Source organism: Lampetra fluviatilis, chromosome 14, assembly GCF_964198595.1.
Source record: "Lampetra fluviatilis chromosome 14, kcLamFluv1.1, whole genome shotgun sequence".
Taxonomy (NCBI): domain Eukaryota; kingdom Metazoa; phylum Chordata; class Hyperoartia; order Petromyzontiformes; family Petromyzontidae; genus Lampetra; species Lampetra fluviatilis.
In genome coordinates, this window is record NC_136288.1 from 8191927 (window position 1) to 8248929 (window position 57003).

Sequence of the window (57003 nt, forward strand, 5' to 3'; positions counted from 1 at the left end):
CATTGGATGACTAGTGACCACCACACTGCAGGTCTCTAACAAATCTTTGTTTTATATTACCGGCTCTAAAGAGTAAATGTCTTGACAACCACTGCTGGCTCTTCACAAGCTGTGCTCATTTTATCGGTACCAATGTTATGGACTGAGCTAAACCCACCACTGAATTTTAAAGTTGTAATTTTAGGATTGTGTTCTTGGTTTATAATATTTCCCTGCTACGTGACTTTACCAAAAGAACCAAGAATATGAATCCCTGCAGTCACGAAAGCTTTCAATCGAAATTTAGGATTGTGGTCAGTTTCATTCCACTGGGTGCCTTTCTGGAATGCGAGTCCTAAACGAACTTACTAGCATGAACTACGACCACAATCCATGCAGCGCGAGCCGAATGAGCTTAGATGAATACAGGAGGCATTTCCAGAAGTCATTGGTTTAAGTATCAGACCCATTGCTTGAGAAATTCACCCTGCAAACACCTCAGCAGTGACCCAAATTATTTACACATACAGGTGGTGTGACAAGCAGGTCCACAGAGATGCATTGCTCAAGCATTCAGTAATACATTAAGCATGGCTTGTATGCTAGTTGGCTCCTGCATCAGCTTGCCCATGGAAAACCCCCACCTAAGCCTTTTCCATTCACATTGTACTACATCTACAAAATGCTTTTGAGAGAACGCCAGGTACAGGACCCCGACTGCCAAGCAAAAGTTCTTATTGATCGTGGGCAAATAATTCTGGCCAGGGACATGTTTCAAAGCAAACAAATACCCGCAGAGGCTTTCATGCATATCCACAGAATGAAATTGTTTAAAACTAATGAATTATTGAATGCCCATATACATGCGCTCGTTGCTTTGAGAAGCGAATTGACATTTTATATATTGCGCTCCAAGTAATGACAAAGGCATTTAATCAAATAAGACTTGACCACTAAACTTTTTACTTTGTTCCAGCACTCGCACACATTGTACATGTTCAGTCATGCGAAAAACTGAAATATTACAGACGCATGCTATTATAGCAATGGCCTCTCAAGCCAGAGGGTTGGCAGTTGTGTGAAATGTGAGGTCATTGCAGGAAGAGCACAAGCAAATGTCAAAGAAAGTATGGGGGGTGCTGTTGCAGCCCTTTTAAATTCCAGCCAAATAAACATCGATTCCAAGAGATATTCATATTAAAGTAGCTTAACATGCATGTGTAATTTGCATTTAATACTCCACTGTTGTAAACGCCTTGATTAAAAATTGTGTGATTTTTTTTGCACAATTAAAATAACTGCTGCCCTTATTGGGAACACTCGCCCATTGCAAGGGAATTGACCAATCTCCTGTGATTAAGTGCAGCTGGTTTACAGTTCACCCTCAGATTGATTAACACATGTTTACAAATCAAACAGGCAGTTCCATTTCATTGCTGTATATCAGAGGCAAAATACTTGACTAGAATAGATGAGGCTCAACCCATATGCAATAAACGTTTTTAGGAACCAGGATCATTGATGTATTTGATTTGCACGAGTTCACCCAGAAAATCCTTAAGGTCTCAAGACTTTCATGAGGGTCCTGCCAAGTTTTTGCAGTAGGGGGCGATGTTCAATGAACCTCAATAGTAAAGATGCTGTAGTGAGCAGACTACCTGCCAAAGAGTGTTGGTGGCCCTAATCAGGTGCAAACTCATTCATATGCAGCGGACCAATCAATCCACAGGATAACCTCAGTTCTACTATTCAACTCATTGGTGGTAATGAGTCGTTGACCCAAATTGCGATTTGAACTCGCAGCCATAAGAGTTTTAAGAGGGTGCTCAAATCTCTGCACCTCTGGGCTGCATCTGTAACACCATTTGGCCGAGCCTGGCGGAGATAAACTCTAGACGTCTACGCTCACCCGGACAAAACGGTACTGCAGGGAGTTCACGTTGCGTGTGAGCAGCAGAACTCCCCGAGGTTGCGAAGTGTGTGGTGGAGATGGTAGTGGTGCAGCCTTGTCCTGCTGCTGTAGCTGCTGCTGAAGCTGCCGCTGTAGCTGCTGCTGCAGCAGTGTTCGCAGGAGCCCAGTGAGGCTCACAAACCCGAACCCTCGGCCGTGGCCAACAGCCATGGAGAAGTCGCCCTGCGTCAGGAAGCCGAGCGTGGGGCGCGAGCACGCCGACGCCACGCAACCCACGGGCTCCGGGTGCAGCCCTAGGATCCAGTCGGCCTTCTTGCTAACATCGGCAACATCGCCACCAACACCGCCATCACCGCCACGATCCTCCCCTCCGCCCTCTGTGCCCCCACCAGAGAGGCGCCGCTTCCGCCGGCTCAACCCCACCGCCCTGCGCTCCTCCCTCGTAAGCCGGAAAGCGTCGCGCCGCCTGGGCTCCAGGGGCCCCGTGTAGGCTGGGTCGCGGCGCAGGAGGTCCAGGTCGGCGGGGTCGGGCACAGCGACGGTGGCGTGAGGCTCGGGGGAGCCGCGCTGGAGCGGGTCGACACGCACCCACAGCAGCGCACGCGGATGGCAGCGCGACATCTCCAGCGCCAGAGCTGTCGTCAGGGGCTGCAGCGCCAGGGCCGCCCCGTCCACCACCGTGGCAGGAGGAAGGGAGCGGCACCAGTGGGCGAGCTGCGTTAGCACGCTCGTGCTCCTGCATGACAAAAGTAAAGCAAAGTGCAACAGTGATGCAAAAGTCAAGGAAAGACCGGGGCATTCACGAAGATTGACAACCATCACTCCCGGCTAATTAAAACATACCTGATCACATAGAATGGTTCGCTTGTGACTTCTGAAGGCAACTCCATCTTTTGCTCTTGTTCCACGCGATCTCTGCCGTCGCCCGTCTCACATCCGGGCTCCACGCGCTCCGAGCTTGGCTCCCCATCCACCGACACGAGTTCTCCGGCCGTGATCTCCTCCTCTCCTGCAGTGCCGCCCCACCTCACCTCTGCCCGCTGCTGTTTCTCAGAGACTTCGGAGGTTTCCCGAGTCTCTTCCGCTTCTCCTTCAGAAGCCTCCTCTGTGAGCTCAGACTTTGTCTGGCCCAGAAACGAGGCTCCATAATTTGGGTCGATAGAGGGAGACTCCATCTCCATGATAGATTCCATCTCGGGTTTTTCCTCGTCCTCCACACTCCACTCCGTGCCCATGAGCTCCCACTCGTGCACCAGCAGTTCCCACGGGAAGTGGAAGGGCGTAGGCATTGCCAGCTTTACGTAGTTTGGCCTCTTGGCTGGTGGGTACCTGTGTGTGATGTAACAAAGTCAAATTCCATTTTGCCGAGGAACACAACCTTTGCGAAGCAAGAGTCTCAATTGCTGCTGTAAACGAGGTGATGGATATGCTCTTGGGCTTTCAATCATAAACTTGAGAAATTAATGCAGGCTGCTGATATAGCTCACGTATGTATATTGAATTTCTTTCACACCGTACGTAACCAACCGTGCGAATCGGGAGATGCGGGGGAAGGACAACAAAGACAAGACTTCGTGCCACATATACAAAATACAAAGACGCATGTATGAAAGCCATAACAACAAGCAATTACAAGCCTTACAGTTGTGTGGCGGAGCGTCAAAATCAACGAGGCGAACAGAAGAAACGTAAAGCCGCGAGTCAACGAGGCTCGTGCAGCCGCGAACCGCCGGCATGTTCCCACCGTTTGAACTTGGCGATCGCCGCCTCCTTGCTCTCCGCGTCGTGGCGCGAGCCGGCGGGGCAGTCCGGGAAATCACAGGGGAAGTAAGGCGCCCCCTGGTATTGCGAGTGCCGCTCCGCCTCACGGAGGCCCCCGACCACAACGCCGCGGTACACCTGCCCAATCCCCCCGCCGCAGGCAGGGCCACACCGGAGAAACAATGCTGGCGTTAAAGTAGTCACAACAACATCAACAACCGCCATTCGCCACCAGGTGGCGGTGACGTCACCACAGCGCTTGTGCCAGGCTACGCGCACTTGAAGGCCACGTGAAGTGTCGAACGCCCGCTGGCAGGTCACGGGACAGACCCAGGTGCCATAGGTTGACTGACAGATGACTGGCAGATGCACCACCTGTGCCCCCTACTGTGCCAAAGCAGACACACATTCATTAAAACAGGGGTGAAGAGCCTCTTGCTTACCGAGGGCCGATAAGGACATTGAAATACCTTTGGTGGGCCACAACTTAACCCACATACCTCAGTGTTATCTATTAACAAATTGAAAAATAACTTGTGTGTTGACAAAGCATAAAGAGGTCCTTCCAATAAAAGTGACTTGGGGCAATAACATTTGAAACATTTTTGCCAGGTATATTACCTTCTTGGAGTTTAGTATGGCTGAAATGCTCATAGTGAAAAGTATCATTTTTGTAGACCGTTTCAAAATGTGACTCGGATTATTGGTGTTCACACGTGGTCACGGGCTGTGTGGAATAGCCATGGGTCAAACATCGACCATGTGCCACGCTTCCCCACCGCCGCTTTAAAAAGCGCACAAGTGCAGCAAAGCACCACGGCCACCCGCTGGCGCACTCACCAGCGGGATCCAGAAGGCCATGCCCCACGCCTTGGGCAGGACCAGGTCCCACGCAGCCCCCCATCCCGCCAGCCCGGCCCCCGCCTGCCGGCCTGGATGCTGCAGCAGCAGCGCGGGAATGCTCGACTCCCTGGCGCCCAGGTTGAGACGGGTGCCTGGCACCAGGGCCTTGTGGCGCATGCGATTCAGCTCCTGAGCGGCGGTGGCACACGGGGGCACGGTGACTTTACAACAGCACTTTGGAGTTATTCATTATTAACGTACATTTTTGGTCCTCGAAATTATAACTAAGGATCTCGGTCACACTGGCTTAGTGCTTCAACACGGGCATAAGACATTTGAGCTAACCACCCACATCTCCCCCCCCCCCACATTGTTAGAGCATTGAATAACCAGGTGGTGGTTCGTAGTGAATTATCTAAAGCAGCGCTTCTCAACCTGTGGTACCCTGTACCCCAGGGGACATTCAAGACAATTCACGCAAAGGTGGCACTCGCATGATGTATGGTCACGTGTCAGAAACATATCTGCAGTCTTCCCCCTTCACTTCATTGTGACAGTCAGCGACTTTAAGTCTGAAAAGTGTAAATATTACATGATAAATAATATACTATTACGAAGTGCTAACCACACGTCTTAGATGTTGCTTTGTGTGTCATTGAAATGTCATTTTTCAAATGTTTACTTCAATATAAAGCTACTAGCTTTACTACCCGGCTTCGCCCGGGACTTGGATTCTCGACGCCCGGCCGTCTTTGTCTCCCCAGTGGCGATGTTCACACCAGTTACTCGTTTGAGGCTGAGTCGACCTAGGGGAGGCCCAGGAGCGGTTCAAATGATCGTCACAGGTGGTGATAGTAAGTGGGAATCGAACTCGGGTCGCCAAGTTCATAGCGCAGCTAACCACTACACTACCGCTCGCCCCACACACGCGCCCCCCGTCCATAGGTACACATACACGCGCTCACCACTCACCCTCAACACTCACCCTCACCACTCACCCTCACCACTCACCCTCACCACTCACCCTCACCACTCACCCTCACCACTCATCTTCACCAATCACACCCTCACCAATCACCACTCACCACTCACCACTCTCCACTCTCCCTCACCACTCATCCTCACCAATGACACGCTCACCAATCACCACTCACCACTCACCCTCACTCACCCTCACCACTCACCCTCACCACTCTCCCTCACCACTAATCCTCACCAATCACACCCTCACCAATCACCACTCACCACTCAACCTCCCCTCACCACTCACTAATCACCACTCACAATCGCCACTCACAACCGCCCTCACCATTATATTTTTGGCCCAGTCAACGCCGGATATTTCCCATTCGTAGCAGTTTATATCAACTCTATAAGCAACTTATATTAAACAGGAAGCGCCATCCTAAAGTAATTTACAACCTTCGATTAGTCCTTTGTGCGATTGAAAGAATCGATTCCTGGCATGTTGGGGGTTTACATTTTGAATGATAGAGTTTCATTTTCATTGTTTTTTTTTTTTCAGGAGTTTTTAATTACATTTTTGCCCCGGTCAACGCTGGATATTTCCCGTTCGTAGCAGTTTATATCGACTTTAAGCAACTTATAGTAAACGGGAATCGTCCGAATGTAAAGGAATCTACAACCTTCGATTCCTTTGCGCGATTCAGAGAATCGATTCTTGGCGCGTCTGGTTTAAAAGTAATTACACAGTTGTTTTTTCATTGGTATGTAATGTTTGAAAGTTTTCATAAGATTTTAAATGTATTTTCCCCCCGGGCAACGCTGGGTATATCGAGTTTATACGACAAATGCGTGCGCATATTTTTAACGGGAATTAAAAATGGCGTCCACCCGGCAGCGAATGCGTCGCTACCCGTTGCCAGGGGCAACCGCCGTCCAATGAAACTGCGTATGGTCCGGCGACACACAGACACACACACAGACAGACAGACAGATTTGCGATTTTATATATATAGATGCGTAGGTAGAACACGTGGGCAGGTGACAGGTCCCGTCGTGGGAGATGTTGGGAGCCACCGCTCTGGCATGCGCTCAGTTGCGGCATCCGCCTGCTCGAGCCGAGTGTGTGGCCATACCTGCTCTGAGATCTTAGTCTCCGTGACCTCATCGCGGACGGAGCGGTCCCAGATCCAGCTCTGCGCGTGTCCCTCCTGCAGGCTTCTCGCCAGTGCGTTCGCTTCGTTGTTGCAAGCTGGCGAGGGGCGGGACATAAAACACCGTCGCGCACACACGCGCGCACACACACACGCGCACAAACACCCCACTCCAGAGTCCTCGTCCCCTGTCTTCAAAGCATGTGTTGGTTGTTTTATAGATGAGGACAGCCAACCAATCACAAGCCAGCACCACATGCTAATTAGTAATACTTTTGCATACGTATATATTTGTTTTATCACCAATTACATTCAGGTTGTGCCCTAAGCCTCATGTAGTGACATGATATATTATCTACTCAGAACTCTCAGCGAGTAACGCATCGCATTACAGAGAATCACAACTCAAACATGAACACAGAAGTACTTCTGAAATCACTTTCGTAGACATTTTTTTCACACTAGATGCCTTGCCCTAAAATGTGGGCTGTCACGTGACTAGAAATTTTGTATTCCTAAATCTATAATAGACTTAATCAAGCAAAAAAAATTACCTATTTTTGTCCATAGCCATTAGTGACCGGGCAGATACAACTCACTGCTTGGGAATGATTATGCTGCACTGAGACTGCTCTTCCACAAACGTGAAGACATTTAAAATGGGTTTTAAATGGTTCTGTGCATTATTTATTGGAAGTTTAACTCTCCATGGCCTCTGCACGGCACTGTGCCCTCATATTTAAGCTCAGCACACCAGAGCCAGACTACAGCCAATAGTAGTTCCCACAATACCCATCTGTCAGTGCAGAGGATAGCCAGCCCTCGACATTATCTGCAGTGTTATCATCGGTTCATTAGACTTTGCGAACCCTACACGATAATGAGCACCACTGCATTGCGAGATGGGCTACAAATGGTTTCCTTATAATCAACGTTTTTGGGTTAGATCGCGTTATTTATAAATGTGGCGTAACCCTCCACCATCCGACACGGCCAATCAGCAAAAAAGTGTCACGTTGACAAAAGACAAATAGTTCACTACTATAGCCCACCGGTGTGTTGAAGCGTGAAACCACAACATTTACAATTTTGTTGTAATGTTGTGGTTTCACGCATGTTGTGGTTTCACGCTTCGACACATTTATAAATAACACGATCTAACCCAAAAACGTTGATCATGAATATTGGTCGCGAAAGCCTATGTGTTGAATGGTTTCCTCTCCATACTATTCAATCTGGTGGTGTGGTGTATATGTAAGACCTTCTGCCACCAATCACCTTGGCCAATATTTATCCACTTATCTCATTAAAAGACTAAGCTAAAAATGAACATTACAAACACAGAAGAATGAACAGCATCAGAACGTTAAGGGCTGCAGCGAAGGAACAAGCGCACGTGTGTGACAAGGGTGTGCGGGTATCGCGAGTGCAGGAGTTATTGGAGTGTGGCGAGCATTAAGAAGAATTGTCGCCTTTGCCGTGGACAAAGAGAGCGGCGCGTGCTTTGAGTGAGTAGTGTTGGTGCAGGGGTCTCGCCAGGACTTGAACCTGGAACATCCAGCATGGATCAGCTGAGGCTCCCACCGAGCACGAGACCACAGAGGGTGCTTTGTGCAATGTTTGTGAAGTTGTGCATCGGAGCTCCCCCCCTCCACCAGCCATGCTGACAGCAGACAGAGATACAGACAGAGTGCAACCGAAGAGGATGGGAAAATAGAGCATCGAACAAACAACGCTTCAAAACACAAAACATTGGCACAGTGAGTCTTGGGGATTCGTCCGTCGGGCAAAATGTTGGCCGACGGCAATCAACACTAAACAAAAATGTATCTCCTGAAATTAATCTCGTAAGTAAGTTTCCTGACCAATATTAGAATTCGTTACTTGTTAATTTTGGGGTAGAGCGTGTAGGTATGTCAATTAAGAGCTATAGCCCTCCAGCACCTGACACCATCAAACAAATCAAATTGTCGAATTTACAAACCTTAATCACGAGAAGAAATCGAATTGCTAAATGCCTAGAGCCAGGCATGCACATCGCGCGTTCAGCAAACACCTCAGGATATCCCTACGCTCGGTTAAATTTTCTACAGATGATGATGGCATTGATATTGATGACGACGATGATCGGATGAGCCCACACTCAACCACCAGCCACAATGCACCACCTGCGGCACCACCACTCGCAGGAGGGATGCTGGGGGGGTCCGCAGGTATCGTTCGCTTGTTGGGGAGATCGAGGCGTGGGTCGCCCACCGTCAGGCCCAGCACGCACCCTGGAGGCACGTCCGAGGCACTGCCCAACCCTGGGCGGGAGAGCGGCAGAAGTCACTCGCAGCAGTCGTGCACAAAACTAATATCCCAGGTACAGGTTTCCCTCGTTTTATATGCAGGCTCGGTTTGTGCGATTTCACGTAAATGCGGCTAAGCTATTTCTACCCAAAATGCACTCTGCGGGTTGAATTCAGTCTCATGCGACTGTGCAGTCAGAGGTGGACCAACATTGTGTGTGTGCTGTATGCACTACTCGGCAGGCTGCCGGTCATTCGGTTTCGCTTTGTGCGCCCCTTTTTTAGAACGCATCTTACTGCAAAAAGCGAGGGAAACCTGAATAGCCTTAAACAGGCTGCTGAAGCAAGTCCTGTTAGAGAGCACCTATTAAGCCCAGTATGGTATACAAGGGAGTGGTGAGGCTTGCACTATAACCAGCTGCCTTGGGTCTCCCCAGTGCTGATGTTTACAAATCACACCAGGTACTCATATGAGGCAGAGTCAACCTAGTGGAGGCCCGAGACTGGTTAAAATATTTGCCACTGTTATTAGTCATGAGCGGAAATCAAAGTCGGGTCACTGGGTTCGTGGCGCAGTGCGTTGACCACGACACAGCAGCAGCAGGGCACTATCCAGCGCGGCCAGGCAGAAATCCTGCAGTGGTGAAACCCGACTTCACACGGTGATGACTTGGCACTCACGCCGTCACGAATGTGTTATGCAATGACGGCAGATTTTTTCCACCAAGACTCGGCCTCAGCGGTGAAACAGAGTCTGCCTTTCCCATGTTCACCATTCGAATGCAAGCTGAGCTGTGACACATTACATGCATCTGTTGGTTTAAGTACAAATGTGTGTGGAATAAATCCTTACCTTGGGAATTACGAGTGTAAAAGTTATCGGAGTCTTGAGAGGTGTTGCAGTGTAAAGTACAGCATAAATATGAAGACCCTATGACCAAATCACACAGAATTCTTCCACAAATCTCAGAGGATTTTGAAAGCTAAGCAGGCCTAAGCCTGTATGGTGCTTGGATGGGTGACCACTCAGCACAGCAGGTGTTATAGGCTGCGGGGCTACATCGTGGGCAACAAAAAGCATTGCGGCAAAATCCATTGTTGGACTGCACATCTACGCTCCCATATCTATGCTGCCGGCCTTCACCAACCAGCAGTGCTCAGCGTGGTGAAGTATAATCAAATAACCGCCACGACATCCACAGCATAGGAAGGTCCCTCGTCCAGTATTATATTAGCACGTGACTATACGTGTAATAAGTAGTAAAGAGTTTACAACAGTCAAAAACCTCACATCATGCCACCCCATTAGTAGTGTTTCATCAGGAATGAATGCAGGGTTATTTTAAACCGTCGTGTAACGGTGTGTCATGCTGCTGCATTGTACCGGCTAGAAGCTGGAAGATTTGTCCCTGATTCTCATGCTGCAGGACGTGCGATGGCTCGCTGCACACTTTCAGCCACCATGAAGTCTTGCCCTGGCCTTCAGACTATACATCAACACAAACAACGTGTCATGCCATAGCAACAAAGTGTGACATCCGTTTAGAATTGCATCCTTGTGAGTCCCTCTTATGCGGTAAGCACAATTAGTGCTTTCAACCTTGAACTGGCCTTCATCTTCAATCCACACGTTCAACTATATCCAACTTGGGAAAGTTAGATATCTTCAATCAAATGCAATTACCATTTAATCCACTGGCCTACAAGCCTTTGAAGTATCTGTAAAAAAAAGGCTCCATTGCTCATCGGATTCTCTTCCAGTCTAAATAAAGTCTAGTTCACAAAAATAACACAGTTAATTGGTTACGACTCCACCAAGTCTCATTAGCTAAGGGTTGGCCTACACATGCAATGACACCGAGTACGGTGATGTGAAAGGTATTAACCGTTTATGAACAATGTTGGGTCAACACCACAGTGGGCAAATTATATCAAACATTTTAGCTTCATTGGAAAATTCTTCTCGCCCTTAATATTTGGGCGATGCAATCCTAAAGTAGCATTGGTCAAACAGGCCACACCACTAGGCCCAATAATGTTCAAGACAAGGTTCTGCCCGTATCAGTGTATGCAGTAATAATGTTCTATGGGCCATACCTTGCTGACGAGATTTAGGTAACCTTGTTTAAAATACAAATGTGGTAAATATTAATCTGAAAGGCCCATACGTCTGGCAGTGTACATTTTATATCTGTCATTTATTTGTACAGGAAACCTCAAAAATGGTCAACAATTTTTCAGGAGAGTCTGCGTTGGGATGTTTTAACGATTCCGTGACGGCGTGTTTTGCATGTGGAAGGAAACTAGAGCAGCTGCAGAATAACCGACAATGCACGAGAGGACATCTCCCGGCCACCTCGTCTTTCAACGCGTTTGTGAGTTTCACTAACCTGCAGGAAGCATCAATCTTTTCCTCCAATAGCACCGGACACGGGCGTGCGCCACTACGGCCGGCAATTAATTTGACCGAGCGGTGCCACAGCGAAGGCATTAAACTCACAATTGAAGAGGTTGAAAAATCTAATCCTGGACTGGGTCAACTCTGCCTCCGTCATCCTTGCAAGTTCAATAAACCGGTCGACAAGCTTGCGATAGCCGTGGATACGCGAATTTTCACTACCGGATCATCACGACCACTATCGGGTATGAGAACCACTCCGCTGCTCGTGAGAGCGAACACTTGACTTATTGAGGCCACATTCACATCTTGACAAAGTGGCTGTCACACATTGCCTTGGCAGTTTGCCTATCGTTGGCAATGTAACCGTCAGCACTCTTTCACCAAAAGTGAGACAAAGAGGAACATTTGCACGTGAATCATGCCTTTTATCTCATCTCGATGGCACTATAAGTCTGTTTAATGTCTCCACACCCTTGACATTTTATTTAAACGTGTATTCTTCCTTTCCCGACTCTCATTAGGCATTCCTTCATCACAATGACCATGCAGTGTCAAGTCATACACGAGTAGTGTGATCCTGGGCAACACCAAACTGCACTGGGCTGCGATGTCGAAAGCAGTCATTTAAGAGTGGATCTTGAAGTGGCCAAGGTGGCTCAGAGGTCAGAGCGCTGATCTGGGACCACTAAGATCTTGGGAATTAATCCTGGGAGCAGCCTTTAATGATGTTATGGTGTCAGCCTGCTCACCAATGAATGCACAAAAAACAATCACATTAAATTTGGTTCTGCAGTTAATTTGGTCAAATGCCAGCTCTTAGAATAAAAAAATATATTGGTTTTACTGTCCTGCGTTGACCATTACTCCCAGTGGCAGGGTGTATTGGAAAGTTCTTCCCCCTACCGTGTTGAACAGAAGTCACCTGAATGGACCTCAAAAGGGAGCTCTGGTATCCGCTTCTGTGGACCATTCTCTCGCACGAAAAGTTAAACTGCTGATAGAGATCCGAATGGATGCTTCATCTCATGCAGGACATGTGGATCTTACGTGGTGAATGTCTGCAGGCCGGAGAGCGTGTGTCAGTATAAATCCGGAGCGAGGACCGATCAGCTGAAACCTCACCATCTCCATTGTCAGGTCACTGCAAAGCCACACAGGTGAATGCACGTATTAATGAAAATGTAACACAAGTGTTTGATTTCAAAACCCTGAATAAGTCACCCTTTCGAGGAAACAAGACAACAAACTGATCTTAACTGGCAGACATGTACCCTACACCCTGGCTGTCCGACAAGTATGCAGCTTCATTAAGGAGAAACAAACTTCACAGTAACAATGTGATGTAACATTACAGAACACTTATGATATTAAAATGAAACAACTTCCGTCGGGTTTACGACAGGGTCAATACAGCATTACGACTCTAACTCCGTACCTGCATCAGAATCGTAGCAATTGCGGCCTCCTAAGAGCACCTCATTGCCAAGAATGTGGGGGCAACTCATACATGGGGTCTCCTTATCCCCTAGTCATCTGCCAAACCTGCTTCCAAGTCACTATGACATGTGCATCGCCACCAGCACCTGGATAAACGCACAACGGCTTATATACTACACCTTCAGCAGACTTTCCTCCCAAGGCTCTTACAAAACAGGTGGCTGTAACCTGTATAACATCACGCCACGTGGGATGTTACCTGCGCCTTTTACTCGTCAGCCAATTAAAACACACCACACGCTTGCCGCGGTGTGTACACCACGTGTAATGGACCCCCCCCCCCCCCCCCCCCGCTGGTGGTAGCTTGGAGCTTCAGCTTGCGATCTAAGGAACTCCAAATTCAGGATTTACAGTTTCAATGTGGTCACGCTGGAACCGGAATGTTGAAATGTTATGGGATTATTATGAGTACAACTTTAAGGAATTAAAAATGCATGCAGCGGACCCACTACAAGAGATTACAACAAAGTGCTTTGAAACTCCTAACAGCAGGATTTTGAGTCAATAAATTAATCAATTACTACTTGGTTTTCATCATAGCAGACCTTCACCTCCCAGTGATGGGCTGCAATATGACAGTGGCTTCATCACGATTTATCCCCCATTTAAGCACATCAACCTTGTTCAGCTTCATGAAACCATTGGCCTGGCAAAAAGCTAGGGGACGGACAACTACACATTACCTTTGAGAATAGGAATGTTTTATCCACCCGCATATTTTACCTGAGAGTTAGAAATCCAAAGTAGCCCACAACTGAGAGGGTTATCTGTTATAACACTAAGCGGATGGCTAGAATCAAGGCAGCGTCTTGTGATTAAATCAGGATCCCATGTGTAGTGAATGAACTGTACCAACCCAATAACAATGCCTGCACAATAAAAATAGGTTTTTACTTAATGCGGAATTTGCATTCTATACCTCTGAGGATTAAACAAGGTAATTTAGCGATCTACGGCATTCTACGCGACACAGGGCAGAGGTGTGTCATCTAACATTCTACGCGAGGCCTAATGAAGTGACTCAAGAAAAAGTTCTGTAACGTCATCTTCTGGGGGCCATTCTGTCATGACGTGACATTGAGTTCAGAAAGACATATCTTGATCTCATCACATGACTGAAAATACACGTGATAACAATTGTTGATAAAAAAATGAAATGGAATGTTTTTTATATCATGAGCGACTACTGCATGCAAGAGCCTTTGTTTGCCCCTCCGTATGTATATAGAACTTTCTTTACAACGTACATAGCCAACCGTGCTAATCGAAGTTCGTAGGGGTGCGAAGGAGAAGGGAGGGGGGGTGTCTTACGTGAGAGCAGTCCCTGTGGAAACCGACATCCAGCTCCTGGGCTCATGTGGACCGCGGGTTCCGTCCCCGTAAATGCGCTTCTCCGGAGGAGCTCCGGGCTGCTCGCCGTCCTCCGCCCGCCGCTTCCTCGTCCCGCTTGCTTTGCCCCTTCTGGCACCGCGCGCCGCCTCCGGCAGCGCCGCTTTCATTTCGCTTTTACGGGCGGCGGAGGTCTCGCCAAGCTGCGCTCGCTGCGGTGCGGATGCCGCTTGTATGCCGGAGGCTTCAGCGGATGACTGAGTGCCCTCCGCTGGGCCGGTGACACCTGGAGTCTGTGTTGGAGTGACTTTGAGGTCTGGTTGCTCTAACACTGGCTCTAAGCATTTGAAATTCTCCTTCAGCTCAGACAAAACCTCCTGCAAAGAAAAATAAATAGCTGTAAAGGTCAATATGGAAATGTCTCCATGCACAAAGGAGTGTTGGTGGCCTTCACAATGTGGTGGAAATTACACATTCAAACCTCGTGGGGGGCCAGTCTCGTCATAGCAGCAAATCACTAAAGACGCACCTCAAGGTAGTACTAAATTTATTGACTCCCACAAGAATGATGAGTCAAGGTTGCTGCCACAGCCCCCACTCAGCTTTAGTACAAGGGCAATTGCACGATTTCAAACATACATACTTTACATGCATTTTTTAGTATGTCAAACAATCAAAACTCTAAATTACATGGGGGGAAAAAATGCCATCGTTCTTGACAAGGGACAAGTGGTGAGACAATATCGTGGTGTCGGATGTCCCGAAACAAAGTTTTTCATCCATGCTGAGACAGTGATGGTGCATTCAGTTTGTGAGTATGTGCCCAACCAACGACTTTATTAATGAATAAGTCAAACTTTTTCATTGAAACTTACTTTCAAAGAGACATCCCATACATATTGACAATTTTGTATTTTTGACTCCGACAGTGCCTCATTTGTGGTAAATGCCGAAAGTGCGTATAATATAGTAAACACATTTTTACAAAAAGTGCTTACATTTTTCATGGCAGGATGGACCCAGATCCATAGCTGCCGGTGCTCCGTATTCGTCTCTCGTTCATCAAGCATTTGCAATGGCCGCCATAAAAAGGAGACAGGACCCAGCGGTTGGGTGGGAAAGCCATTTGCTCTGTACATTACCAAGGACCCCTGCCTTTGTCCACCGAGGTAATCCGCCCCATCAAAAGAAGTGCCTGGTAAAAAATTTGAATAAACGAAATAAACCAACATCAGTGGGGGGGCCAGATGATTGGTAGAACACAAAGCCACTCACAGACACTTCTAATTCATGTGGGGAAGATTTCACGACGTAATGAAAGACAACATATAACAAGCGATAACTGAAACTATATCAGCTGTTCTACGAACACCAACCTTTACAATTTACTAGCAAATTACACATGCATCTAGTAAGTTAATGGAATTGACAATGGTCGAGGGATAGCTTCTGCTCTCAGTACCTTGGCAGCCACCAACCACTCATATGATAACTATTCAAATTGTTCAGCAACTGGGAAATGTTCACCATTCCAAAAGTTTGGGTTACCTGTCTCTGGGCTGCACAGTGTGGATAAAACTCCCAGGATCACCTCCTCCTTGCCCTTGAGCTCCAGACAGCAGTAGTAAGACACATCCTGTATGGGAGACATCACAATTACTACAGTGGCTTCACAATGCTCTGCAGATTGAGATTAAAATACAGAGACTTCGGACTTCCCATGAAGCGGTTCCCATTTTATCAACTTGCAGAGATGTAACACACTGGAATGGCTCTGGATGAATTGAGCACTCTGGCCTCTGCGTCACCCACCCGGATAAAAACGTAACGGCGAAGGGAACATGCTCGTGAGAGACGGAGACGGAGCGGCCGGGCGCGAGACGAACCTGCAGGAGGCAGCGCTGGGCCATGGCGCGGTAGGCGCTGCGGTATGTCTTTGTGGTGGGCTGCAAGCCAAGCCGGTAGCCCCAGCGCTCGGCCACGCGGAAGCGCTTGGCGTGCCAGATGTGCGTCTCAAGCCAGATGTGGCGCCGCTGCCGCCGGTTGTAGTCGAGCAGCAGGCTGCCGTGCCGACGCCGCGCCTTACGCGAGCGGCACTTGGGCACCACCTTCGCCTTGGCACTGGATTCATCCATCTGCGGCGTGGGGGAGGCAACGTAGCACGAGTGAGGACGGTGCTCCCCGTCGATTTCCGCAATCCGCGGGCGCCATGTGTGAAATGCCGATTACCAACGTTTGAGAAGAGTACATTTGATAATGAACAGCAAAAGTGTCCAAGGGTTCAAGCATTAGATCGTTGCATATTACCTGCCATGACAAACGAATTAGAAACGCGGACTGTGACAAAAAAAAGCTAAAACATATTGAATTTAATTGACTACAGTATTTAAGGGACTTCCCAATGCTGTATAAATGGTTATATGGTATGCACAGCCAGTGGTGTAAGCGCCACTGTGTTGGTGTATAGACGTATGTTTTGCGTGTATATTAAATGGTTATTGTGGTGTACGTGCTTGTGTGTTCGGCATACGTGTACATATTGTGTGTGTGTGTGGTGTAGTCGATTGAGCGAGCGCTCATTTGTTATACGTGTATGCATGGATACGTGTATATGGTACACAGAGCTGGTAGTGCGCGAGTGCTTGTGCGTTCCGCACACACAGGCAGAGCGTTGAGTACGTGTAGCTGTGCGTACGGCGTACAGGCGGTGTGCGAGTGAACATGGCAAGGGGGTCTCGCTGCGCATCGTCGCACCTCCCTCTTGGCGGCGTCGCGAAGGCGGCGTGGCAGCCGCTTGACGTTGTGGCTCATGGCGCGGCGCCGCATGTGTGTGGGCAGCGTCTGGAAGACTCGTCGCACCGAGCTCTTCCTCTTCACCGCCTGCAGCATGGCCAGCATCTCCGCGGCGCGTGCATGGGCCATCGACTCCGCTGCGCGGGTGAACGCAAAGACAAAACGCTCACCGCTCCGTTGCGCCATTGGCCAATTGTGTGGGGAGGGCTAACGAATGCTGCGATGATGTAAGAATTAGCACGCCGGACTTGCGATCCAGAGGTCGCCGGGAGATCTAATCTAACTTTTTCGGCAGTTTAAACAATGGGAAAAGGTCTTAAATTCACCGTGTCCACCCACCAGTATAAATGCATAAGTGCACAGGCAAGATGTCTGGCCAGGTGGAAGAGTAGGCCAAATACCCTCTTTTGGGGCTCTTTTGAGCTCCCTGCTGCCAGCAGTGGCATGAGCAGGGCTGCAATTTTAATCTTACCACTGATGGGGCAATTGAAGCCTTCGTATTTTGATATAGAATACAAGTGATGTTGGTGACGCCGTGTTACTTTTTAACATTGTCCGTGCAGTGTAATACACTTGGTCCAATGTTATGAGGTTGTCTCAAACTACTCGTTTACCACAAATGCATAAGTTAATTCGGATATATTAAAGGAGAGTACCTGTGAGAACATCGGGCAGCTGCTGAAGCCCCAGAGCCCAGCTTTTGTCAGTGTCCTGCCTCTGCGCTCCCTCAGGACCAGTATCAACGCTGTGCTCCTGACACCACGGTGTGAAAAGAGCCACTGCTGCTGGGAAGGAAATGCCACCTGCACAGCCAATGAAGACAATTCACTTGACACACTGCGCAAATGCAGATGCTTTTTAATCACTCTTTAGCATTCGTAGCTAGTAATGCATGAAACCACAGTTACTATGTTTGGGATGCATTTGTTTAATTGTTACCTGCACTGCCCCTCCACCTGTGCGCTGGATGGCGCATGTACTCATGCCAGTGAGAACGCGCACTGGGTGGTGATTGGCCAGCCAGCAAAACTTGTTTTTCTTGTTTAGTATGATATGATGTAAATATACGTGTGTATAAGAGCTCCTCTTATCTGTAACCCTAATACCCACGACGACAATTATCCGTTGCAGCTGTAGAGTCTGTAAAAACTGCTGCCCTATTTTTTCATATCTGCAATTATATCATCCGTAATTTTCCCAATAGTACATAGCCAATCCGCTTCCTAATACTCGCATTTTGTTTAACTAAGAGGATTTGTGCAACAAATTGCTCCTACCCGTGAGTTATCCACGATTATTTTAATTAAAACGTGTGCTGTGATTAAAGCCAGTGCATGAGTGGCAAACGCAGATATTTGGAGTCTGATGGTCTGCTTAAAAAGCAACAGTGAAAGGTTTAATTACAGGGACATGATCAAATGTAACCATTATACCATTTGATACCACATAAAGACGAATTAAGCAGTGCATTTTAAATCAATACCTGGGGTCAAACTACAGAATACACATATATACAAGTTTTTACTAAGAAGAATTATCCTATCATGACAAAAAATTACTTAAATCATGTTCATAATATAGGTTTTTGGGCTAGATCACGTAAATACAAATGTGCCGTTAAACCTGCCACCACCCGACAGCACCAATTAGTAAGGTTTGTCACGTAAACAAAACATGCCAATTTGCTACTAGTTTAGCACACCGGTGTGTTAAGAGTGTAAACCCACAACATCTACAAATCGAGTAAGACGTTTCGCCGGTAATTACAACCAGCATCACCAGACGAAAAGCCAGAGTTATACGTCTTACATTTTTAAATTATGTTATACGTAAATCATGTCATATACACGCACATTAATGCCAGTTGTTGACATGAATACGACTCACCATTGTCATCTTTACGGCCATCAGCAGCACCCCCCTCCACAGCTGGAAAGACCACGTTCTTCGGCTGATGGCGCATGATGCGTTCCCTCTTCTTTGCTTGTCGCCGCCCACCTCCTCTCCATTGAGCGCCTGCTCCGCGGGACCTCCCCTCCATGAATTTAAGAGTGCTCCAAAAACCGCAAGGGACAACTCCTTCCTGTGAATCACACCGGAGGATATTTAATCACACGGGCGAAATAACGGAGGTTTTTTTTTATCTTCCCTGCTCGCTCGCCAAACCTAAGGCACTTAGTTGAGCTATCATTTGTGCCCAGTTCGCTTCTGAAAAGGGTCTATATAGCTCAGTGGGCCTGACCTGGTAATTTTTTTAAAAACATAGTTTCGTTTTTCCGTGCTCGCGAAACTTGTCTTTTGAATATGACGTGGGCGGCTACATTCGCTATTTAAATACATTTTACCGGATATACGTGTCAAAATTGTGTTCCTTTTAATATTTTGGTACGGTTGGGTGGCTTAATGTTTTAGATGTTTATACCTGTAAATTGCATTTGTTGTATGTTAAGCATTCTTGTCAATTCCCACTTGCAAAAGCAACTCGTTTCTCAATTGGCTCCAACGGGTTTTGTTTTAAGTTAAAGTATTTTGTCACAATTTGAAAAATATGCGACTGTATTGCTCGTGGTGCTAAAGGATAAATAAACACATCACATTCGTAATTGTCTTACAAAAAGCAAAGCAACCGATACAAACGACCCCGGCATATGCTGTGACATGGCAACTTCTGCTCCACTGCCAAATATACAACTACAGTAAACGCTTACTTCTATGGCAACTAATACACTTGACAATTGGTGTACCACTACATCGGTACTCTATATACTGCTGGACTAGCAACGACTGCTACTTAACCACTACACGATCGCCACGTGACCATTGACTTCAATCACCAAACAAGCAACCACTTCTAAACAAACTACAGCACTGAAATATTACAATGGCAACTGCAGTATTTCTACACCGGTAAAACAATGGCCAATCCTAAAGTGTAACTAGGATAGAATGACATCATAAGCAACACGTGCTTATAGAGTACTAGCGGTAAGTACCCGGCGTTGCGCGGGCGAAAAAGACACACACACATCGACTTACACACACTTTCTATGTACTGTACATGAGTTTAGTGGAAGAAGGTTGTAACATAATAAAAAGCCACACGTGATTATAGAGCATCATGTGGGGGAGGCTACGATATATGAAGCACGTCTGTGTTTATATTCAGCGTCTGAATATATGATGTATCACCACACAAGCAACTTACAGCACAGTGCACTAGTAATTGCTCCTAGACACCTACAGTACTACTATATTGTGACCTACAGTTATACTGCAGCGTCTACGACTATAATGACACTCAGCTACGATTACCAACCATGCTCGCGTTAATAACACGCAAAGAACTCGACCTGACGGAGCGAGGCCTGGTCAGAAGCCCCATTCAAAACGCATGCACTCGACTAGTAGAGTCGCGAGTCAGCCACTCTCGCGAGCGGTTTCAAACAAAAACACAGCACGAACACGTGTTGAACCGCGTAGCTTGTTTAACGTTTCAGAGAGCCGCAATTTGTGGCCGCACCTTAGACGAGGGGCGAGGCGATGGTGGAGCGCGGTGTCAGGAAGCAGGGACCTCTCTCTCGCTTCCCACGTGCCGCAGTGCGCGCACGTGTTACAGAGGCCGACGCAGTCAAACCGCAGCGGCAGGCACCAGCAGCGCGTTTCGTAAATGACTCGGATTTAAAACTCGAAGGGCGGGGTTGTGTTCCCCCCCACCCCCCACCTCTTAACGCGTCTCTCCGTCCTCGCTTCTCACCCCATTGGCTGCACCCCCAGCCTCTGTTGACGCCTTTCAACACTCATCGGATACCTGACACGAACTCACCTGCCCCCGTGACAGATACTCACCACACACCTGACGCCACTCATCAGTCGTCATCCTAACCCTCCCCAGACACACCTGAACACCTCAGGGGCTGTCCATAAATGACGTCACGCACCTAGGGGCGGGGGGGTCAGACATTCACACCTCTCATTCCTACCTCATTCAATCACTCATTCCTGTTATTCATTCTTATTCTTGCGTCATTCAATCACTCATTCCCTCCAGTACTTTTCCACTAGGTTCCCTGAATGTTCTCCTATGACTTCCTGGACCCCACCCGTTGCTACGGACACCGTCGCTAGGGCCGCATGTTCCTATGGATACCGTTGCTAGAGACACCTGTTGACAAGGACACATGTTGCTAGGGACACCGTTGCTAGGGACACCTGTTGCTAAGGATGCATATTGCTAGGGATACAGTTGCTAGGAACATCGTTGCTAGGGACGTCTGTTGTTGCAGGACGCCGTTTGGCAGGGATACCGTTGCTAGGAACACGTGTTGCTAAGGACACATGTTGCTAGATACACCGTTGCTATGGACACCTGTTGCTAGGGATGCATTTTGCTTGGGATACGGTTTCTAGGGACACCGTTGCTAGGGACACCTGTTGCTAGGCTCACGGTTGGTCCACGTGGCCAGAAAACAAACGTTTGATTTCGTAGTACACATTAATTCTTTAGTGTAGCGGGGGTTTTGTATTTTGTAGTCCACGTTAGTGCGATTTTTGTATTCGCTCATAACTCAGCAAAGCAAAGTCGAAACTAAACACCCTGAGACAACGGGCTTTCGAACGATACTAAATGCGTGCCCGAAACTATGAAAATGCCTATTTCTGGAACGTTTTTAAACAGTTTGTACACACAGGAAAACCAACAAGAACAAACAGGGGGTGGGAATTTTTATCCAGATGTACCACCAACACACTATGCCTTGGCAATGGTGCTGCGTTGGCAGTGGTGCACAAGCACAAAAAACAAAACAACTCACTCGACAGATTCGTAAAAAAAATAACTTTAAAGAAAAATGTAAAATAGACAACGTTTCAGAAAACTGCTCTTATTCATAGCACGTGGAGACCAGCAGAGGTGAAAATCCACAGAGACCGCATTCATGCCGGTATTGACGAATGTGTTGAGTGTTATTATTGTTGTGATGTGTTCGCGAACATTTAAAGTACGGAGCAGTGGCATCGTGTTCCCGTGTATTTATTACCATTCCAATAACACCAGTTGCATTTTTTTGTTTTCCCCACACCGAAAGCAATTGGTTTGTGAGCCTAGCACGGGCTTGTACTGAGGTGGTGCCTGTGTCGATTTGCGTCAATGCCATGAGTTCTGGACAGTTGGATGAGTGTTCTGGCCACACCAGGACCTGGTGTGGTATCACTCTATTGGTGGGACTAATAATTAAAGATGACTGCTAACCAGGGACGTGCGGTCAGGGGAGGCAGGGGAGGCACAGCCTCACCTGCCATACTTCAATGAAAATAGCTGTTACTAAAGGTAAAAAATAAGAATAATAAAATAAAATGAATATGAAGATGTTTCCACTGGTCTGTTATAAATGTCATTTCTGTACGATTCCTATCATTTTTATAGTCAAAATCGCCAAATTTGCGGAGCTCCGTTGCAAATACAGGAAGAGACGAGGGGTGAGGCAGCGATGCGCTCAGCCTCCCCTCTGATTGCGCAACCCCTCAGAAACTGGATGGAGCGCGGGCAATAAGCGTGTGCCTGTTACTATCTCAGTATGTCACCAATGTAATATTTGTAGACCCCTTCATTTCATGTCCTCGCCTTCCATACTCCAGGTAACTTATTTCACGTATGTGTATAGCACGCCCCCCTCAGTGAGGCCACGCCCCCCTCAGTGTGTGAATCTGGCTCTGACACGAGCCAGTGCCTCCCCAGCCATTGACCTCACCACACGTCACTGCTGCTAACATCTGTAGTGTCCTTCCTCGAGGCGTGTGTGTGCGTGTGGTGTGCGGCGTACACACTCAGTCGAGGACAAGGTAGTTGCAGGAGGCACCGCCTCTTTTTATCATCTCTCGTTCACACCACCAACTCTGGCCTCCTCTCTCGCTGCCGTACAGCCCGGCCCAGACACGACCCTGTTCCCGTTGCACCTACGGCATCGACCGAGACAGCCAACAGCTGTTCAGCCGCACAATGGTCAGGTGAAGGCGGCAGCGACAAAGGCGGCGACGACGAGACGAGTCCACTCCCAGAACAGGCAGCCTGAAGTTCCTCGCTCTCCACTGCTTTTATTCCCCTCGGCGCGGCTTGGCTCGGCCCTAGCCGTGCCTCCCTTCTCAATCCCACCAGAGGGTTCCCTATGAGGTCTACCTTGACCTTTGCCCCAGTTCCTCCGCCCTGCTGGCACACACACCGTGTATATGCTCAACAGCGTGTGCGCTGTGTCCACCTGCAGTTGCTGCTGCTGTACAGCAGTCGGCGCTGTGTCACTACACATGTGATGTACCCACATTAGTGACGATTATCTGAACCGCTCCTGGGCCTCCCCTTGGTGTGATATGTAAACATCGCCACCAGGGAGACAAAGGCGGCCGGGTTTGGTGCTGGCCACCCACCCCCTTCGTGTGCCGTTCCCACCTGCATAGGTCCTCGCTAACAGCACTTGCCCCAACAGTCTATTGAACATATTCTTGGGTCTTTCGATAAAGTCACGTAGATAGGTTCAAAGAAAATGAAAAAAACTACGACGTTTCGATCGCAACACAAGCGGTCGTCTTCAGGAAAAGGGGAGTTAGCTTCCAAGACAAACTGTTTATAAGGGTTTGAAATGGGAGTAGCCCAAATGTCAGCAGCCAATGATAATGTAAGTGGTGGGGGGATCTTTGTCTCTTTGTATTTTGTACGCATTTTCAGACGTATGATGTAGGACAAGCGTCATAATGAAACAATGACACCCAGGTGATGATGCTCATGATGACACGACAATCTCACCGGAGCAATCGATGACTCACGGAGCTACGGTCCTTGATGTTGGCGCGCGCTCCCTGTGTGAGCTCTGAATATACCCACGAATTTGCTTGACGTTATTACGAACTTAATTTATTGTAAGCGATCATCATGACACCTACGGCAGATATCCCGCAGGTGTCCACTGCACAATGCTCAAGTCGTGCACATTTGCCTGGCACCAATCTCTTATGTCGTCAAGCCATTTTCTATTAGGTCTTCCTCTCATTTAAGCGATGGAGCAAGATAAACGAGAGGATTATTCAGTGGCCATCGAAAATAATTCTCCGGATTGCAGGGGAGAGACACCTGGCGTGTGGTTCGCGTGAACTCGCACCCACAATCTCCGTTCCCGTCACTCTCAACACTCGGCCGGGAAACGAGTGAGGTCGGCTGGCCCGTGGGGGTTGGGGGGTACCCTCTGGAGTCTTTCACCAAAAGATAAATAGCACTCCGTTTGTTTCGAACTGCTTTTACTCCGTGGGAAGTCAAAAGTGTGTTTTTGTTTATTATGGGCTGACTGTATTCTGCCAAGCATGGCACATTTATACAACCAGCTCAGGACTAGAAGTGGAGACAACGGTCGTTCAATTCGTTCTGGTTTTTAATGTAATTACATCACATAATTACACTTCACAATACAGTATTGCTACGCCAGAATACAAAACAAATTAAAAGTACTTCGTTGTGTAGTTGTCTCATCGGTTGTCTTTTAACCAAGAGTGTGTGTATGTGTGTTTTGCTTGGTAAAGGACGAAAACATGTCACTACAACAATATACATTGTATGGGCTGGCTCCAACTGCTGTACATGGATATGTCCATGCTCGTGGATCAGCAAACGTTGTATACATTCCCTGTTTGAAGTACAGAGGACTCTCACCGTCGTACATAGGCCTTACATCTGGTGGCCACACATGCTGATGGGAGACGGTAAGTGTGGTGCACGTCAATAGGAATATTAAGTGCAGTCGTGGTCTGGCTGAGCGTTTAGTAAATAACCTTGGGTGAATAAGTCTGCACTGGACTGTACCTGGAAAATTCCCACACGTCTCTTGTTGGATAATTGTGAAGCCTACAAGAGCAATGCATTAACAAAGCCCAGAGGTTATTTACAAGGCCCACTAAAATACCGAACGTTAAGGAGACTGTTAAGGTAATTTTGTGGGTACATGACGAATACAATGTTCATGATAAATGAATGTCGAGTGCTCGAATACAATTTTAATACACGAACATCAATTTACAAAGAAAGTCCTTACATTGCTTTGATCATTACAGTTTATGCATGTTTACTCATATTGCTATGCAGAGCAGTTGATTAAAAACAAATTACAGAGAAAATATAAAAAGAAACCCAATGAAGAGTAGTTCATATTTTGAAGATAGCCATGCATGGCTAGCATGTGGTTAATATGCTTCCATGCACCATCAAGGCTCTTTCACAACTGGAACATTTTCTATTCACTGGGGCAAGTAATGCAATGATCTGGAAACAACATGACAGTAGATGACCCGACCAACATTGCTTCCTTAACAAATGTCTAGCCAGTGTTAAACTCACATGTGTGCTCCAAAACGTAATGGGACATTGTCCATCTATTTGGCAAAGTTGGAATTTTTTTTCTAAATGGCTTGGATTTAAGGATCAAGCACATATCTCACATCAGGGCAATGACAATAATTGATCGATCCAATTCTCCATCCCATACTAGTTCACCTCATCCTGGCATACACATTGACAAGCCTAAGGTATTTACTCAGATCCCATTGGCTACAGGCGTGTTCCTTACTCGCAACCTTGTCTCAACAATTGCCCGGTGTGAAAAGGGCCTTACAAAACGGCACGGAAAAACGACACGTTTGTACTACTTTTGGGTGGCAGACGGTGTCTGTATGAAGAGCTGATGGGACAGCGGTGCAGGGGACTCCATGGGCAGTCCACTCGCCAGACTGTGCACACGTGCAGTGGTAAGAATCGACAGCTGTTCCTCGCTACTTCCCTTGGAGGTGCAGGCTGTTGTCCAGGCGAGCCACCTTGCTCGCCAGGTTGTCATGTAATGCTGTAACGTCAAGGAAAACACAGTCTTCGAAAAGCACACCTTTACGTGCACGAGCAGTTTTGCATGGCTGATTTAGAAACTGTTCTGCCGTGCAAAGCAATCGTGCAACATTTACAGGCGTCCCTCGCATATCGCGCTACGAGATGCGTTCCTGAAAAACGGCGCGTAAGTCTAACCGTGCTGCATGAAGCCTATTTTTCCACAGACATACATTGGTATAAGGCGGTGGGGGGGGCGTTAAAGAAGACAAATTAAGCATAATTTCATTTAGCCCTGGATTTACAAAATACATATAAATGTAATAAATCATAGAAATATAATTCACATTATAAAATCACCTAATAAAGTATTTAATAACAAAACATTATTAACATGAAAAATCTTACTATTGACAAAGATTACTGAACCAGGAGTGACATCAGGGCTTCTTGAAGATTCCACGGGCTGCTTGCAGCAGCACGCATAATGCAAACAAAGGCAGCAGTTCGAAAGTGGCTTTGCCCAGCCCGTGACACTGGGCACTGCCATGACGTGGAGATGCCATCAGATTGATATTTTAGTTGGTTAACCTGCGTAATATTTGTATTTTACTTAGAATTTTTATCATTGAAAAAAAAAACTTTTATTTAGAAAACTATAATCATACAATTTTTGGGGATTTTTTTGTTGTCTTGAGCGTAAGTGTGAAGTATGTTCCTTAAAGGTTAATCGCCGAACCGCAAATTTGCGCTATGGGTGAACGTGTTATGCGAGGAAGCCTGTGTAACTGACCACTGTATTTATTATTATTCTATTTTTTGTCTCATGAAACCCTCAATGAGTTCCGATACGTATTTTCAGGAGGGACTTAGACGAGGATGTTTGGTAAATACCAATCACAAGAGTGTGGCTTGTGAAAAGAAACTGGGGTGCCCAGGAATACCACTTCCACACACATAAATTCAATCCAGACTCAGTATATTCATTATATATCTGGCCTGAAGCCATTCCTAGACTGCCATCTCCCGACCACCTTACAGTCCCCAGCGTCGCACCTGTAACACCTGGTATGCAGCAAGTGGCCACTTGTCAAAGCACTAACCAGGCTCAACCCTGCATAGCTTCAGAGGTCCAAAGAGATTGGGTGCACTCAGGGTGATTTGGTAAGCTCAAAGTCAGTATTCACGAGTCAGCAGTGAAGGACTCACTGGATAGGATTCCACGTAAATCAATCAGGGTGATTGACGACCCAGCACTAATTAATTAACTCCGGTCACTCACCGGCAGTGAGTCGCCTCCCGATCGCTCTTCTACCGCTACTACAATGGTCAATGTTCCCGTGAACTTCACTCGTGGATTCCTCCACCCATACCAGACTCTTTCGTCTCACCCACACTGTGTTCAACCAACACACTGCCGGTCAAAACACTTAACTTTCTGCTTTCAACTCCACATTGCTAAATGGAGAAATGTTCAGGTCATATTCTCAGCATTGGGATGTTTTGGCCAATACCAGTTCCACTGTACGTGTGTACGGCTGTAGAATTTCACGTTAGCGATGCTTGCAATGAAAGCGTTCGAAGGATATAGTTTTGCTGCAGGTTCTCGATGAGGGAGAGCACGTGCTTCCTGAACTCAAGCGCCGCCTCGCAATGGCACGGGTCGCTCACAGACAGACTCTTCTTCACTTCCTCTGCACACGCACAGCAGAGCACAGGGCAGGCAGATCCGCGTGTGATTCACACGCTGTTGTGCGTGGCGCTACACACAGTCTAACACAGCAGTGTCGAAAACGCAATGCAGGGTCATTTCGTTTTTGCACTTTGCTTTTCGGTGTGCTTTTTAATGCCTCGCAATTTACTTTTAAAGCCTTAATGCATTAGCTCTTTTCCGTTGGTTCATCTGTCTGTTATGGGGACGGTCGCAATAGCACTTGAGCAGATGATACAATATAAATGTCATTTTAGTATAGAGTTGCGTTGCTGTTCATGAATTACCCTATTGAAAACTATACACATTGATCGAAGGGGTTGCCCAAACCTGTTGGGCAAAGCTTTTGGACAACCCTTTTAATCTATATATAAATAAAATGTTATTTATATTGAATCATGTGGTTAAACGTTATTTCACCCCACATTACAGACAATGGGCCACCTGCAAATGATAAGAAGCCAAACAACAGACTTCACAAAACTGTAAAATCAATAAGAACATCAATGAAGTTAGAAATCAAAGGGCACAACACAAACATTCATGAAGATGTCAATAAACAATCGGAGCATGAAATTGAAAAAAATGCGGTTGTTTGAGAACTTTAGAGAGCCATAAAATTAAGAGATTCTGCACTGATCTCTACAGCAAGCATTGCTCATTAAAGTGTGAAAACGAGGGATGGCTCCCAGACAAGACGAAATAACCAATGACACCATTAAACAAGCAGAGCCGGATGTTTCAACAAAATTAGCGAACCTATTTCATAAACGTTTTCAAAGAATATAAAATCCCCCAAAAACGTGGACTGCTGATGCTGCAAAACCCCCCTTGTGTTCATAAACGGATAACTAAACTGCTTCGAAGAATTAACAACCCATTAACAATAATGATCTACCACAACTGTCTAATCACCCATCATCATCATCATCGGCTGAGGAGGCCGACGCGGCTCCCACCAGCGCAGATGCGCAGCTTGAGCTTCTCCGCAATGCGGCTGATGGTGGAGAAGTCGCTGGAGTAGTAGAAGTGGTCCTTGTCCGGATCGCTGGCGATCTCTCGCAGCTCCGACTCTACCGCCTTGCCGATCCCCACGGCGTACACGGTCACATCTGCAAACGCGCGCGCAGTAACGGACGCCTGTCGCTGAAAGTGTCGGCTTCCCGCACAGCCCGGGGTTGCAAGTGTACGCTGTTCAATGAGGCGAAGGCTCAAGGGAGACCAGGAGAGAAGTCTCATTTGCGAGAGTGATCTGTGTCACTGAAACTACTAAACCCAAAACACACACTGAGCAGCAATGACGCGAATAGAAATCTGAGCAAAAACATCCGTCGCGAAAAATTGAATATATTTTGCATGAACATATATCCATGTTGAATAATACATTCCCTGTAGATTAAGGCAGCACTGGCAGATGATATTTAGATCGAGCATAGTACAATTAAGTGACAGAAAGATTAAAGAGGGATAGTGTGACTATTGTACAGACAAAGAAATATGAGTCAAATGCAATTGCGAAAGCCCGGGTTGATTCTGCATCTCACTGGAAAAATTTCAGCGACACGGTATTTGGTCGAAAAATAATTCATCTCATTGCCACTAATTCATCTGCGCATTTTGCTTATTCCCACCAAAAACAAATAAACGAGGCCGTAGCTTGTTTTCTTTTAAACCGCAAGGAAGACAGTAGAATACAATTCAGATAAATATAAAATATTCTGGAGAACAAAAATGTCCGTGTTCCAAAAAAATGTAATCAAAGAATATACAATAAATTTGACACTGTCGACAGTAATGAAAACTTAATTTGGCTCCACTGAATAAAATCTGAATCTTTATTTAGGGGCCGTCCATAAATGACGTCACGCACCTAGGGGGGGGTCAGACATTTGTGACGATGTGTGACGAAGGGGGGGGGTTGAGAAATGTGACGTCACGTCAAAATGTGCAACTTTAAATAAATATAGACAACAAGTTCTACTTAATTAACTTTTTTATATATTTTTTCTCCTACAACATCAGAGTGCAGCGCCACATTAAATACACACTACAGTGACAATAGTTGAAAGCGATTTAAAGCATGTTTATTTTATTTGGGGGGGGGGGGGGCAGAGCTTTGTGACGTCATATTTGAGGGGGGGGGTCTAAATTTTTGTGACGCCGTGTGACAAGGGGGGGGGGGGGTCAAAAATCGTCCAAAATTGCGTGACGTCATTTATGGACAGCCCCTTAGACTGCAGGAGGAATCCAATGAGCTATGAAGCTCTTTATCACAGATGTCCAGTATGGGCAGGGCACAGATGTTTACTTGTGGAAGTCAAGTTTTTGCAGTTGCTGCTGCTGTGTGATACCACACTGAGTGAATGTGTGGTATAACGCGACAGCATTGCCACATGGTTTGGCCAACATCGGTTAACATTGCACACGTTACCCCCTGGGGTGTAAATTACATCTGTAATTAGCAAGCGATGCGGTCAAGCAGCACTCCTTGCGCGTGCTGTGAACGTCAGCGACAGGCACGTGCACACCCGCCAGATTACACCCCCATGCTGCCACTTTCCAGGCACGTGCCAAGTCCGTGCCTGCTCTGAGCTGGCGCGAAGTTGCACCGGGCGATCACGTCGCGCGATTACCTGGCGCAACCGCATGCTGTGGGCAACACAAAAAGACAAAGATCCCCCCCTGTATAGCCTGTATAGACTTTTGGGGAAAGTGCTGTAAGCGAGCACTCATGAAGGCCGATACGACACACGATGGGAGTGGGTGGCCAGCACAACACCCGACCGCCTTTGTCTCCCCAGTGGGGATGTTTACACACTGTGTTGCCTTAGTGGGCAACACATGCACCACAGTGACAGGCACCCCCTCCAAGCCACCCTCCCAACTCCTGCTCGCCTCTGATTCCCGGCCTCCTGCACCCCCACGGTTTGATGTTGCCATCGTTCGCTGTGGCTTTTCAGGCAGCTCTGCTGCACTGTCAACAGTGCTATCAGATGGAGTTGCCAGGGGCCAACTGCAACGCGTTTTGTGTTATTTAAACGAAGGCTTGGCTCTGACATCAATAAGTCACCAGCATTTGCTTTTGGTCTACCTGCTGGGTGCGACTCATCCTCTTCCACACGTAAACACTCATGGGATTGGCCGTCAACACCTTCATGTGTGGAGGACTGCAGAGCTTGGGCAATCACTGGCGCCGCATCACCTCCGCCGCGAGGCTGCCCTCCTGCTTGTGAGCGGTTCCTTCTCGTGCCTCTTAAGTCGTTCTCTCCCATCGAGATTGAGTGAGTACTCTGCTCGTCACAATTCGAAATTATTATGACTATTATGAAAGACTCGCTTTTTTGCCCGTCCAAAGATGGGTGAATATTGCAGTAAATCTGAAATATCATGGGACCTCCTTTGCCAGTGTCAAAATATAAGAATAGGTTTTCCCCTTTTTTCTGGCAACAAAACAGGTGTTAAGATGTTAAAACACCAAACTGAAACCTTTTGCAAGGAATAATGTCTGCATTAACCACAGATACTTGTGGTTAAAATACTAAGAAAAAACATGCTCTGACAATATATACATTGTATTTGAAACTGATTGCTCCACACCAGAGACAGCTTTATTTAGAGCCGAGTCTCAAACATTCAGGTCTAACACCGTTTGAGACTCGGCTCTAAATAAAGATTTCTCTGGTGTGGACCAATCAGTTTCTAAGACAATGCATATAGTAACAAAATAGTGTTTTTCTTCAGGGTGTTAAACATTTGATGGAGAGAAAAGATGGGTAACATAAATACAATATGGATAGCAGCAGGTACACAACAATGGCATGAATAAGAAGAGAAAGGAAAATTAGATTTTCTTTTTTGGACAGGTAATGAGAAAACCAAAGACTGAAAATAAATGTTTTGACTGGGGAAATTATAGGAAGAACAAGATATTGGAGAAGACAGTGCATTCATTACATAAACAACGTGAACAATTGGATGCAACGGGGAGGAGTATCCAATGCAAAGTTAATGAGTGAATATCATGTACAGAGCAAAAAATGGAAAGACTACAATCGCTGACGTCGTTGAGACAGGCCGTCACGGCACAGAGAGCGAGAGATGGGGATTGAGGCACAAGCCAACGTGGAAATACTTTGCAATATGCAGTAAAAGCAAGCTCAACCGTCGAGGGGCAGCAGTGTGGTTACTACGGTCCCGGAGCTCGTACCCATCTCTTTGAGCTTCGAGGCCCACTCGGTGATGTTGTCCTGGGCACGACCATCGGTGAACACCACGGCGACGCGCGTGACGTTCTGCGAGGGCGGGCGGGCGCCCTCGCCCTCCGAGAAGCTCTTGAGGACCAGGTGGCGCAGCGCCTGTCCCGTGGAAGTGCCCTTGCCTACGTAGCGGAGGGCAGCGACGGCGCCGAGCACCCCGGCGGCGTTCGAGTGGCGCCCCAGCGGAAACTCCGGGTGCACGCGGTGCGAGAACTGCACGAGTCCCACCCTGGAGCGCTCGGGCGCCACGTCCAGCGAGCCCACGATCTGCCCGACGAAGCCCTTGACCAGCTCGAAGTTCTCGGGCGTGACGCTCTTGGAGCTGTCGATGACGAAGACGAGGTCCGCGTGGCCCACGCGACACTCTGCGAGCGACGCGGCGTGGGGGATGTTGTTGAAATTCGGTGACGTTAATCGACGCAATGACACGTTAAGGTCATTGCAAACTCTATTTTCGTTCTTTTGTATCGACCTTATTTTCTGAGCTGTACTCTCAAAAGACAGGATTATCCTCCATTGATTTTATCAATGGTGCCCGTGCACCATTGCCAACGCAGCAGCATCACCACCAAATCAATTGCTGAATGCAGACGCATTATTATTGTTGTTTTGTGCGTGCGCAACTGTGGTACCGATAGCGCGGCACGTCCTCCTGTCGTCGTTGAGCACAAAGCCCACGTTGCACTCGCACTCAAAGGCCCCGCCACCCTTGGGGACGCAGTGGTGCTCGCAGCGATGGTCGCCCCGCAAACACGGATCTGTGGGAGGATGACGCACAGGGGTCACTCACGACCCCGGGGAATGCACTACGAGCCTTTTCCTTACCGAGGTCCGAGTATGAACTTTAAAATACCTTTGGTGGGGCCACATTGCCACACAGCTCAGGCACTTCTCAGTGCAGAGCCCCTTGCTGTGACAGAAGGGACTCTACTCACAAAAACTAGAAACACAGTGTTGCCAAGTGGAAATCATTTGCCCCTCTTGCACCCGGTTAGTCACAGAAAACATGCTTGCAATGATGCATAATTGTAATTTGTAGGCCTATTCGAAGTGGGAGTCCCTCACGAGGCCATGGGCTGCGTCAAATGCAGTCGCAGGCCAGGGCCGTCAGTTCCGTGTCACTGGTGCAAAATAACCGTTGCACCTTACCCTATGAACCCCAGAGTTACGTTCCACCATAGGCACATTTGTGCATGCACGCCGTGGCCCTGCGGCTCGGCCGTCGGCCCCTCGTTACCGGCGATCGAGCACGTCCTCTCGTCGTCGTTCAACACGAAGCCCTCGTCGCATTTGCAGAAGTACGAGTCTGGGGTGCTCACGCAGCGGTGCTCGCAGCCGTGCTCCCCGAGCGTGCATGGATCTGCCGGGCGGGGGAGGGGAGGGGGGGGACGCACAACAAAATGCCTCTCACCGGGCCCGTGGCAGCGACAAGAGAGACGGGATGCGTACGAGAGTACGTCCGCCAAGGAGACGAGCAATGAGATCGGCTCGTGTGCAGGTGTGCTTTGTGGGTTGTTGCGTCACTGAACCATGAGAGAGGGTGACAACTTGGGAGGTCCTTCTTACTGGCTGATGATGATGATGATCAGAATCAGAATCTTTGTTTAGACTGGAGGAACCCGATGAGCTATAAAGCTTTTTATTCGCATATGGCCAGTCGGGGCACGGGGTCAGCAAGTTTCAACAAACAATACAATAACAACAACAACGATAGGAGTGAAAAATAGAGAAATGGTAAGCAAGTCACAAAAAAATAACAAATAGGTCATGAAACAAGTATATGAAGCATGTGTTTGTCTTTGTCTGGGAACAACTTACAATTTATGGAATTCTACGAAAATTATATACAAATATTACATTCCGGGAAATGGAGAAAATGAGACTGAAAATTACGCTAAAAACTGTAAGCCAATACAGAAGAAACAGTGGGAACCACGCTATGTTTTTCTTTATGGCATCATGACCCCAAATAATGAAATTAATTAAATTACTGAGGATTCATATAGATATGAATCAATATATAACCTGCTGAATATATATTTTAAGATGTAAATCAATGAGGCCAATTGCGTGACAAAATAGCTTTTTGGAAGTAAGCAAAATGAAGCTTCATCAGTGCAGAGCGAAGAAAAATAAATGTGAGCACCCGCAATCCGGCAGCTCTTCTTGTCCACATCAAGAACAAACCCATCCATGCACCGACATCGGACCACTCCGCCCTCGCCGAAACACTCGTGCTCACAGCCATGCCCCTCCAATGCACATGGGTCTGCACGCACAGGGACAGAAATGCACAGGGACAGGAACGCACAGGGACAGGATCGCACAGAGACAGAAACGCACAGAGACAGAAACGCACGGGGACAGGAACGCATGGGGACAGGAACGCACAGAGACAGTCAAAGCACAGACCGCTGATGTCTCAACGTACAATGACTAACCATTTTGTGTACAACAGGCATGTTTAATTCTCAGTGTAGCTGTTAATTGTAAAAAAAACCTGAAAAAACTATTTTAGCCAAGTGGAAGACTGCCTCATATCAATAACTCAAAAATTCATTTCATTTTTGAAAGTTGTGTTGCTCATTAGAACTTTCCCGATAGCAAGCCAGCCAAATGAATCAAAGAGTTGCCCAGATTTTGGGCAACAAAAAAACAGCGCTCAAATTATTGACCTGACTGTGATGTCATGCCACGTGCGGTGTGGTGTCATCTCCCCTGGCTTGAAATGTATAATTACGATCTGTAAGGTCACCAATAAAATACTTCCAAAGGCAAATGCACGTTCGAAACCATTATGGAATCGAATGCGTAATATTCGTTATTGTTTAGCATTCATCTTCAAACATACGTGACTAAAAATAATAATTTCGACAGCTTTGTCAATCAATAGAAGCCTGCCCACTCCGTGTCAGAAATGAGAAGTTATTTGACCATTCTTTATCACGCCAGCCAGTACGGGTTGGTGAAGAGGAAGCCCAGGACCGTTTCAGATATCACTCGTTAGCCGTGGCCCTGAATCGAAAAACTCACCGGCTTAATTGCACCACCGTGGCAAAGGCTCCTACTCACGATACGTTTTTTTGTTAGGGATGCACAATGCCGCGCGCTGTGGTTTTTGTACCAACGAGGCGGCAGCTCTTGCCGTCCTCTTTGAGCTCGTAGCCGTTGTCACAGCGGCAGGTGTAGGTGCCGCCACCCCCGGACACGCAGCGGTGCTCGCAGCCGTGCGCCACCAGAGCACAGATGTCGGGCCCTGCACGTGGAAGGGAGACACAGGAGATTCACACACACACACGTCGTTCTACAAGCTATCGTCGCATGCCCTTCACGGCGACGAGCGTCGCTGATACGGCGGGTAACCGGAGTGCACTGTCAGCGAAGATTCGTTTGACGGAGAGATCAGCGGCCATCTTGAATGCATTCTATGACGTTAAACAGGAATGCCTGTGCATTCACAGGCATGTAAGAGGATTATGAAAGCCAATAAACAAATACAGTACTGTAGCTATTATTGCACAGTTAAATACGTGGGCTATCTGATGTGAGTTTGAAGTGTTGTTAATAAGAAAAAAAACGTTAAATCACTTTTAGAGCATGCTTTGATGAGGTCACTGAAGTGACGTTTTTTTAAAAGTGTGGAAAGCACACCAGTGTGATGTCAATAGAGCACTACTTTGCAGTGACTTTAAAGTGACTGTGTCATTATTACCAACAGAGGTTAAATCTCACGTGGGACAGTCCGGGAAAGATTAGGTGTGCAAAATAACTGCTGGTTATTTTTAGGAATACCTCATCCTCTAAGTATATTTTTTACATTTATTAAATAAAGACATGCAGACAAAAACTACTGAAGGTGTATAATCATAATAAACTGTCCTTGAATTATTTATATATTTAGTAACTCCCACATTGCAATGATAACATTTTAATATCAGAATAATGTGACATAATAATACGGTATAATATAACAAATCATTTCATTATAATATGGTAATCTTATCATATTAGTATCTTTATTGAATGCAACAATCGATAAAAGTGAGTTATTTATTTGAAACATGTTAAAAGCCCATTGGAAAAGTTGCATCATTTACAAAGTAATTGAAGAAATTATATTTGTGACAGTGGGATGATTACAAACGAAGCAAGATATTTTTTCGAAAACAACAAAGACATTTTACTCATTGGAAAATCATCATCTGAGCACTGAGACATAGTGCAATACAATCATCGGGAGACGACAATCAATAAACACACATGCAGGGTAAATATGATACAAAGATAGAGAACCAGCGATCCGGAATGTGAACGGATGTCAATTTTCAAGAGATTTTTAGAGTTGTCATCTAACACATTGCACTCCGTATGACACATCCTTTCATGTATTACCATGATATATATTTGTCACTGCAGTCTGTGTGATGCTTGTCTGGGCAGTCTTATGAAGACCTGCTGTGTGAAATTTCACTCAAATCCTTCATACATTCCTAAAAGTCTAGTCAATGAGTCAATGCGTCTGCAAGTGGCCAGTGAGCGGTGTTCACCCATTCGAACAGCGCAATGCATGCGTTTTAAACATTTATGCGACCGAGCTCCCTGATGTTGATACCACGCTCGCCACTGGGCCAGTTTGCACCAAGGTGACAGCTGAAATTCCTCCTGCAGTGTGGAAAGTTGAAGAATGCCATCTGCACGCTTAACGTACAGACCCCACCATGGGTGGATGTCACAGTTGAAAGTTTAAATCACCTGTAACTCAACAGGGATTGTGTACCCTGGAATTGTTTGGCTGCCTTATTTTTCTGACCATGGTTCCCCTCCATCATTGTTACCCTCCGTAATCCCGGAAATCGTTGATAGGAGCTGCTAGACTTTAATGTATATAAACAATTAACGCACACCCCTTTTTCAATACCCTGCTGTCGGTCATTGGAGTTGATTCACCTTACTTCACTAGATTGGTCAATATGGATTGGTGAAGGGGTGAGTGGCCAGGAAGAGTTCAGATATTACTTTCCACTGATGTCAGCCATGGTCGGGAATTGAACCGATGTTCAATAACCGCCGTGCCACCGATCCAACCATATTCCCTGTAAAGTAAGTCCTCGTTTAACACGGTAGATGCGTCCCTGAAAAGTGCTGTGTTCAGTGAAAAATGCATTAAGCGAAAATCATTTTCCCATAAAAATGTTAATGATGAAGGTTGGTTAGATATGATGTACTACTAACGCACACCACACAGTAAGATGGTGGGACAAAGAACCGTGGGTACGCCGCTGCGGTACTGTATAATTCCACGCACTGTATCATACCGCTGAGGAAAGTTGTTCGTTATCGACCGCTCAGAAACCGTTTCATATCGGTGCGCGATCTGCATTGAGCGAAAAGCACTCCCGAATGTAAGAACCGCGTTATAGCGAAAACGTGTTGTGTGAGCGTGCGTTAAAAACGAGGACTTACTGTAGAGACACTGGAAAATGTGTGAGTAGAAACATAGAGATAGAAATGAATATGCCAAATAGTACAGGATGCTCTTAAGCTCAAATTCCACGCATGTGACATTTTAATTGATAAGCTAGTTCAAATTAAATTCACATTCCCTTGTACTCGTGTTTCTCTGATTCTGGTCATGTGAACAGATCACATCAACTGGCACGATGACCATAACTATGGTGGAGAATGTGTCTCTTAACTCACATTGCATAAGTCACTTGTTGTGTTGGCCTATGTGTATTATTTAAACAGCATTTTTAAAAGGTGCCGATAAGGTAAAACTGAATATGTGATAACGTTGACCCAACATTATTTCCTATGTAAATGCGCAACGAATCAGCACGTTCAGACGAGGGTGTCATCGACACTCACGGCAGCACCCAGGACTGGAGTTTGAACACGTGCACTCCGACCAGTCGAGCAAAGCAAGCAAAGTCTGCTGTGGCTATCTGTCGCTCGTGAAGCTCTGAATAGCAAAGCATTTTTCGTCGTATGTCGGGGGAGGGGGGAAAGAGCTCGGAGAACCACGCACCGCAGAACTTGTCCTGGAACTTCGTGCTGAGTTTCTCGATGACGTCGAAGCTCTCCACGTAGTAGGTGTGCTGGTCGGCCGGCTCGGAGGCGATGAGGCGCAGCGACAGCGGGTCGGCCCGGTCCACCCCGATCGCGTAGATCTCGATGCCGGCACGGCGTGCGCGCTCCGCCACGTCCCGCACCTGCTCAGGCCACCCAGGAAGTGAAGAACGTTGGGCTAATGTCCCGCACCTGCTCAGGCCACCCAGGAAGTGTAGATCGTTGGGCCAATGTGCCGCACCTGCTCAGTCCACCCAGGAAGCGTGGAAAGTTGGGCCAATGTTGGGCCAAAGTTGGGCAAAGTTGGGACAACGTCCTGCACCTGCTCAGGCCACCCAGGAAGCATGGCACTTTTGGCCAACGTCCGGCCAACGTCAGGCCAATGGTTCCAACCACCTGCCAACGTTGAACCCAAACGTTGGCTCAACGTTTGCGTGTTTACTGGGGACAGATCACCAAGGTGACTTGTGCTCACACAAGGTGCAAAACCCAACCATGGCTACAAGGTAAAGGTGCAGCCCTACAATTACTTACATCACTGCTGCCAGAAGGGCCTGTACTAAAGGGAGCTCGAGAAAGTTTTAGAGAGCACCACTAGCGGGCCATTTGGGCTACTCTTCTGCACTGGCCAGACATCTTGGAATAGGTGCAGTACCCCCACACTCTACCCCACCACACGTGACCAATTACTTGCTACTGAGTGGAAGAGGTGCGTTTAGATGAATGTGCTATTCGGCACACAGAGGTTATATCCCATCTGACACACGCCCAGGAAACATGGAACATTGGCGACGAAGTTGGGCCAACGTTGGGTCAATGTTGGTGCGCCAAGGTGGCGAGATGTTAACTACCTCGCCTGGTATACAGTAGGTCATGGGTTCGATGCCGACCCCGACACCTGCTGTATATTTGCAGTTTGCATGTCTCTCTCTCCCCGTGATCACGTGGACTTTCTCCAGCTCCTCCGGTTTTTCCCTCCACATTGAGAATCAACATGTGTTGAGAGAATTTTGCTGATATACATTTCCACATGATAAACCACTTCGTTGAGCTATCATTTGTGGCCAGGTAGCTTCTAAAAAAAAACCTATGCAGCTCAATGGGCCTTAGTTACTGGGTGCTCCAGTAGATCACCCTTCTATCTTGTGTCTCTCTGTGTAAGGCACCACGGACCTGATCCTGGGGTCGCCCGTCGGTCACCACGATGGCGATGCGAGGGACCCGGGACCGGGCCGGCCGGGCGCCCTCCGCCTCCGTGAAGGCCACCGTCATCGCGTACTCTATGGCCAGGCCCGTCATGGTGCCCGTCGCCAGAGGCTCCATGGCCTCCACGGCAGTAACCATCTCCGCCTGTGCAGACGGCCCATGGCACAGACGTGGAGGCATTACTGTCTCCATCCATCGCCTCCCCCCCCGTATCAGTTTCTCCCGTAGGCTGAAACTGTTTATTTTATCTAAATAACCAGGTAAGAGGCTTGTTTCGTTATTGATGTGACTGTTAGGCTGAGCATCAACCACTCAGCCATCCAGACTAATGATTTCCATAAGGACACTTGGCCTGAATCGGTTTATACGTCCAGGAGTGTCATCAGCTGGGTGTGGCTTATTAAACAAATGAGAGCCTCCTCTTGTTAGGGCTAAGCCATGCGTGAACGCAATAGAGACCCACAAAAGATTAAAGGCGAAATGAAGAAGAAGACCACGGTGGCCCCTACCTTGTGGCGGTGCGTGGCGAGCGAGAACTCGTGGTGCACCGTGCTGCCGTACTTGATGAGCCCCACCCGCGTCGCGTCCGGCCCGATGTCCAGGTTGCCGATGATGGCCGTGATGAAGAGCTTCATTTTCTCAAACTCACGTGGCCGAACGCTCCGCGAGCTGTCGATGATGAATATGAGGTCCACGGACTTGCTGGCACAGACCGGGCCTAGGGTGTCCGCGTTTGGATTTGCCGTAGACACCGTGCGTTAAAATGTTAAATAAACGGAGGGCCTTGCACTATATGGCAACAACTGCACACGCGCTACATCTGACTCGACTTACCAACTGTCAATAACATCCAAAGAGAACTACTAACCCGACTGTGATTACTTTCGATGAGATGTTTGAAAGTAACCTACATTGCTCTATTTACTTGTTGGCAACACTCATAACCATATGGACAAAGTTACTGAAAAACAACTTATAATAATTATATTGTGGTCAATGCCATGTACTACAATGCTATGAAGATTGATTTAATTGACATTAAATCACGAAATGGACCTCAACAAAAGTAACACATTTAGACAAATGTTATCAATAAGGTACATCAATGATGTGCTCCCCAATTTCAGATTATTCCAAAAAAATCTGATCCTCAACATTTTTTACTTCTAAATGATATGAAAAACCAGCTATGATGGCACTTGCATCATGTCACTTCATTACTATTCCTGCCAAAAGTGGAACTATGCAATTTTGGGTGGCATACCTATTGCTAGCATGAAGACATGCTACATTTGGATGTAATGTAAATTATTTTTTAATCTGAAAAATACTTAGAATTATCATAGAAAATCCAGGAATACGATGTTTTTTTACACCTGGAACTGATCCCTACAGCACACACACGCGTGATATACGATTAATAGTTACCATATCATCACTGATAGTGATAATAAGGGGCTGTGGTGGTGGCAAAGCTGACGTTGTTTTGAGGTAGGGACATTTCATTGGTTGAGACTCGTCGTGGTGACGACACAAAGGAGTGAATTCCTTTGGAGGAGGAAGAGCCTTGCTTTCGGGGGGAAGGATGAGAGCTGAGATGTAATATTTCACAGGCCGGTCTAGCGTTGTATACAGCAGAGTGTGCACTGAAAACCCAACAAGAATGCTTCCGGTGCCCATAAAAAAGGGCCGCACAGAATTACACGCGAGCAATATCTCGTGTCAAAAACAAAAACCTCGCAGAAACCAAAAAGTGACTGGCAGTTGGTGTGGCTTCGGTCTCATTTCCACTTCCCATCGGGTTCATCTGCAGTAGAAGGTCATTCATCAAACATAAACACTCACGTGCTATACACGTTTCACGTTTTAAATCATCCAATTCAAATGAACAACATTTTATGCATTGACCTATGGATGTACACCAGGTTATTTTTGATTCAACAAAAGAACGCTGAACCGAGTTCAACTTCACGAAATCCCACCTGCAAGGTGTGGCGTGTTAAACCTGGCCTATACTGTACTGTGCACTCGAATGTCATTGGCGACATGTAGCCACAGTGTGGGGCTAACACATTTTGAGCTGCTGCAACGTTTGGCAAATGATCACAACGTCTTACTCCGACTGGCATCGATTCGTACTGCCAAAATCTTCTGCATGATCATCACAAAAGTCCAGATTGAAACTAAATTCTACTTCCCGCAACTCATTGCATTGCACTCAGTGCCAGATTAAGCTCGTGCGGGGCCTGCCGCATATGTTATAAAGGGGCCCTTAAAAACACACAAATATTAAAATATACATTTTAAACACCCAGTCGTTTATAAAAGTTCAAAGCAGTCTAGTACTATAGTAATGGAGAAAGTGCAGAATCACTGAACCGGAATTGATAGCATGAAAGTATTTAACGCGGGGCCCTTAAAAGTGCTGGGCCCGTAGCATATGCTACTTTTGCTACTGGGATAATCCGACACTGACATTTGAACTCTCCAGCTTAGGGTGGAATTCTCCGCGGCAGGAGCAGTCTGACTCACAACATCCTCCTTCCTACCTGCACCAAGGGCCAGGACCGTGATCACTGCCGCGCATTGTCTCTCTGTGGCTGCTGCACATAGGCATCAGCGTTCAAACCCACACCGAATTATAAGAGACACTTAGAGGCCCCGCAAGATTTTTTGTTGCCCGGCTTTCGAGAAGAGCTTGGCTCGCCCCCCCCCGCCCCCCCCCCCCCATATTCAAATATGCTCAAAATGTCCCCCCCCCCCCAATGTATCGCTATAAAATAGATTTCTGTTTATATGATTGTGGTTATGGTTGTACTTTATTAATCCATAATCTCTGCCATTACATTCAATGAAACGAGAAGAGGTAAAAAAGAAACAGAACAATGTAATACACTAGTAGACATTATTGTAAAAAAAAAAATCCAGCCTATGTGTTCGTGAATTTTGTAATATTTTAGGCAGGAAAATCGTTTTCAAATGTAAATTTTCTTTCTGGGGGGGGGGGACCCCAGACCCTCTGGAAGATTTGCCCCCCCCCCCAATGTTGACTCCATGGCTACGGCCTTGCTGTGAATTATTGCGCGAGTTACTAATTGCACTCTTGTGATTATTCTGACAAGCCCCGTGGGGAATGTATACCGAAACTCCTATCTGAAATCTGTTTTCAGATCGCCTGTAAAAAAAAATAACAACCTGATAAACCTGCGACAGGCACCGGTGTTGACCGACAAAATCGAAAGTATTGGTGCGATTTTATCGAACCATCAAAGAACACTGAACGAGTGAGATTCGTGTGGCTGATGCCATTGAGGTGAATGTTAACTGTATTCACAAAAAAAACGAAAGAAAAACTCGAACACGAAAGTCCGAGACACAGCCAAGGTGTGCGCCTACAATCGGTGTTTGCTGTTCAGTTGGCCTCTTCATTTCATTAACCTTGACGGCCGCGCTTACGACTTAGGGGCCGTCCATAAATGGCGTCATGCGATTTTGGACGATTTTTGACCCCTCCCCCTTCATCACATGACGTCACGAAAAGTCAGACCCCCCTCAAATATGACGTCCCAAAGCTCTGCCCCCCCTCCAAAAAAAAATGCTCCAAATCGTCATTGTAGTGCGTATTTAATGTGGCGCTGCACTCTGATGTTGTAGGAGACAACATTTATTAAAAAGTCTATTTAATTAAGTAGAACGTGTTGTCTATATTTATTTAAAGTTGTGAATTTTTATGTGACGTCACATTTCTCAACCCCCCCCCCCCACCTTCGTCACACATCGTCACAAATGTCTGACCACCCCCCCCCCCCCTAGGTGCGTGACGTCATTTATGGATGGCCCCTTACGACTTATTGTACACGACGGAAATATACATTCACTTTTGACTTGGGTCGCACTATACAAAGCATAGGCGTTGTAGCAGTGTGTCATTGTAAGAGTGTTAAGGTTAACGTCGTTCACTCGTTTTAGAATCAAGGTGCATTAAGAGTATTTGGCTGCTTTACATTTCCACGTGATAAGCCCCTTCGTTGAACTATCATTTGTGGCCAGGTCGCTTCTGAAAACGAGCTACAACAGCTCAGTGGGCCTTACCTGGTCAAATAAAATAGCTGTATAATTTTATGTTTTTTTATTTTGCTTGATTGATACACTTGTTAAACTCCAAAAATGCTCCCCAAAGTGTTCTCTGAACCAATGTAACCTTGGGCCCGTTTTGACTTCACTAAACTTCATCAGCATGGCGTGGTTTGTAAAACAATAATAATTGTCACTCGTAACGCGCAGCGCTCCCCAACCGGGCGAGGCAGCAGCCACGCAGTGGGCAAGAAAATACTTTTGGGAAAGCATCGCAGTACCTTTAGCGATTAAAGATGAAAACTCTGGTTTGTTTTGAAATATAAATACATTCCTTGAAATGGTTGTTGTTTCAATTATGAAATTAATGCATTCATCATCATTTTTGGACTCGCCACAAACATCGTAGCGGGAGTTTGTTTAACAGGCGAACTATATATTTCACAATCGACCACATCATATTAATCACTCGTTACAATGACGCACTACTCCCAAGCCCATGCGATATGTGTATCGCACAACCCAAATAAAAAACCCAACACAACCTTTGCGTCGCACACAATAAACGAGCGGTAAACGAGCCAACCAAGGCCACTTGAATGAGAACGAATCTCGTTCCGAGACACCTCACCGAGGGTGTGAGCGAATAGGATCCTGTGCGGCGGATCGCTGTCACGAGGTGAGATGATGGTGATGACGATGATGCTGTTTTGATGATGATGATGATGATCGCGAGTGATGAGTGGACGCACGCACGCCCCGCGTGGCCGCACGCCACGTCCACAGACACGGTGACCGCATCGCGCGCGTTCAGATGCGCTTCCGTGGCCGTCTGGAACGCTCTTCCTTCCGAGATTAGGAATCCACTGGAGCTATGCACTTTTAAATCATCTAGATTGAAAAACTCATTTCTTTATAACTGCTTTCATGTGTTTAGTCTGTTGTCCTTACCCCTGCACCCCCGATTAGCGCAGTTATCGACGTACGGTGCGAAAGAAGTTCAACGTACACACACATACACACTGTGAACGCACCTGAGCCGGTCCCCTCTGGCAGCAGCGGCGGGCCCCCAGCAGCATCGTCAACCGTGAGCGAGTCCTGGCCCCTGGCGACGCCTCGGAGGAGGAGGAGCAGCAGGGCCAGGCACGCCGTCAGACACGTCGCCAGGGCACGCATTGTACCTGGGGGGTGATGATGAGGATGATGATGATGAAGATTACAACAACGACAAAATGGAGCAAAAATACAAAACAAGGTTTTACGGACCATGTCTATGCATGCCTACGCCATTGGCCGATTTAGTCAATCGTCCTTAACCCCTGATAAGTTAACTAATGACGTAGTGATGCTGCTGCTGGCAGTGGTGCACAAACAATAATAGTCATGATAATTGAAATAACAAAAAACTCAACAGGTTCGCCCCGGTAAGGCTGAAATGAATACAAATATATACAAAGTAAAAGGCGACGTTTCGGGCAATAACCCTTTTCCAGAGCACATATAAGCTCTCCGATGTGTTTTCGAGTTGTCACACGTGTTGGCCCAGCACGTTGTACATGACCCGAACACACATGGCAGAACCATACAGTACGAATAGAAAACGCGACGCGATTTGATCCGTTTAACTTGTGCGGTCTTCAATGGCAAACTACAGGAAATTCCACTTGAGCTGGTTTGTGCAATTGGCTACAGCCGTTTTGTTTCAAATGGCAGCTGTAATCTCCAACACGCAAGTCGCCGCATTCCCTCTGTAAATGACCGTGTTCCCGAAACGTTAGCTTACTTGAGTAATAACCCACGGGATGAGTGGTGGCGAAGTGATGAGCACACCTTTAGAAACATGCGTTTATATTAATTACATTATGTTGCTGCTATCATTTCCCACGTGATAAGCCACTTCGTTGAGCTATCATTGGTGATGGCCAGGTTGCTTCTAAAAAATAAGCTAATAGCTCAGTGGGCTTTACCTGGTAAAATATGTGTATATATATAAGTGATTTATTTTCAATTTCTTATACTTTGCACTCCGATTGTGTTTTTGTATTGTTTGTTGTTGTAACGTTCTGACCTGCCCCTAATATAAGTATGTGAAAAAGAGCTTCATATCTCATCGGATTCCTCCAGGATAAGTAAATTTTCTGAGTCTGATTCTGACACTGCGCTTCAAACCCGGTGATCTCGAGTTCGATCCCAGGGCATGGATAAACGTGGCCAGTGATATCTAAACCGTTTTTTGACCCCCCTTTGCCTTCTTCACCAACTCCCATCGACTAGGGTGGTGAAGTATGGTTGAACAACCCCTACGACAGACGCGGCGTCGGGAGGTCTTCAACCCAGCAGTTGGTTGACAAAGGACTGTAATTTGTAATTACATTTTTAACATATATAAGTGTTGTAACATGTTTAATCACAGCTTAAGCAAAGCTTCATACCCAGGGCAAAGGAAAACAGACAACAACTCCCTGCCTGCCGTGTTGTATCGATAACACGTGCTGCGTTCTCCACGTCGCACTCGCCTTGAGCACACAACCGTGTATATGAAATCCTCTATTTACGAACATTCGACTTACGAACTTTGAGAGATACAAAAAAACCTGTCCATATGTCAAGTTGCCTGTTCGGACCGAGAGTCGTAAGTTCAACCGCCTCGCAATAGATGGCGGTGGTAGCATCTACATCTACAGAACATGAAAAACCAGTGGCATCTACGGGAGATTATACAACTTTTGAAACCATTCCCCGTGTTTAGTGTGCATGCCGTACAACACGTTTGGTATCGACAGGAGTAAAGTTGGACTTACGAACAAATCGACTTACGAACCCACCCCTGGAACCTAACTCGTTCGTAAGTAGAGGAGTCCTTGAACACGTACAGTATTCCATCTATATAGTGCCTATAATTGCATTACATTTTCATCCAACGAGCTCAGGCTACTTTTCCAATCTCAGAGGCATGTATCCAGCATGCCTCTGGTAAGTAGTCGCCTTAATGCAGTTCAACTAATCAGCTCAGAGAGCTATATGAGACAAAAAACTACATTTCTGGGGAGACCTGGCTTACAAAACTGGCGCAAAATGTATCAGGACTAAGAATAAATACCACGTTAAAGATCAATAGAAGGCAGACAAAATGTAACATCTGTTCACTGGGTAAGACAACCATTGAGATAAATCTCGTTTTCAAGGGTGACCTGGGTCAGCAAGTGACACCGGTGGAGTGTAAATTATAGAGGACTGACGGAGACGAATCAGATCAAACGCGCTGGTTTTGAACACCATCACCAAAGCAAACAAAACATGTTGGTATGTTGAACTTCTTTCGCGCCGTACGTCGCCAACCGTGCTCATGCGACACAGCACAACAGTTGAAAGAATACACGTACATTTGTGAGAGATAATAAAACCACAAACATTGCGCACGTAAAACTTCAAGGTTCATCCATTTGAAACAAATAAATATCACAAATGCCAGCATTGCAAACATCGTGATACTGCGATGCAGCGTGAATAACGAGACAAGAGATGGATGAGCGCGCGACGTTCACCTGCTGTGAGTGGCGATGCGTGAAGGAGACAGGACACGGCTATCCTTACCAGTCGAGGCGAGGATGATGATGATGGTATAGCCAGGCGCACCGCTGGTACGGAGGACTCCTGAACTTTAGCGATATACCAACATCAAACGCGGGATTTTATTTTATTTAAAAAAAAACACACACAGAGAAGCGTGACCCGAAGCTCAGAAGCTTAATCAAATATCCTGAAAGAATAAAAAAAAATGGGCCGGGTGGAGAGACGGACGGGTAAGGAGAAGCGGTAGCTTGTCCAGAAGATGCCCCAAAGACCCCCCTATCGTGTCCGTCGTGTGCCGCACACGCGAGTTGATGCTGATCAAGCCGGTTGGTGGTGCTGGTGATGGTGGTGCAAGATGTGAAGAGCGTGCCCGCATGCACCTCCCTCTAATAAGGCCGGATAATCATCTCACGGCAGCTGTTCCTCCTCCTTCTCCGCTGCTCCTATAAGACAGCCAGCCACTCTGCGGTCTGTACCTGGTGGCTGTGTGGCTCACTCGCCCCGCCTGTCTCTCCCCCCTTCCTCCCTCCCTCTCTCTTTCTCCAGTGCCGCGTCTCCCCCCTCCACCTCTCTCTTGCGATGACCCCGTCGGACCTCTTCTTCAATGGGCTCCTTGTTGAGATCTGTCTCTCGGAAAAGAAATAGTTGCCACCGAACAGAAGCCCTGTTTGTTTGCTCTGGGCCGAGCGGGCTGCAAATAAAGTGCATACGTGACACCACGTGCCCCCGCGGGCTGACTATAAAACGGCATGTTTTAGGAAAGGAAGATCTCTCTTTGAGAGAACATACATTGCTTTGTTTTGATAGTGTTATGTATATAGACGCAGGTGGGTCTCATCTCTTATAAAGGGACATTGTGGTAAAGCCATTGTGTGAATGACATTGTTACGGATGACATGCAAGTGTCACGTCTAATGGAATGTGGTCATATAACTTACATTATCTTCACGTGTATGCCAGTTTACCTTAAGGCAATTAAATCCAACAGTATAATCGTCAACGAGTGTTACAATCTCAATTATGTAAATAATTCTGTATTATACAAATTACGCATATGATCAAATATCCTACGGCTTTGCTACCACTTTACACCATATCGTATTGACGAGCATGGTGAAGTATGGGCAACTCCCCCCCCCCCCAGATCTGCATGGGGTGGAGTTACCCTTATCCAGCAGTGGATCGGTCAAAAATTGGTTGTACAAGTACGTATACACATTGCTACTAATGACATGTATTTTTTTTTCCAAGAAAGCTTCACTGAGATTAAGTACATTATTATTTTCAGCAGGTTCCTCAAATTGGATTTTTAACCAATTGTATGGCTTACGTTTTCTGAAAAGAAACCTTATAAAAGAATCCACTGAAGATAATTGTGTTATTAGGGTGAAATTGATTTTGGAATTAGGCTGTTCATAAAATGTGAAACAATATAAAAAGTCAAACAGATTCCACGCTGAAAATAGTTTGGGCATTTCTCATATTTGTTGATGGCCCTGAATCAGTAGTGGAAATTTTACATTCATATGGCAGGTGCCACCAGTCTCCCCGTAAGACAAGCACAATTTACTCTCCACAAATTGGTGACGATTTTTTGTACAAAACCAAAGCAGAATTATTAGCTGACTTGATCCATAGCCGGAATTTGAGCTCACGACTTTTAGATTGTGAGATGGGCACTCTTCCACAGCACCAGCAGAGTGGACTCTAGCCGTACAGCGTTAACCAGAGGGGTTGGACTCACTCCTGCAATTCTACGAATCGTCACACGACTCAGGGCCGCAATTGCGTTCGAGAAATGAATATTTTTTTTAATGTCTTTTCTTAAACATTCTGGTTGCATTGTTTCGTATTTGTTATATTTTCTATGTAAATTGCTGCCAAATTCATTAGCCTAAGAGTGACGCTGTCGTATCGTTAACTTATACAGTAATGAATATAAGCCAAAAATATACATCGAGTCTTCCATAAACATTTTGATGCATGAGCCCACATAATACATACACATTGATTAATCAATGTATCATTACACCCTAATATAAATCCGAATTGTAAACTCACTCTTATCCTATTAAATAAATAAACAATATTCAACAGGTAGGCAATATCTTTCATAATGAGGGGTGTTTGGGTTAGATTGCATAAAATGTGTCCTTAACCCACCACCACTCGACACAGCCAATTAGTAAGGTTTGCCACGTGAACAAGATTTACAATGGATTACAATTACATCGATGTGCTGAAGTAATAGTGAATTGGCACGTTTTGTTCATGTGACAAATCTTACCAATTGGCGGTGTCGGGTGGTGGTGGTCGTGGGTTAACGACACATTTATATTTCATGCAATCTAACCCAAAAACTTTTATTATAAAAAATAAACAATATTTTAAAGCCATATTATATGTATGTTGAATTTCTTTCGTACTGTACGTAGCCAACCGTGCTAATCTTTGTCAATCCACTGCTACGTGAAGGCCTGCCCCTGCCGTGACAGTAATACTTCATCACTTTGATCAGTACGTGTTGGTGAAAGGGGGTGGCCCAGGACAGTTCAAAGGCATTCACGTGGCCCCTGACGTTATCTGTAGGCCAAATTCCGACTCTCGTCTCGGGGTTCATAGCTTCGTGAATTAATAACTACTCACCACCAGAATATACGAAACAGAATATAAATATAGATAATCAGACAACATACCTCCTTGCCATAGCTGTCCCTCCACGTAATGAATAAAAGTGTTTAGTATTACTCTTTAACATTTATATATTTATATACTCTTTGGTTCTTTCGGTAAAGTCACGTAAGTATAAAATATAATAAAATAAATCACGGCGTTTCGGGCGCAACACAAACGTCCATCATCAAGTGTTGCGCCCGAAATGTCGTGATTTATTTTATTATATTTTATACCTACGTGACTTTACCGAATGAACCAAAGAGTATGGATTCCTGCAGTCACGAAAGCTTCAAATCAATACTTTTTGCATGTTTTTTTTTTATATGGAGGCATATATTGTGGAAGGATTCCTATTGTTAAGACTCTGAATTGCATACTGATCGATTATTTGAATATTGACGTCTTCTTGGCATGCCTACGCTCTACAAACAAAGGCTATGGACTCTCCAAATGAAAGAAAAATATTGACCTCTGCATTCTGCCCACAACACGGGGAAATGGAGGAGGCACTGAGGAATGCTGAGGACAATGCTCCGGTTCTCTTTGGGTTTCAGACACTTCGGGTAAAGGAATGTGTTCTGGAAAGTCAGTCTGTCACGCTAGCGCCCAGGAGCTTAGCTCAGTTAGGAGTGGCACGCATACTGCACCCGCTGTGGCCAACACGTAAACACTGCACGACTATCGCTTGTGTTGTGATCGAAACGTCGTAGTCTTTTGTTAGTTTTGTTATTTTTTTGTTATTCTCCTTGAACCTATCTAGGTGACTTTACTGAAAGACCCAAAGAATACTGCACATACATCAGCCTTCATCTGGACTACTGCGGTAGCTGCAACCGTGGAGTTTGTGTAGTTTATCCCCCCTGCACGTGAGAGCCAGCAAATATCAGGGTTTTTGTTTATATAAACACACCGATGCAAAAGAGAGATTGCTCTCTGTTGGTCCGTTATGACTGTGATTAGAAATACCCCCCAGAAAATGATGTTCTGAAGACAAGAGAGAACCTCTGATTTATATCTATATGAAATAGCTACATATTGCTACGCGTTACACAAAATACAAATGCATGCAATGAGTTGACAAGCGTAGCAGTTGGGTGAGTTGTTGCTCTGGAGACTGGGAGATCGTTAATCGATGTTCAATTGTTGAGTTGGTCGTGTTGAGTTGGTCGTGAGTTCTCACTGAACAGAGTGAGCCCGCATGGGGGCTGCCATCTTCCACGCCAATCGACGCCAACTACGACCCGCAGCTCCCTGTGATCCTGCTGCCTGTACCCGCACGTAAAAAAAAATTGTGCGATACGGCCAACGGAGTTTCACCGAGATCTCTGGTCGGAAGACCCGGACCCAGTTACCAGCAAAAGTTTTGTGATCCATCCTTGAGTTTGAGCCGGTTTTTCAAGTAACTTAAAACAGTGCTTTTATTCCAAAGAGCTTACGATGTAAAATTTCGATTTAAAGCTTTCCTTCTACGTGACTTTACCGAAAGAACCAAGAAGGAGCTTACGATGTGTGATTGGCACGGCACATTTTATTGTGCCGTGCCAACCACACACTAGACTCGTAAGAGTGCGCGATAACAAACGTTCAGATTTGGCAAGTGCCATAAAAAAGTGTCATTGGTATCACAAGTAGAATATGTATGCGCGGAGAGTCTCGCGGTACCGATGGGAGGTCTCAGCAGAGTGGGTTGACCAAGCTCATTGGGATCTCGTGATAATTAGTTTTCCAAACTTTGACAGGAATTGTCATCACTATACTGTATGAGCATTGTAATATTCCGCTGATTACGCAGGAACTGCGGCGATGCAGCAGGTTTGGCTTAGGAGTGAACACAGGCAAGCTATTCAAGTTTAAATAACACAAATACTCAACAAATTCATCAATAATACTCCGGCCTTAAAATGAAAAATATATAATTGGAGGCTTTTTGGTATTGTCCTTTCTTCATAGCACATCATGAAGAGCCATTGCCCAAATTGTCACTTATCACGAGTTGTTTTGTTATATGTGCTTGTGCACCAACGCAGCTTCACCAAAATAAATCATTAGTGATGCTTAGACTACTGCCGTTTAGTACATGTGAAGGTGAATTATTAGAATATATTTTGTCTGTACGAGTGTGCCACACGAATTCTGGGCATTTAATAAATGTACGAGAGGCAAAAAGTTTTAAGAACATGATATTAAAAGCACACATGAACTTATGTATTACTTTTTCCAGTATAGTAAAAAAATTCATTAGCATATCAATGGACTTCCACCTGCTTAAATAAGATATTGATCTTTCCTGGCATGGCACCTGGTGCAGGTGTGTGCAGGTGTGCGAGGCCCATCACTGATGACACGAAAGGCAGCGATGCTGTGGTGCTGGCCCATTATCTCATGCGTTCGACAAGCCTTTATAGGTGCTTGCTAGCAGGCGTTTATCACGACTGTCCAAGCGAGCTAAACATGACGACCGTTCGGGTAGGTGAATAAAAAAGATAAAACGTCACTATAATAATACCTACTGTAATCACCCAGGAATGTCTGTTCATTAATATTCATGAACAGGTTACGTCCTCCACATGGACCCGCCACTCATTAATAATCATGAGCGGGTGACGTCACTCCGCATGGAGAACCCCCCCCCCCCCTCTTAATAATCATGAGCAGGTGACGTCACTCCACATGGGGGGGCGAGGCGCCTCCTCCCCCCTCCTCGGCGTCAACTTCCAACCCTCACTACAAAGGCAGAACCCTCACGTCACGTGATCTCCGTAACGCTATTGAGACATAGAAGTAAAAAGGACGTCATGATGAACAAGGGATTATTACCTTTAAATGAAATACCTCTGTGTCACCGAGCCCTTACAAATGGCACACGCATTAATGCAATGACTATATCACGTCGCGGTCTGCTTTTCGCTTGCAAGTTTAAGATTTACTGCAATACACCCATCCTTGGACGGGCAAAAGGGTAGTTGTAAAATAATAAGTGGATGTTGATTATGAAGCATATGTAATTCGTGCAGTACACAACTTTGCCTAAGATAGTTGTCTCAGTGGCGAGCCTCTGTTTGAAGAGTTGAGGCACAGAGGCGTTCGTTACTTCAAAGTATTTTTCGCATATAAAGCGCACATGCTGTTTTCGGTCAGGTTAATTGCAGTGAGTGTGTTTGTGTGCTCGCTAACAGCACTTGCTCCGACAGTCCGCTGAAGCTATGCAGGATATTTTTTCGTCTTTTGTGCGGGTTATACGTGAAAGGCACATCTTTAGAGCTGGAATGTGGAGTGCTACTAGCAAAGGTTTATTTTATTTAACGTGTTTATTTCCTAACGTAGTTTTGACCTGGAAAATGCAACAGTTGGAGTGCTCTTCCCCTTTCGGATTTGGGAAATCTAAGTGAGGATAATGTCTTTAAGCAACAAACTAAGGGTGCAAATTAGTTTGATGTTTTGAGGACTTTAACAAAACGTTAGTTGATTCACTGTTTCCACCTGAATGTGCCACCCTTTATACGTGCACTTTCATCGATGCTGCCATGGTAAAACGGTCATCACACTGGACTGTCAAACCAGAGGTCGCCTGTTCAATTTTATTTTCCGGCACCACTGCAGTTTGGAAAATGCGGTGCCTCAAATGTAAATGGAGACTGCGGTGAGACGATCCGCAGGCTGCACGTGATGGAGTCAAACGTGGGCAATCTCACAATTCCCAAGACGTCTGGCAGGCGTGGAAGAGTAGGCCAAATACCCTCTGTGGAGGCGCCTCGCTCGCCTCATTCTAATGGTGGTCCTTTCTGCCAGCAGTACTTTGAGCAAATTGCAGAGCTGCATTTTCGACATTTTCGACATTTACGTTGTATACACTTCTGTAAATAAAGACAATACACTGTTCATTAAATTTCATAACGTGTAATATATTCCCTATATATTTGTATTAGATTTTGACAGGCAGTTCAGTACAGCTCACTCACAAGAGCATACATTTACCAGTCTTAACAGGATACGTACCCTCCTGGTATAAAGACGTATTATGTATTACCACATAAATTCAGTGTGAATCAAGTGTTTTAGAAGTCCAAACCTTTTTCCCGTGTTGTTGGAAATTAGCACATGCTGGCTTGCACCAGGTTACAATAACAGGCACTGGAGCTGTTCCTGTACGAGAACAAAGTGGTGCTTTCAAATATTTTTTATATTAACAGTTCACAGTAAAGGCATTCAATTCCGCTTCATTTTATGTGTGTTAATAAAGGGTCCTTTTAAATGAAGAAGCGATACATTCTACACGATGCACTAGAAAAAAATGAGTTTGAGGATATTTCGTTCAAATCCGTAAGTCACGAGAAATTCCATCACAATAGAAGAATTAGTAGAGGTCGTAAAACAAATACCGTCTATTGAACAACACACAATTGCATTGCACGTGCGAAATCCACCAATTCAGCAGAACTGCATTGTGGTAATTTTCGTCTTGGGCCACCAAACTGAATACATTGAACGAAAATGTGCACGATCTTCAGCCAGCCGTGAAAAATATGCACAACCGTTAGACTCGTTTCATTATGCTTATTATTATTAGGAATCATCAGTACAGTACCGTAAAGTACAGTCATTAATGTTCACTGCTGCCCTACTGGAGCCTCAGATATGGAGAGGGCGTGCCTTCACACTATCGGACCCAATAGCACGAGATAAATCATCACAATATAAAAATACGTGTGTCGTTGTTTCATTGTGAACAATGTATTGTTCGTATAACCTTACACACCTCTCGCAGTTTAAAGGACAATATCTCTTGGTCCAGAAGACGTCCATTAGCATAGCATCTTGTGTTGCAATCGAAACGTCGTATTCTATTATTTAGTTTATTTTCTTTCTACGTGACTTTACCGAGAGAACCAAAGTGCATCCTCCATCTATGACTGTTTTTTTTGCTACACAGTGTGTTCACTGTCATCCACAAAACCTATCTTCCTCACTCCACACGTAAATACTCATCGCCAAACACCACGGAAAAAAATGTGTCCCGCACTTGTGTTCACGACAGAGATGCAGTTGCATCCAGATGATTTGTACATCTAAATTGCCATGGTTTTCTCGTGTCTTTAAATGCAACCACATCTTGAAGCGCTGATAAGTAGCTCTGGGCTACAGGGGGTAGTTCTGGGTGAAGCTACATTCCGTGCCACAGGTGGCCCGCACTTGGTGAGTGTTGTGCATTGATGTGAAGCTGACTGAGGAGCTGCCAATGCATGAGCCACGTGTTATTTCACCGTTTATGTCACTGCAACGTCACTGCAGTGACTTCAACAGAGCGCGATTGCAACATGCCTGGCAGTCACGTCACTTGAGAGTGTTCTTTCTCATTCATGAAGCTTCAAACTGATATTGGTCAGCCGGGAAGATGCAGGTAACAAACACTTTGATAATTGTTTTTTTACCCTTTTATCTGGCAACAAAACTAACACCTTTTTTTACGATGAGTCATGTTTGCATTGACCACAATACCGTCGGTCGGAATGCAAACAAAAACACAACTTTGATAATGTATGCACTGTCCTTGAAATTGATTGGTCCACACCCGAGACAGCTTTTCTTAGAGCCTAGTCTCACATGGTGTTGGACCAGATGACGCCAAAAGGCGCACCGAACACTTTATTTGCACCAATGTATTTTTACGACTAATACCAGTGCGTTATTTAATAACTCACTCATTTAGAGTAGTTCTCACATAACTCGCTGTTATTGACCACGTTAAGAAACTAGAACCGCTAAAGTGATGCCACGTCAGTTGGTACCGGCAAGTGAGATATCTGGCTCGTGGACTATAATTAGGTAAATATCCATTGGATAAAGCACGTTTTTTTTGGTTTGCATCATCCTTTAGTCGGATGTTCATGAAGATATAGAGGTTTAGTCGGACCCGTGAAGCAATGCTGTGCCGCTAAGTGACACACAATTTTGTTTTAACCTGGCGAATCCTGATGGACAAAAACGACTGTGATGGTAGACTTATTATCACACAGCAATCAGATTTCTTGACATCTCACAAACCCGGTGTGATATAGCTCTGAGAAAGGAGTCCTTAGCAGAAAATTGAGATTCACCGTTCATGTCAATTATCCATAACACCATACTCACAGCACAACACTAGTGCCATAGTAACCAGTCTTAGCACCATATTTGTGTAGTGGGTTCGAATTAGGCGCACACACAACTTGGAGGCAACACTATTTATTATAACAGTAACCAATGTAAACACTATACATAAGGTGGTGACCACCTTCCTAATCTCACTAACACTCTGGGAACACTACACAGCGTGACCAAAGCAGGCAACGGGCTGCCTGGTCACGAACGGCGATCGGGGACCGATGATGACGTCCACACCCCGCTTATAACCGCTGTGTCGTGGCCGGCTCCGCCCAGGCCACGCCTCTCTTCTCGTTCCTTCGGGAAGGTCCGGGTCCTCAACCACGTGACCCTCCGAGCTCCCCCTTGGGGCCCGTAGCCCCCCTTTGTCCGGTCACGTGTCTTGTCGGGTTCACGTACAGTGTCCATGACCTGACACAACCTCCATGACACCCACCTCCAGTCCCCATACGGGCCAACACAGTAGTGATGTCCTATGTCACTACATTTGTATGATAGCGCCAGTATTGTACACATGTAAGGTTCTGACTTCGAATCAAGGTTGAGAGTCGATTGAGTCCTTCGTGCCTCTGGAGTACGAAATTAACATGGCCACCGCTTTATGGAAAGTCAACGCTCTAGTGTTGAGAGGCTCATGGCCGGATTAAGGTTCTTGTAAGCCCTCGGCACTTCTGTTTCGTAGGCCTTCAGTGATAACTTTCTCCAGTTGGTACTGCTGCTGCGCCATGTCACTATCACCGCTGCCACTCGCTTGATTGTGAGGAAAACAACACCATTTGAATATGTTATTGCTAATTATTAAAGAAGATATCTTGGTTAGATTGTTTTTATCATACAAACAAAAAAACACATGGTAATATTTTTTGTTTCTCGTAGGCCCTTTAGTTTTCGAAGGGTCTAGGAACAGTGCCTACTATGGCACATTGAATAATACGGCCCTGGAGAGGCTAACATCCACCATAGTCTTGTGGAATTTGGCTCTGGACCACTAATTGTGTTTGAGCATCAACCAATTCTCACTTGTGTAAGAATACGTATGTGAATTGTACGTACTGCATATTCTCAGCGTATAAAAAAATAGGGACAACGGATCTATTAGTTTGTGCATTGTGGAATAACGCCAGGTAAATGTCGCTCATTGAAACGGTTGGCAGGGCTGCTTTCCCTTCATCTTGATGAGAATCCTCACTTGGACCTTTCCAGCGCAAATATCTCGTTAAAATTATAAGTAACGGGCGAGAGGAACCTGTCCTGCATAAGCCAACTTAAGCTTATTTTGAAAATAAACTTGTAAATGTTCCCCACTATGAAAAGCGTTGACATTGTAATGACTTTGAATAACTCGTTGTTCTTATGTGTACAGCCCTTAAGCAGTGATGGAAATACTAAATCCTATGCATGGGGCGAAGCACTCTGTAAGACACCATTGTTAACTTATTATGAAGTGATACCCATTTTCCTAACCCTGGGATTTGGACTCGCCGCCTATTTATTGTAAGTCATGTGCTCTAACCACTGCACTACCC

The 57003-nt window shown here is 46.1% G+C and overlaps 2 protein-coding genes across 2 annotated transcripts in view; both read right to left on the reverse strand.

The window, feature by feature from the left end:
- Positions 1-20541, reverse strand: part of POP1 (POP1 ribonuclease P/MRP subunit) — a 21330-nt gene extending 789 nt beyond the window's left edge. Inside the window, exons 1-16 of the mRNA XM_078862655.1 lie at positions 20444-20541; positions 18811-19006; positions 17580-17726; positions 16885-17060; positions 16017-16265; positions 15679-15766; positions 15129-15325; positions 14113-14507; positions 12352-12445; positions 10288-10390; positions 8781-8918; positions 6595-6710; positions 4493-4684; positions 3636-3790; positions 2735-3220; positions 1-2627 (exon numbers count right to left, since the gene is read on the reverse strand). The exon at positions 1-2627 is cut by the window's left edge and continues 789 nt beyond it. Of these exons, the coding sequence (XP_078718781.1) occupies positions 1871-2627; positions 2735-3220; positions 3636-3790; positions 4493-4684; positions 6595-6710; positions 8781-8918; positions 10288-10390; positions 12352-12445; positions 14113-14507; positions 15129-15325; positions 15679-15766; positions 16017-16265; positions 16885-17060; positions 17580-17726; positions 18811-18964 (3447 nt within the window). The 5' untranslated portion in view covers positions 18965-19006; positions 20444-20541 and the 3' untranslated portion in view covers positions 1-1870. The remainder of the gene's footprint in view (positions 2628-2734; positions 3221-3635; positions 3791-4492; positions 4685-6594; positions 6711-8780; positions 8919-10287; positions 10391-12351; positions 12446-14112; positions 14508-15128; positions 15326-15678; positions 15767-16016; positions 16266-16884; positions 17061-17579; positions 17727-18810; positions 19007-20443) is intronic.
- Positions 20542-25144: 4603 nt separating this feature from the next.
- LOC144935848 (matrilin-4-like) lies at positions 25145-47059 on the reverse strand. Its single transcript, XM_078862659.1, has 13 exons — positions 46682-47059; positions 44122-44268; positions 39523-39731; positions 38981-39157; positions 37767-37950; positions 34863-34994; positions 33885-34007; positions 32976-33098; positions 32371-32496; positions 31690-32103; positions 28442-28594; positions 27361-27465; positions 25145-25787 (listed from the first exon to the last, which is right to left on the reverse strand). The coding sequence occupies exons 2-13, from the start codon at positions 44261-44263 to the stop codon at positions 25726-25728; spliced, it is 1950 nt and encodes a 649-aa protein (XP_078718785.1). The 5' UTR covers positions 44264-44268; positions 46682-47059; the 3' UTR covers positions 25145-25725.
- Between the last annotated feature and the right edge of the window lie 9944 nt (positions 47060-57003).

Coding starts and splice junctions, on each gene's coding strand:
- LOC144935848 (XM_078862659.1), bottom strand. CDS start 44,263: ATGCGTGCCCTGGCGACGTGTCTGACGGCGTGCCTGGCCCTGCTGCTC. Junction 34,995..37,766: donor GTTCCAGGACAAGTTCTGCG/GTGCGTGGTTCT, acceptor TTCCACGTGCAG/GGCCCGACATCTGTGCTCTG. Junction 34,008..34,862: donor CAAGAGCTGCCGCCTCGTTG/GTACAAAAACCA, acceptor CTGTGCGTGCAG/ACCCATGTGCATTGGAGGGG.